Source organism: Rosa chinensis, chromosome 5, assembly GCF_002994745.2.
Source record: "Rosa chinensis cultivar Old Blush chromosome 5, RchiOBHm-V2, whole genome shotgun sequence".
Lineage (NCBI taxonomy): Eukaryota > Viridiplantae > Streptophyta > Magnoliopsida > Rosales > Rosaceae > Rosa > Rosa chinensis.
This window is the reverse complement of record NC_037092.1, coordinates 21,678,019-21,750,107: the sequence shown is the minus strand read 5'-3', so window position 1 is coordinate 21,750,107 and position 72,089 is coordinate 21,678,019. Positions and strand designations below refer to the sequence as shown.

Genomic DNA, 72,089 nt, shown 5'->3' with positions numbered 1-72,089 from the left:
CATAGTTGTACTCGTAAACAAGTCTCCAAGGAGAATAAGCTCTGGTCGATGAAAGAATATATGCAAAGGAAATCGACATAATTAGCTGGAATTTCGGGAGAAATTAAGATCGGCTGTTAGGGGTAAGGATATGATCATCCTAGTCTCGAACTCGTACATTGTTCACCGGCTGCTTGACTTATCTAAACATGTCGATTGCCAGACATAGTAGAAGTACTTACCACAAAAAAATTTCAGGCACATCAATAAACGATTGATAACTTGTATATATGGACAAAGAAACTCATGAGGCACAATACCATTAGATCTTTTACATGGTATATAGTTTTCTATAACGCAGAAAATACTTGTTATTCTTATCATGCATTTTTTAATGCTGATCCAAATGCACTTTTTAGCATCCTTATTAATTAAAAGCATTTCATTGTAAAATTATCACTTATTGTTTGGCCGTATGTCTAGTTGCAGAAGATCTTCTTCCTAGATTTTTCTCCTCGAGCTAATCTCAACGGGACCAATTATCACGTTGTTATGGCTAACTAATTATTATTAAATTTCTTGTTAATGTTGGTAGAGATTCCTTCTTCTACCATCTTCTAGTTGAAAAAGCCTGAACAAATACGTCTCTAGTATTAATCAACAGGCTCTCAACTTCCCAATCATGGGCTATAACCACCATATCCCTTCATTCGTGTTATTTTTACATATAAAACAACATTATATGTTTTGATGAGTGCGGATTAGTCTCCTTAATGTCATGGATGACTCTTACCTTAGAAAAAGGTTCAATATTATATACCTCTAAGTTCTCACCAAATTTAATATTGGTAGAGATGATATTTTTCGCTATTACCATCGATCTTGTTCTTCAACATTCTTAAGTTGGCTAACGTGTGCGGTTAACGATGCTACAAGAGCTGATTGGATCCTAATTCTATTAATTCCTTAAGGGATATGTTTAATTAGTTGCTTTCGTTTTTCTTTACTCATCATATGATTCACACACCCTGTTTCTTAAAAAGTTTCTTTAACTTGTTCAAACCAGAAGAAGTAGTTATTTAATTCCAAATAGGAAATGGAGACCAGACTTTGAGACATAGGGGAAGTAGAGTAAGAAATCAAAACCCATTTTTCTTGTTTGGATAACTAATAGATAACTAGGTAGAACTGTAGCAATCTATGGGAATAATGGGATAGGAAAAAAAAAGAAAAGAAAAAAAAGGGGAGGATGGAGATCTGAGTGATTTTTTTTAGGGTAACGGAACGAATCTATTGATAAAAATCATACGACCACACTCGGTCAAGCTTGAGGGATTCAGGATCCCCCATATTACACAATACCTGCGCACCTAACAGCACCTATACCCGAAGGCAACCAACACTAAACTGCATGGACATGCTTATTGCAACTAAACCGAAAGGAAACAAACAAAAGTTCAAAAACAAATAAAAACAACTTTTAACCTACAAACCCTAAGCTAAAGCCCTGCCATGCTCATTCATGTCGCCTAAGACCATTGTGGTGTACAACGTGAACAAGATAACAGTACCGCTCTCCCCCAAGGTTCATAGGCCTACTACTCCTAGCCAGAAAGGGAAGGAGACTCCACCAGCGAGGTCACGACCAACTGTTGACTGCTAGAACCACCCTCAGAGACAACAGACATGCCAGATTCAGAACCTGCATAGACATAAGCTGTCGGAGAAGGCTTAGTCGCATTTCTCTTCCCCCAGGGCCTGCCTCTTTTCTTGTGCACTTTAGGAGCCGAGGTAGTGGATACCTCATATAGCCCCTCAGTAGAGACATCAAATCCGAGATTTTCCGGCTGTAACTCGACCTAAACCAAAGCCAGACTATGCCTGGCTTTTTTGCCCTTAACTGGTAATTCTTCTTCCCTCTGGCGTCGCACACCAATAAGTTGGCCCTGAGCAGAGGTTCCTTCTTATGGGGACCCTTCCACATCCTCCAGTAAAGACCGGATCTGCACAGTCCTCCTCTTCAACAAGTTAGGCAGTTTGAAAGCCGAAAAAAGGGAAGGAGGACCCGTAGTCTGAGCATTGGCCCGAAAGACAAGGGTTGGGATAGAAGGCCCCACCTCCTGAGGTTGATCTGAGCCCTTAAGTGACGCCGCTTCATCCTCTGTCTCAAGGGGACATCTCTCTCCTCCATGAGTAAGCATTGCACATTGCCTGCAACGACTGAGCAGTCGTTCATACCGAAACTAGAGTGTTAGAATATTCACAAGGGAAACCCTAACCCTACGGTTCAAGCGAACCAGATCATGAAGGGGAAGAATAAGACGCACACGTGCAGATCCATGGTTTAAAGCAGTCCGATCAACCTGCAACACTTCACCAATAGTTTCACCAACCAACCGAACCGTTGGTTTAGTTAAGATTCCTGGAGGAAGACCCTGCATCTCCACCCAGATCCACACAAAATCTAGCTTGACGGTAGAGATATCAGAAAAGCCGTCGTAGTCATTGAGAAGCACCATAGCCCGCTGAAATCCCCATGGTCCTCCCTTCTTCACTCTGGCAATATCACGTTCATGAGTGAACGTAAACAAGAAACAATCAGCACAAGGTTGAACCTCAACAGTCCCCGTCAGTCGCCACATAGATCTGATAGTGCTACGGAAGGAATCCAGAACCACCGCTAAGCTACTATTCAGCCTCCCAACTAGGTAGAAGTTCCGAGCCATGAACTCTTTCCCTTGGCTCTATAGGTTACCTAAATCCACCGGCTCTTTGCCGTCCTTGAGCGACAGCCTAGTCGCAAGTCTAGCAGTCATGGAAGCAATAGCAGCGGCCATGAAATCAATGGGAGCGCTGCTAAATTCAATCACCAAACCCTAACCCTAGCAGAGCGCAAGGAGAAAGAGAGCGAGAGAGTGGAGATCTGAGTATTTGTTTTCAAGTGATGAGAAAATTAATAACCAAAATAGAGTTTGTATGACTAATTTATTTATAAAATTTTTCAAGCCTCCATTGTTCATCGAGCAGTGTACACATGCAGTGGTCAAAGATCACGAATTTGTAAATCACCAGCAGTATTTACTACCAACAACGTTTTGAATAATCAATTGTAAATAATGCACACAATCAAATAAATAGGGTGTTGCTATTCAAGCACCATTTTTTTCCTATTTACATGTCCCTTTATTTTTCTATTACTTTAATCAATTTTCTTTAAAAAAAATACCCTAACTACCCTTCCTTATAACTATGTTTCTTTTTCTTTTTTCTATTTGGCAAGTCAATCATCATTAAATCCTAAACTCTTATTTTCCTGCAAATATAGAGGACTTCAAAACTCTTTTTGATTCCCTCCTTTCTTTTTCATCAAAAACTTCTCTAGCATAGTCATTCTATCTCTCTAATATGATGCTTTAAAGTTTAATCATGGTAGAACAAGAAAGTTTAGACTTTTGGCCCATCTTTTGAGAAAGTTTTACATTTGATTTGCAATGGAGACATGGAAGAAGAAAAAAATATGAGTTCAGTGATTATTCGAGCCCCTTTGAATCCATTATTCCTGAAAAGATTCTAACTGAAATTATTTGGTGTATTTGAATCTATTGAGCAACTATAGAACTTTACAACAACCTAATAATGATGGCCTTATGATTATAAACATATTATGCTAGTAGAACATAATTTTGTCCCCACACGAAGATTGCAACTCATTGCATTCAATATTATGTAGAGCATCTCCAAATTTTGTGTACATAATTAGCTGCAGTGTGGAGGCTTGTGGCTGAAGTGGATAACACGTTAATTCCATATTTTTTTTATTTTTTTTTTATTTGAGGATGATGCACCTAGATTAAGAGTCATAAACAAACAAGCATTGAGTTTGGTACTCTGCAAAGTATGAGGACGAACTTTACAATTTCGATTCAGTTGGGTGATGAAGGTGATTACTTGGGAAGCATATTCTTTATCTAATAATACAGGCCATTCCACTTAATAAACGTATTATTTTTCCTTCATTTATAGGTAAAAAAAATTGATTTATTGTATAATGATGTTTGATTCATGATTGAATTGCCAAATTGAAAAAAGAACAAAGAAAAATAAACATATTTACAAAGGAGGGTAATTTAAAAAAAAAAAAAAATTGAATTAAAGTAATAGAAAATTAGAAGGGGTGAAAAAATGATGTTTGATTCATGATTGAATTGCCAAATAGAAAAAAGAACAAAGAAAAATAAACATATTTACAAAGGAGGGTAATTTATAAAAAAAAAAAATTGAATTAAAGTAATAGAAAATTAGAAGGGGTGAAAAGAAAAAAAGAGTGTGTAAATAGCACCACCCAATAAATAATACATATTCCACATTTCATAATTTAAACACACAAACACCAGCTCACACCGCCCACCCCACATCCAACCATTTTTTGTGAGGTTTTGATTGCTGAAGAGATAACTGCTACTAACTACTGAAACTATGTATAATATAGGAGGATTTGTTAACCGTATCTATACTATTATTAAGAGAAGAGGCTTTGATAACCAAAATCAAAATTTTTGACAAAAATGATCCTAAAACATTAAAATACTTTGAGAATTAATTCAATCACAAGGGCCATTATGACAATTGCAAATTATTTTTTTATTAAAAAAATATAAAAAATAAATCCCACAAATTCCACTTTTCTCCCCCACTAGCCTCTCTTTGCAATAACTGTTTTCATTCATTATTTTTTTTTTTCTAAAAGAAAAATACATACATACAGAGCATGTGTAGAGAAATGCTAGTATTAATATATAGTTATATTAAGGATTTTAGTTTGATCGTAAGTAGACTTGATTCTATACATTATTAGGTAAGCTTGACTTGCATGATCTCGATATTCTACAACCATAGTGAGATAAAATATTACCATTAAAACAATATATTTACTTTTGATATACTTATATGTTAATATAATATAAGTTTTTCTCATATACAAATATATAACTAGTTTGTGAAATATTTGCATCCAACAACATATGATATTATAACAGTCATAACGTCATAACGTCAATTTGGGGGAAGAGTTTGCGGAGAAAAAGGAGGGAGGGAGGGAGGGAGAGAGAGAGAGAGAGAGAGAGAGAGAGAGAGAGAGAGAGAGAGAGAGAGAGAGAGAGAGAGAGAGAGAGAGAGAGAGAGAGAGAGAGAGAGAGAGAGAGAGAGAGAGAGAGAGAGAGAGAGAGAGAGAGAGAGAGAGAGTCTTCGAGTGCGACCTCTCCCGGCTGAACGTCGCCGGCTTCCTGCCGCTGCGTTCTGGTTCGGGAGAGGAAGTTTTCCCTGGCTAGCGGCATGGATCTCTGGCAGAGGCTTGGTTCACGTATGGTGGAAGGTGGTTTGACGCCGAACGGGGCAGATTGGGTGAGATCTCCTCCTCTTGGGTCATGGGTGAGATCTGACAAGGAACAGTGAAAGGGTGCTTGCCGGCGGCCGTTCCTGGCGTCACGGATGGTTCAGGGTGTACGGCGATGGCTGGTTCTTCAATCCCAGGGCAGGGACGAGCTCGGAGATGGTTCGCCCCTTTCTGGGTTTCAATCTCGGACATTGACCAAGTTTGGGGGTGGCCGGCTTTGTGGTGCGGCGGTGCGGTGGCGTAGGAATGCGTTGCTGCAACGTGGCTGTGCAAGGCGGCGGTGTGGTGACGATGGAGAGCGCTGGCAGCAAGTTTGGAGGAGGGCGGCGCTGGTTCCTTGCGAGAAGTGGAGGTTGGGCCGGGCCGCTGTGTTTGATCAGTTTTTTATTAGGGTTTTAGTTTCTGGTTTTTGGTTAGGTCAAATAAAACGTCCCTACTCAATTGAGCTAGGGTTTGGAGGTTTTGGTCGTGTTGTGGAGCCATCTATATGGTGTTACTCTTGGGAACAATATGTTAGAATTTCGATGTTGTTTGGTTATCAACGGAAAGGTGGATTTCCCTTGCACGTGGTCTGGTAGTTTATGGACACGGTGTGGAAGAGGGTGGAGTGGTTCGTCTGGATGTTGGTGATGAGGTCGTATCGTGACACTCAGGATCGGTTATCTTTCTTTGTAGCCTGAGGTGATAGACGTAAAAATTGGTTAGGGGTTGGACCTTTTCGATTCATGGATGTTACTATTAGTGATGGACCCATAACTATGGATCTTGGTAGGAATATGTGTTGTGGTGTTGATACCACAACCGGTTATAATTCTATTTCTTCTCAAAAAAAAAAAAAAAAAAAAAAAACAACATATAATATTCGGAACATGTAAATATTATTACATAAAATAACTAGGTTGCAATACGATCGTTAACATATGAACATGACATAACCAGAGATAAACAACAGGAGCACATTATTATGAGCTCACTTACATATTAATGAACCCATAACATGATCGAGGCCACAAGTAGTTAGGGTTAATAATCGAGTTGCAGCAAATAACGTGGTTGATGGGTGTGACGAGGCAGGTCAGGGGAAAAATGTGATTTTATATATGTGGGATATATACATATATATAGATATATACACATTTTTTCTGGAAGCTCGTGACCCACGAGAAGTGGAAGATTCACATGAACATGATTTAATTAGTACACTAATTAATTAAGGTAGCTTGATTATTAATCAACTGATCATCATGCATGCGGCTATAACATGGAGTGAATCATGCATGATTGAAGCATATGATCGATATCTGTAATGAGCTCAATTATCAATTATAAATCCAATATTGTAAAGATCATGAGTTCGATTCTTAGTGGGTTGGGCTAAGGATTTTTTTTTTTTTAAAGCTCAATTATCATTACTAGCAGTTATATGAGCACATGATCATGCACAACTATTAAGAATATATATTACAAATCGAGTAATTAATTAAAAAAAAAAACATTAATGAAAACAAAAAGTCCCTGATTATACGAAACTTAAACTACCATCATCTCATGATTAAGTGGATTTAATTATCACTTCGAAGTTAATCATACTTATGCTTCAGATGAACCCACACATGTAGTCAACTAATGCGCACAAGTGTGTGTGTGTGTGTAAGCTTCTGTGATCGAGTTTCTTCTTCTTCAATAAGGTATGATCCTCCTACACCAGCAAATCGAAGACCATGCATGGTTGATCATTTGGGTCACTAACTGGATCATCTTCCACGTCTGCACATGGTGGCGCATGTTTCACTTGGATTATTTTGTTATCCAGATTTGATTTTCAATTATTTACGAATTAGGGTTTATGCGAACTGTTAGGTTTTAGGGTTCAGAGAGAAGCTATGTCTGAAAGAAAACTCAGAATTAATTTTTTTCCTGATTTTTTCTAACGTGCTTAATCAGTGGAGCTAGCAGAGCCTATAAGTACTCTAATTCAAAACGTTACTAACTCTATTAGCAAAAAAAAAAAAAAAAAAAAAAAAAAAAAACGTTACTAACTCTTAGTTGTTTAATGCTGCTGTAAACTAACACTCATTGAGCTGAATTTTTTAAATAACAAGCAACCGTAATCCTGTGCTAATTGGTTCGGCACAGTAATATTATCTACATAATTATCACCCTTTTAGGTATTGATTTATTTATCTAAAAACTTTGGTTTTGTTGGCCGTGAACCACTTATATTGAAATTTTATTCATTCTTTGATGTGTGATTCGTTATTCTTCAATAAAGTTTGAGTTACTGAATCTAACACAAATTAGGTTATTGATCAAATCACATGCAATAAGAATAAGACCGATAGTGACTTGCAATACCCTCTAAATTGTATATATCTAATAAGTTAATTATAATAATGTTATGACACATAAAATTTATTCTACAAGTACATGGCCACTTGATTAGTTCTTCATAAAAATTCAGCGTTATACAATATTCATGCCTCTATACGACTTGAATGTAAGGTTAGGCTAATCTAAACTTGTGTAACTGATAATGCCCCAAATCAATGAATGTTATATTCAGGATCTGGATCATAATATACAATTGCTAGCTATAAAATTTAGCCCTTCTTTGTTATAAACTATATATATATATATATATATATATATATATATATATATATATATATATAGTTGCAATCAAAATGAAGTGCCAACGGCAAAAGGATTAACCTTTATGTCTTGCAAGTTGGTCACTGTCTTTCTAGAGATAAATTAGTCAATTAGTTTTGTCATAGGAACACACACCAAAAATAATTGAAGGAGTCCTAACTCTAGCTAGGTCAAGTGACTTTACCAGAAAAAACTGCCCCAACTACCAATAATTTAACCAGAAACCAACGAACATTGTACCTGTAGTTATGAACCCGACTAACTTAGTGTTAATCTATGTTAGTTTTACAATTTTTTATGCCCCCACTTGTAATATGGGAGCCGACCCTTCTTGGATTGCTTTACTTAATTGGTATGGAAGGAAAAAGGGTTATGATTATGAATTTAAATTGTTGCTCGAACCCAATGTTGGACCATATATACTCAAAATGGCCGGTGAGCACGCATACATATAGCAGAAGGCACATGGAATTGCATATTCAGACATGGGGATGTTGCTTGCAGGGGAATAGGGTGGTCTCTCCTGTAGCTCTACCAGTCTACTAAAACAAACTAACCATGAAACATGGTCTCATATTCGATCATATATGACTGATCGAGTTTCCACTCCCAATTAAGCACAAAGCAGCAGTATCGTCTCAGAAGGGGGAAGAGCACTTATAGCTAGCTATTGGTTTTGGTGGAGGAGGGCCCTGCATGATTCATGCATTTCCTTAATTGAAGAAGATATTTTTGTATTTATGTAATTATATATATATAAACATGAATTAGCTATAAGATATTTCTGCAAAAGGTGAGAGTAGGCAAAAGAGCTGTAAGTTATCTACGCCTAGGTTCCACAAATATCTTGGGTGGGACCTAGACAGGTCTTAAAATTTCAGAGTCTCGATAATTGACCATAAAAATTTGTTTGTTGATCATCTATGTATGTGCATTTTTATGCTTTGAGTTGTAATGTTAGTTTAATACTAACTATTTGTGATTAACTATATATATATATATATATGGTCTTATCCGGAGCGAGGCCTCATTCTGAAATTAAAGTGATTTTTTTGAGTTTATGATCACTTTTCAGTCGTATATCCACATCTCGACTATTCAGTTTTTAGGTGCTAATGTATATATAGATAATCTCTGCAAAATTTTAGCCAAATTGATCGCCGTTAAGGCATTGATAACTGTCTTAAAGCTAGTACTGTTCAGATTGGACAGATTCAGTTCGTCTATTAGTTTAAGCGAGTTAGATATCCTAAAGATCATCGATTTAGGTGAAAATTTGCAGAGATGATCTATACATTAGTACCTAAAAACTGAACGGTCGAGATGTGGATACGAGACCGAAAAGTGAGTCTAAACTCTAACCTCACACTTTAATTTCAGAGCGAGGCCTCGGTCTGGATAAATATTGTGTATATGTATACACACACACACACACACACAATTGTCAATGAACACAATTTTTTTGCTTAATTTTAATTTGGATTAAATATTTGTTACTCCTCAAACTTTTCTCTGAAAAACAGTTTAGTCCCTCACCTTTTAAATTAAACTGGATAGTCCTTATTCTCTCTAATTCTCACACGATAAATCTAAAATATCTATTATACCCCTCACTTCATCTTTTTTTTCTATTTTTTTAAAATTATTTTATCTCTTTTTCTATTTTTCTCTCTCTTTTTATTTCTTATTTTTTCTACTTCTCTCTCTCAGCTTTCTCTCTCTCTGTACTCCAAGCAACAAGTCGATCAAAATCCTAGCCTTCTTTTAGTCAAATTCATCATCTGGGTATTCAACTTCGCCTTCTTTTCAGTCAAAATTGTCATTTGGGTATTCAATTTTCTTGATCAAGAATTGGGGTTCGAAAAGGGCTATAAATCCATCTACGGCTACCAATTTGTGTTCTCTCTTCCGGTTAGGTGAGATTGGCGACCAGCCCGCTGCCACCGTCTCAATCGACTCGCACATTCGACTGAGATAGATGATCGAAATTAGAACGGCGATGGGAGCTTCAATTTAGGAAGTACGAAGATCAAATCGAAGGGGCGGTGACGATGAAGAGAATGAGAAAAAATTGGATTTCAAATTCGAAAATTGACAAGGGAAGAAAGTCGATAATCTTGAAACACTTTGGTTCGGTGGTGGAAGAAAGTGAAATGATTTGAGTGGCAGCGGCGACCCTTCTGTGGCCAAGGACCTCGCCAACTGAGCAGTAGAGAGAGAGAGAGAGAGAGAGAGAGAGAGAGAGAGAGAGAGAGAGAGAGAGAGAGAGAGAGAGAGAGAGAGAGAGAATAAAAATAAAGAGAGAAAAATAAATAAAAAGGAGGAAGTGAGGGTATAATAATCATTTTAGACCTGTTGTGGACATTTTGTGTTAGAATTAGAGAAAATAAGGACTATCCAGTTTAATTTAAAAGGCGAGGGACTAAACTGTTTTTCAAGGAAAATTTTAAGGAGTAACAAGTATTTAATCATTTTAATTTCTATTTTTCATAAAATGATAACGTAGAAAGTAAGAATAAAAACAACTCTACAAACGGCATTTTTAAGTGGATAACTCAAATTTCCATTTTCATGGAGCGAAAAAAAATGGGGATAAACATTGACCAAAAACGTAGGGATAAACGCAACTTTCCGTTTTCTTTTTTTGGCCAATCCAGCTCTTTGAACAGCCAAGTTGCTATTTCGAACTTCCATTTTCTCGGAATGAAAAACTGACATATCATGAAACTAAACATGCATGATTGGTGCTTTAGCTTTGACAGGATGAGAACCAATGCATGGTAGTGATGCTACCAACTTGTGTTCGTTCAGGGTAGCTAGTTACAACATCAACTCCCTAGGGGTCAGCCTCTACTTAGGGGTCAGCCTCTACTTGTTTCATGTAAGTGTAGCTAGTTGTTGATGTGTCACAGCTTGCTTGATAGCTAGGTCAGTAAGTAGAGGCTGGCCCTTAGGGAGTGCGTACTTCAACTTATCTATGAGTGACAGCATCCCACCCACCCACCCACTCGATGAACCAGTACGTTGTCGATCGATAAGCTTTTTAACAGAAAATGACATCTTATTGTTTTAGATTACTTATATAAGTACGAATCTATGATGCACAGAAACGCCAAATTCCCTTCGTTTCCCGTATCAATCCGGGAAACGGGTACGAAACGCGTCGGAAATTCCTGAAAACACGTATCCGGATTTGGATACGGTTTGGAAACGCATATCCTGATTTGGATACGCAAATAAATAGAAAATATGGGGGTAATACTGACTTTTTACTCTGAACAAAAAAAAAAAACCAGATCGAAGAAAGAGAGAGAGAAGAAGGAAACGAAGCTGAGAAAGAGAGAGAGAGAGAGAGAGAGAGAGAGAGAGACGAGCTAACCCAGATCGAAGAAAGTGAGAGAGAAGGAAACAAAGCTCAGATCGAAGAAAGAGAGAGAGAGAGAAGGAAACAAAGCTGAGAACGAAAGAGACGAGCTGACCTAGATCGAAGAAAGAGGGAGAGACGAGGAGAAGCTGACCCAGATCGAGGAGGACCCAATCTATTCTGGATTTCTGGTCTTCTGCTCATTCTTTCCCACCTCCTCCTCAGATAAGAGAAAAGACTAGATCTTTGTCTCCCCAACAACATCAGAAACCTCTCCTCCCACTCTCCCATCTTTCTTTTGTTTATGTTTCATATTTTTTTTCTTCTAATTATATTTATATATATATATATATATATATATATATTTAATTGGCGTTTCCTTTACGTATCCGTATCCTATTATATTTAAGATTTGCCGTTTCCACGTATCCGATCGTATCGTATCCGGGTACTCATACCCGTATCGGTACTTCTTAGGTACGAATGCATAATTCTGGATAACTAACGGATGAAGAGATGAAGAATTAAAGTGTGCAACTTTATTTCAGATTGCTTAAAATTATGATTATGATTTCAACATTGTTAACTATGGAAAAAGAGCAATTTTCTTTAGTTCTTACAAAGTACAGTTGCAATCTTTTTTTTTTTTTTTTTGAAAATAGATAACTTTATTACTTATCCATGGCCATAAGACGCGTACATCATATGCTGTCTCATACCAAAAAAACTAAATGACACAAGTCACTAAGCAAAAGATAGGTGACCCTCACTGTTAACACAGACGCTCACTTATTGAGCCTAAACAACATGAAATCAATTCCTCACTACTAACCCCTCTTTGAAAAGTAAATCTAGTCGCCTAGAGACCTCAATTGGTATACAACTAAAGTAAACTAAGAAGAAAGTAATAGAAGACCCAATTTCAAGTGGTAGACAAGAGACTAGGAAAGCCTAAGGCTTTCCTTTGCCCTTATCTCTAGGGCTAGAAACCGAACCTCCAATTGTAGTTACTGGGCCGTTGGCTCTTGTTCTTACTTCCGGCAATCTACCCTTCTTCTTCTTCAGAGTGACAAGAGGCACATCATTGTCATCTTCGATCAAAGGTTTGCCAAGTAGAAAAGATTGGGAGGACCTGCACACAGGACCACCGCCAATCTTTTGCAATCTGATTAATTAAAAACCTAAGGATTTATATCTAAAAGGGCCTTATAACTAATAATTGATGCATAAGAGCAAGTTCACCCGTTGGGTCACCGGGTCAGTTACTAGTCACTGTTTTTTAGTGTTTATTTCCACTCTCTGTGTCACAGGCACGGTTTCCAAACTGACCTGGGTCACCAAGTCAGTTTGCAGGTCACGAAATTGACTCAAAAAGTGACCCAGAGTGACCAATGTCAGTTTGAAAACTATGCCCGTGATCCAGACAGTGAAAATAAATATTAAAAAAATAGTGAACAATAAGCGACCCGATGACCCATCGGGTAGACTTATTCTAACTAACATCTAAATTTAGAAACAATACCATGAATGCATTCTCAACACAGTTTATGGAAAAATATAGTTCGAACTCTTCAGAAGTTTGTTTCAATATTTCCACATAATTGGGGTAGAAAGACAAGACTTGACACTGAAGGAGGACAATAATGATAAAAGGTAATGAATAGCCTATGAATTCTGGGTCAGCTTTTACTCTCAGATTTTTGTCAAAGGTCCCGCACTTCTTTGACCCACGAGACCACAAGAGTTTGGGTTGGGGGGTGACCCTACACAGGGACACCCTGAGAGGATAAGTTTTTAAGTGTGGAATGGCAAATCGCAATCAAATCGCGAAAGAGTTTGTCCAACATCTGGGACATGTTTGGGAACAGTCAAATCACTTATCACTTCATCATGGTGTGCCCTAGCCAATGCATCATATAATTGCCCGTTACTGTGTTTAAAAGAAACCCAGCGGGCCCATGGTGCATTGCCAAATCATCTACTGCTTTTCTATAGCTAGGTAAACCACCGAACAAAACCTATTTGTATTTTTTCTGCCCTAGTAGTAATCCTACTTCTGTAACTTGGGCAATACACAAAGGACATTGCTACCATTTCAAAGGACCAAATGGACTGTCCGCATCAAATTAATTTTGAATTGAGATCAGCTGGTAATATCTCATGTAGTCTGTTCGCATGATGTAGTATATATGAGATCAAAACTGGTATATTTGATCGAGAAAATGAATTTTTTTTATAATAATAAACAAAATGAGAAATAATGAAAAATGTTATTAGCATTCCTCTGTAGTTTCGTATGTCGTCAACTCTATATAGTATATCACTCAAGTTATGATGCATCAGTTCTTTATTTATCAAAGAAAGCTGTGATGCATAGTTTCGGTGAGCAATTATTGGATTTTTAGACAGTTCGTCAAAGCAGGCCGGGATTCCGTCCTCAGTACAATCAATCAGAACGTACTACCAGTGAAAACGAAGTAGAAGGGATTAAAAGAATCACTGTCATAACTTTTTCTAAGCATTTTAACTGATGTTAGTGGCTTGGTGCTTCTGTGAGAATATCCCAGTGCTACGTTCATGATGCCATTCTAATCAAGTATCAACAGCTCAATACAGATTTCAGACGCGAAGCTGGTACATGCTTGATGACTTGTGCCATCAACAGCTTTAATCAAGAAAATAGCTGGGTACCAGCACACATGCATGTTTCAGCTTTTAATGTGGCAGTTCATCTTCAACTTTTACGTGGAGGGAAAAAAAAAAACTCATAACTTTTTGAACATGATATATTCATCAATGATGTTTTGGCTGAGTTCTTTCAAGTACGAAACAACAGTCTCGAGAACCTGAAAGATAAGCTAGGATGACAGGTAATATACCACCCAACTCAAGAGCTCATGATAATTTTAAAGTTTAAATCTCGGGGGGTGAATCTCATGATACCACTCTATTTATTTTTCACACTACATTTTTTTATTTAATTATAATAAATAATAGATAATTTGATAATATTAACTCCCAACATCCCTCTACTTATACTTCTCATTGAACAGAAAAAAAAAAAAAAAAAAAAAAAGGAAAAGGAAATTATAGAATAAGCAAGGGTACCACTGGCTATGCTTCCCTTTTATCCATTGATTAATTAGTTTACCTACATTGTTCTCCGATGCACTTTACCCCTCCAACACATTTGCTCGAAACGCACCATTACTAATTTTTAGTGTGAGTATATAGTACATAACTTGGTTAGGCAATTAAGCAAGTTTCATTGATATGTAATAAGAGGCTTGTAAACAACTCCATGCGACTAGGGCTATCAATTCTGACACGACACGAAACTCCGCACGATTAAAAAGTGGGTCGGCCGTGAGTCAACCCGCCATGACCCATTTAATAAATGGGTCAGCCATGGGTCAACTCGCCAACACGAAGTGAACCTTTATAACCCGATTATGCTATACTTCTTCTTGACATTTTGGGCGTTGGGAGTATTTGATCACAGGATTAGATTATTTGAAATATTTTGCTTTATAATTATTGGATTTAATTATTTATGAATATATATAATTATTTATATTCTTCGTATGGTAGAGTTTTTAGTGAATTTAATCAATTTATGCATTTTTTTAGTTAATGGGTCGCATTGTTAACCCTTAAATGAGTCATTTTGTCTAACATGACACAACATATTTGTTAAATAGGTTAAGCGGGTTGGAAACGGGTAACCCGTTTAATAAATAGGTTGGATTTGGGTTTGTATCTTGCGACACGACAAATACCTTGACCCGACATGAACCCAACCCGACACAACCCATTGACAGCCCTACATGCGACCATGCGAAATGTTAACTGTAAGCCCCTCGAAAGTTAAACTGAAAAATAGGGAGGCTTTGGAGTTGCTGCAAGAACATTAATTTTAATACGTTCTTCATCTTACATTCTTAGATATTTTAGAGAGAATATTGAGAAAAGAAAAAAAAAACAACCTCCAACATCCTCTCTCAATAGCTCTTCTATTTTCATTTCCTTTTTATTATCACGAATTAATGACTCTCTACGACTCTACTTCTGTTTCTTGTCAGAGCAGTTTCAATTATTCTGTTTGTCAATATATTTCAAGTACAATAAAATGTTTTTTCTATATGTGCGTGTGTATTAAATCTCAAGCTAGACTACGTACGGAGAAAGAATTGGAGATTTTGGGTATATTTATGCTTATTTTAAAAGCTTGAGAGGCTCATAATGATCCCCTATTAGGTCAAAACAACACCCCTTGATACTTTGAGCAAGAAAAACCTTTCATTTGATTCTATATATGACCCTGCTCGTAATGTATCTTGTTTTTCTTCATTTGACAGGACATATAGGACTTGCATATACCCCATGATAACTTCATATCTCTTAGGATTCCATAGAAATCTTTGTAAATACAAAAGTGAATAAAAATAATGAAAACATGCAAAATGTGTGCATGAATGTTGACAAAGTAGCAAACCATTCGACAAATTAATTAAGTTTTGCTTGAAAAGAAACTTGTAAAACCAGTTCTTGGTCCCGCATAAGATAATTATGTACCTTATTCTTTCTCCAAGATTACCAATCCGTTATAGATGCATGAATGACACTTCCATTATTCTATGCATGCATTTCGTGGATATGAGTCTCTTTCTTTTTGATAAATCAGTAATCAATCTAACTTGACCTAAATTGTCCTAAATGTTTCTAAAATAAAGCTTCTTACGTAATACCCGCTTCCTAGGCTTGAAGATTACTTAAAATAGTACAAAGCTTGTCCACATATGATTTTCTGAGGAGTGCACTTTCAATAAAAAAAAATAAAAGATAGTAGAGACTACCATGTCGGTGTGTTGAAAAGGAAGTTAGAAAAGGAAGACTGTAATGATTAAATTAACTGATAATTAATTTCTAAAAAGGGTTTCAAGCTAGACTCATTTTTATTAATATTTTGAGCAATTCGTGCGAAAGATGAGAAAATTCAATAATAATGACAAAGCAATATTATAAAAAAACAAGAATAAATAATTTGACCCATAAACTTATTGTTAAATTAGTTTTCATGCAAAATTTATTCTGTAAAATAGTAAAATAGATCATAAATAGTCTTAAAACAAAGAGTTAACAATAAAGAACGACAAGTTCAAGACACAATTATTGTCTTTCTACCTATCAAACCAAATAGCAAAAACGCTCCATGGACTAAAGACCTAATAGAAGTTTCGTATATATAAAAAAAAAAGACCTAATAGAGGTTGGCAATGAGATGAGTTAGTGACTTTAGTGTACATGAATCGTGAACGCAAGATCCAGACCTGAAATTGACCTAGGTACCAAGTTTGAATTTACATGAATAGTGAACGCAAGATCCAGACCTGAAATTGACCTAGGTACTAAGTTCGAATCTTTTATCCTCATCCAAAATGAAAGGAGCAGAACACCACTCGAAGCACCAGCAAAATCAATTGGAAGATAAACGCAAAAGAAAAAAAGTACATGACACCACAACTAAACCTCTATTAGAGTCTTTTCAAGTCTATCAAGTCGTGTTAGCTTAATAACAAATTAGTGAGATTACTTCAATGTAAATCTAAAACACATATCATATTATAATTATTTAAGGAGTCAATTGAAGCAAGGACCTAAGAAACTTCGAACCTAGACTCAAAAAGCGCCATGGGTTACTCATGTGTTTGATTATGATGGAGGAAATTGACATGAAAACATTAAAAAGGGGCACAATCACAAAACAAAGATCTTCCCCTCAAAACTGAACAGCCCAACGGCCTAGACCTGCCGCCAAATACTTAGCCGTTGATTGCTTGACACGTCGCCGTACGAATAAAACCTTTTACACTGTCCCCACTCACAGTCCGACGCGTGTAAGGCCGTGTAGAGACCATCTAACCGACTTTTTTTTTTTTTTTTTTTTTTATAAAAACAGAGTCGTCACTTTCGCTGGGTTTTCTTTCATGGAATGATTCTTGTTTAAGCTCTCTGGGTCCTTTTTGGATATTTTGTAGTGGGACTTTTTTTATGGAAATTTCTAAGAAGCATTTAAGAGGAAAAAGTCGGTGAAGCTCATTTTGATCGATCAATACGTGGAGGGGTTATACTAGGTTTGGGAGTCATTTTCTTTTGGGTCTATTTTCAGGGTCTTTTCCCAAACATAATCATAGGCCCAAAACTGGGATTGCTAGTGTAAAACTTAGTCTAGAAGTTCTCTGCGCTTTGGTTTTTTGTTTTGTTTTTATGGATATTGAAAACCCAAGAACCTAGTCGACCTAGCTACTACGTGTATAACTGGCCAGAAGTCCATGACACTAATGAGGAGTGAATTATTTTACAGAGAAGTATAAACTATTCCTTAATCAGTCATCAAAAAAAAAAAAAAAAAAAAAAAAAACCTATTCCTTAATCCTTATGGTGGAAGAAGAGAAGCATATGTGAGAATAATTCAATAGTAGCGGAGAAGGAGAGATTAGCTCTCCTCAGCGATCAAGTCCAAAGATGACAGCCGAGCGGACCTATATACTAGGAAGTCGCTCATCCGTCAATTTTATTAATAAAAAAAAATTACTACAACTTTAGAGAGGATAAAAAAAAATAACAAAAATAAACAAGTTATTATTTCTGTCACAATCTATCTCGAGAAATAAAAGATTCCAAGACTACTCAACAATGGTGTTACAGAGTATAAGACTATAAGACCATAACGTAAGCATTTTCAAGAGTATGTACTAGAACTTGAGCACTTTCTTGTGTACAAATCACTTGAATGAAGTTGTAACGCCTCTTCCTGTTGGTTACCTAAAGATAGATTTCATGAATCCCAAGAATTTTAAGTCCTACCCTACATGCACACACACGTGACATAACACAAGAACACATTATTAATTTTAAAAGGGTTCTTGACCCATAGCATCAAAATTGGCCAAATTTATCCCACTTACCCCAGCAACAAGTTTTTATTCACACTTACTCTGTTTAAAGGAAAATAACAATTTTGCCCTTGATTTAATTAATAAACTACATTTTATCCTCTCTCATCTCTATCTCTCCATACTCCAATTTTAGGCTTTTGTTTACTGACTTTCATATTAGGCTGTGGATTGTCATTTTTGACTCTCCCATACTTATATCATGTACTTGTATCTCAATTGTCTATAAATGCAATTCATTCTCTCTTCTCAAAAAAAAAATCTCTCTCTCTCTCTCTCTCTCTCTCTCTCTCTCTCTCTCTCTCTCTCTCTCTCTCTCTCTCTCTCTCTCTCTCTCTCTCTCTCTCTCTCTCTCTCTCTCTCTCTCTCTGATCTCCACCTCCGGTCACCATCATGATCTTGGACGACATGGCGGTGATAGTCCACACTTGAAGCTCCGGTCGGAGCTACCGGAGTCGAACTCCATCTCGATGCAAAGCATCGGAACAGAGCCTTGCGGTGGAGCTTGCCGGCGGCATGTCGGAGCTTCTTCAACTCTTCAACGACTTCATCGGCGCTGGAAAGTTCATCAACGACAGCTGAGCCTTCAGGATTGCGTTATTGACGCATTTGTTCGGGGAGATTAGGAACTTCAAAGGACTCGAATTTCCACCCTTGGATGCTTCCACTTCTTCTTCATGCTCCATAGAGCAGTGGATTTCCGATCTGGTCACCGCTCTTCAGGCCTCGAAGCGACTTGTATTGCTGGCCAGTAGTTTCAATTCCAATTGTGACGCTCCTAAGCTCGCTATTAGTTTACTGTTGCTATTTTCTTAGACTTAATATCGTGTCTTTTTGGGCACTAGAATGGGAATTAAGAAAAGTACATAGCTGAATTGATAGTTTTTGTTTTATGTTGAGTCGATTTTCGCAGTTTATTGAGTTTGAGGCGGAGGACGCGGTGCGGTGGATTCAAGCCTCGTCTTTTTTCTCTTTTCTTTTTTTTTGGTAAAATGGGGGGCAGAAGCTCAAAAAAAAAAAAAAAACAAATTATTGCCCCGGATAGACCTCTATTGGGGCTCAATAGACGGCTATTGGGGAGGCAACAAATGTTTTGAATTGATGTAATCTCCTTATTTTTTTCCTTGATTAAAGTTTTATTTGTCTAATTTTAGATAGATTAGTTTCCATTTCGGCAATCGAAACATCTATTGGGGGGCAATAGACCCAATAAACGTCTATTAGGGGGCAATAGGCATCTATTGGGGGCAATAAACCTTTACAGCAACCTATGATATCTCCGACAACCTCTTTGGTGACCTCCGGCGAGGTTTTCGAAAAGTCCGGTGGGTGGATGCTGATGACCCGAATCCGGCGAAAGTTGGCCGGAATCTGACGCCCGGTGACGGGCTTCGGCGAAGTCTCCTATGATTTCTGTCTCTTCCATTTTCTCTCTCTCTCTCTCTCTCTCTCTCTCTCTCTCTAAATAACAAAGGGGTGAGGTTAAAATGGTCTCAAAAATAAACAAAAAACTTTATGGGGTATTAGGGAAGACTTCCTTAGAGTGTTTTGGGTAAGGAGTAAGTGAGAAAAAAATCCCTAAAAATGGGGTAAATGGACAAAAACCCTTAATTAATTGTGCACCTCCAATTTTAGTGCACTGGCACGCCAATTAGTTATGTTCCTCATTGCAAAACTCTAACTGAAAGCTAAGCCCGTCTTCTGGCCGCTTAAATCATCTAGCAGCTGTTTCAGACTTAAAATTTAGGCATGCACACAAAGAGAAAGCTTAGGAACTTCAGTGATTTCTTGTACGTTCTCTAGCTAATTACAACACCATTACCAGAAAAGGATAGCTGATCCAGGATATTTTGAAATGCCTAGTCAGCAAAAGAACTCGCGTCATCAGTTAATCAATCTAGCAAGACCGTATCAGTACCTAGGTCCGATCACATATTCAACAATGCATACATGTTAACACAAAGATGTGATTCATGTTCCCACGATCGCTACCAGTACATGTACAAATTGTCACTTATTCTCAAGTGCTTTTGTTTTTTTGTTTTTGTTTTTACTGGTCATTGATATCAGCAGCCTCCCAGCAACTGTCAGTGTTGTTGTTACCAGAATGGTGGAGTGATTTGATCAGGTAAGGCTGAATTAGCTTTCTCAAATCTGATAACTTTGGTGGCTTCAAAAGAAACGCCTCAGCCCCTTCCTCCAAGCACCTACATACATGCATTAACATTCAATTTCAGTTTAATCAAGAGTAATTTGCGTGCAATAAGGAATTTGCAAAAATATAGAGGAAAACAATTTAAAGCTTCTTAATTACAGTGCACTGAAAAAGTAAAAACTCTAGATTACAACAATGGAGCTGCTACAAGGCTTTCTGATGAAGAGTGCGAATAGAGCATTGTTGACGGTTATAAGGATGAAATGGAGAAACTTACATGCTAAGGGAAATTTTAGAGTACCTGTATGTATGTGATACACTCATTTACAGAATTAACATAAATTTTGTTGTCATTGTGGTAAATAGAGTTATTTTTTTGGTAATTTTAGTTCTATTAGAGGTAATTACTCTACCTATCATATTTTTACAAGTTTATGAACAAATTGTTGTCGATGTGGTAACTTTATTCAATTATATCTAAATGTGTAAAACAAAGGGTAAATTCCTCCTATGGTACCTGAGGTATTGCTACTTGGACAGTTTGATACTCGATGTATTAAATGGGACAGTTTGGTACCTGAAGTTAGACTCTGTTTGACACTTTGGTACTTCTGTTAATTTTTCTGTTAAATGTAAGGATAAAATTGACATTCAGAATATATGTATAAAAACATAATAAAAAAAACATGAGTTTGTGGGTTGATTGCCGTTATTCATAATTTTATAGGTATAAATTAATATTTATGAGTGATGTTGAAGGTGAAATATTCGAATTTTATGTTAAAGAAATATAATAATAAGATATTTTTTTTGTACTATTCTCTATGAATCCATTGATTTTTCCTCCTCTTCATAAACACAATGCGATGATATTATTTGGTATTATTTTAGGTCTTCATCATTTTTCGGGTCATTTAGGAGAAAATGAAAATGAATTAATGCTTTTGAGTTATGTTAAAGTTGACATAATTGAATTTTATGTTTAAAAAAATTTAGTTGTATGAGACTAGTTTCAATAGAGTACTCTTATGGGTGTTCACTATATGATTACTATATTTCTTAAACATAAAATTTGAATATTTCACCTTCAACATAACCCATAAGCATTAATTCATACCTATAAAATTATGAAGAAAATCAACCCACAAACTCATGTTTTTTTATTATGTTTTTATACATATATTCTAAATGTCAATTTTATCCTTACATTTAACAGAAAAATTAACAGAAATACCAAAGTGTCAAACGGAGTCTAACTTCAAGTACCAAACTGTCCCCTTTAATACATCAGGTATCAAACTGTCCAAGTAGCAATACCTCAGGTACCATAGGAGGAATTTACCCTAAAGCAAATGTGATAACTTTGTTGTCAATGTTGTAAATTTGATTTAACTAAACTGTAATTTTAGTTCAATTAGATGTAAATGAGTGTATGGTAAACATCCAAATACTGTAAAAAACCCCACATGCTAATCCTTGAAGGTACATTATCTGCTGACATAAGCACGACTGGTACATCTTTCCAGTAAGATCCCAACATATAAAGATCAAAGGATGTTTACCCAAAAACACTACAGTGATACTCCTGGTAGTAAGGAGGTCACTGGTTCGATCATCCGCATGTGAAAAACACTCTATGGGGAGGGGTCTTACCCATGTTGCTCTCGGCCCCGGAGTGGTAGTCCCACCCGACCACCATTTTTGTAACCAAAAAAAAAAAAAAAAAGATCAAAGGATATTAAACAAGAAGATCGATCAATGTGCTTCAGAAAACACTAGTCATACCAGCTTTGTTTATTTTACTTTCTTATATATATAATTAACAGTCCATACTATTGTCAAAATTTTATTTTCACTAGAATTTCAGCAAAGTAGAAGAAAGTATGATAGTTATGTTGGTTGTGGTGATCGATTGACCTTGATCCGTTTCAGCAAATCATAACCTCTCATCCCTGGCATACAGTAAGCTGTGATGATAAAATTGATTGGTCCCTGCAGCATTTGAGGCAAAATTTGTCACACACAGTGTGTCCCAAATAATATGACAAAATACATGAACTAATTGTCATGCTTAATTAACTAACCCATCAGACTGATACTAGGATATATAATCAGCCACTTTAAAATATTTTCCATCACTTCGTCTAAAATGCCTAAGTTACGTATATTCAAGCTAGCTACTAGCTGTAAGCTGTGTTACTGACTTGCTGTGTAGCTCAACATTTTAAATATGATGATTGTCTCATTATTGTCAGACAACATTTCAATTTTTGGAGGGGAATGCATATATATTCAATGAATGTTCTAGACCATAGATTTGAAATTCGAGACAATGTAACTACTGCCCGAGCCACATTTGGTCTAATCAGGAGACAATCTCTGGCTAGAAAATGTTATATAGTGGGTTGCATCAAGCAACCAAGAAATGAAAAGATACTCAACCTATTTGGTGCTACATGACTCAAATCTCAAAACAATTACATTGGTGTAACTTGTAAGACAACTTTTTAAATAGTAAATAAAAATCCAATTACCAGTTGAAAAAAAAAAACTAAATTAAATTACTAGAATCTTTGGAGGAGTAGGCAGGATGGTTAAATATTAAGGAGCATATATCTCTCACCTCTTGATCTGATGATGACTTCGGCGAAATGGTTGGAGTAGAATCCGAATAACTTTGGTTTAAATCAATATCAAGCAAACCTAAAGAGCTTCATCCCCAGAATCCACACAGGTCACTGCTACCAAGAAAAAATAAAGATAATTAAATATCGGAATGGAGCATAACAGCATGCTTGCAAAATATTGTGATGCAAGTTTGGTCAACATGATTAATATCAATCAGTTAATATTTGGATAACATGAAAACAGGAAAAGATAAAAGGAGGCTTGAGAGGTAGGTCACTTTAGGTGATTGGCTTCGTGCATTACCACCTCGAAAGCAAATCAGGAATGAAAATCCACAGACCAAGACGGCAAGTGGTCGGAATAGAAGGAGGTTTCCCGGCCAAACTATCCAACCTATGGAAAGCAGTGACAACGGCCAAAATTCACAACCCCAACGAGCCTCCCCAAGTCACATCAATGAACTTCACATACAGCATTCAGCCCCCTCTGTCAGAATATAATTTCCTGACACAAGTGCCCATGCCGCTGTTGTCAACCAATGTGAAAGCAACTACACAAAGGCTCTGCCAAGGGAACTTTCAAGGTACCCCACTACCCCAATTGTATCAAACCTTAATAATATTTCCATGCCCTCCCCTCCACCTAGATTTGATCCCCTACCAAACAGTGTCTCAAGGACCATTTTCCTAGAACAAACTCAAAATGTGACAAATAGGAGCGGTTTTGGCTACCCATGGTTTTTTAATCAGGGTAACAACTCTGGTAATGATATTCCAGCTACACTTGACACTCTTTTGTCACGACCTTTTCCTCAAATACCCTCATGTTCCAATTACCCACATCCCATTTCATCACCCCCCAACTTCTCACCAATAATACTGCCACAAATCATGACCACAAATATCCAAGACTCTTCCCCCTCACCCACTCAAGGTCAAGCAAAGAGACCTTTTCAGCCGGACAAGGCCCAGGCTCCCTCTGGAAGGAAATTAAGAAAGTTCACCAAGCATTCCACCTCTACAACTGAGACGTTATTGTCGAAGTCTGAGGTTGTGAATAATGGATGTTCAACGAGTAAAAGCGTTGAAGGCGGTGGTGGCTCGCCAACAGCCACAAGGTCTCCATGATACAACTATGTTGGAATTGTCATGGGCTGGGGCAATCCATGACAAAGCAGGCTCTTAAGGAGCTGATAAGAAAGTATCGCCCATCCCTTATTTTTCTTTCGGAAACTCGAATGAAGGATAAGGACGTCAAATCTTTAAGGAAGGAATGTAAGTTTCCCTATGGCACTACTGTGAAACCCATCAAAACTGCTGGGGGTCTGGCAATGTGGTGGGATAACACTGTTTCAGTTCAAATTCTCTCTAAATCCAAATTTCTAATTGATACGGTGGTCAAGTTCAAGTGTGATGATTCTTTGGTTTGTTTCTCGTGGTTCTATGGACCACCGGACAAGAAAAGTAGACCTGGGTTTTGGAATAGCTGTGCTAACTTAGCTGGTTCTTTTGATCTCCCGTGGCTTTGTGCCGGGGATTTTAATGAATTCTTATGGCCTCATGAAAAGGAGGGTGGCAACCCTTGGAATCCAGGTAGGAGGCGGTTTCTTCGTGAGTTTATGGAAGCTAATGACCTTATTGAGCTTCAATCAAAGGGTCAGAAGCTTACATGGTGCAATAATTGGTATGATGGTGGGCTTATTAAGATAAAGTTGGACAGGGGAGTGGTAAACACAAGGTGGTTGGAGCGGTGGCCTGATTCGTATGTTTTTAACCAACCTCGTATGGGGTCTGATCATTGTCCTCTTATTTTTTAGTCTGATCCTACAACGGTTCGTGGGCCAAAACTTTTTAAGTTTGAACCAATGTGGGTTGATGATCTGGAGTGTAGAGATGTTGTGGAGGCTTCTTGGACCGATAACTCTCCAACTGTTGGTGCTGCGCAATGGGTTACAAGAAGTCAAAGATGTAGTCATGATTTATCTAAGTGGAGCAAGACCAAATTCGCTAATAATCGCAAGGCCATTAATAGCAGAACAGAGGAGCTCCAAGTCATACAGGAGTCTACATCTGCTGAAGCTCGTAACAGGGAGTCTTTTTTAATTGGAGAAATTCATTCTTTATGGAAAAAAGAGGAGAAATACTGGACTCAACGATCCAGAGTTAATTGGCTTAAAGCTGGGGACTCAAACACCAAATTCTTTCATTTGACAACCATCCAAAGAAGGCAGCGGAACAAAGTACTTAAGCTTAAATCGGCCAGTGATGTTTGGCTGGACCGTGAGGGCACCATTCGGTCTGAAGTGGAGAATTATTTCAAGGACATCTTCAAGAGCTCTGGTGAGAGAGATTGGGATGAGGCCTTACGGGCGGTGGCACCGGTTACTAGTCCTGAAATGAACTCTGCTCTCACCAAAGAATTCACTGCTGAAGAAGTTAAAGAGGCTGCTTTCCATATGGGGGCTGACAAGGCCCCGGGCCCGGATGGTTTTCATGGGATATTCTTTCAGAATTTTTGGAACATCATCAATGAGACTATGAGTGCTACTGCAACAGAATTTCATGAAACTGCTCATATTCTTTCGGATCTGAACAAGACAAACATTGTTCTCATTCCAAAAATCCCTTGTCCTGAGAAGGTCGATCAATTCCACCCTATTAGTCTTTGCAATTACTCATACAAGATTCTCTCTAAAATGCTAGCGAATCGATTGAAAGAGTTTCTGCCAAGTATCATATCTCCTCATCAGTGTGCTTTTGTTCCGGGTCGTCAAATTCAAGATAACATTTTGGTTGCGCATGAGGCCTTTCATTATTTGAAGTTGAGGAAATCTGGAGACATTCAAGAGCTTGCTCTCAAGTTGGATATGAGCAAGGCTTACGATAGAGTGGAATGGGATTGAGATGGTTCTTATTCGTATGGGCTTTGCCAATGGTTTTGTTATGTTAATCATGGCATGTGTTAAATCTGTGTCCTTTGCTGTCACCCTAAATGGTAAGGTTGGGGAGTATTTCAAACCGTCAAGAGGTTTGAGACAAGGTGATCCAATTTCCCCCTATTTGTTCTTGTTCGTATCGGATGTTCTCTCCTCACTTATCAGAAAAGCTTGTGAAGTCGGAACTCTACATGGTATCAAGCTCAGTCAGCAAGGTCCGATTTTGTCACACCTTTTCTTTGCCGATGACTCTCTATTCTTCTTGAAGGCCACAACTGCTAATTGTATTGAGATGATGCATATCATTGATGTGTATTGTGTTGCCTCGGGTCAGCTTGTGAATCATAATAAGTCTACTCTATACTATACACCTAACATGCCTGATGCAGATGTTCTTGATCTTTCCGAGATTCTTGGTGTCCCAGCAACTATCAATCCTGGGAGATATATTGGTCTCCCTATTATTTGGGGTAGATCGAAAATAGCTTCCCTCTCCTTTATCAAAGCTAAGTTGGCTGACAAGATCCAGAATTGGAAACTTTGCACTTTGTCATTTGCTGGGAGGGAAACTCTTATTAAATCAGTGGCCTAAGCTGTTCCCACCTTTCCCATGCATTGTTTTAAGTTTCCAGTCACTATTTGCAAGGAGCTTGATGCTATGTTGGCTAATTTTTGGTGGGGTCAGAAGAAGGATGAGAACAAAATCCATTGGAGGAGCTGGGATTTTCTTGCCCAGTCTAAAGAAAGGGGTGGCTTGGGCTTTAGAAATCTCAGTGAGTTCAATACCTCGCTCCTAGCTAAGCAAGTTTGGAGACTTCACTCCGATCCTACTTCTTTTTGTGCTCAGATTCTAAAAGGAATTTATTATCCACACTCCGATATCCTAAATGCTGGAAAGGGTTCCCGCGCATCATGGGCGTGGAGTAGCCTCTTAGATGGTAAAGGTTTAATTGTGGATGGGGCACGATGGCAGGTTGGGAATGGGGAGATGATTAATATATGGGCTGACAAGTGGATTTCTTCGTCCACCCATGGTTTCTTGCAGCCTCTACTTCCTGTGAATAGCTCTAGACCACATTTGGTGAAGGACCTAATTGATTGGGATAATAGATGTTGGAAGCTTGATATGATCAGTGACCTAATTTCTAAGGAAGAGCAGTTGGATATTGAGTGTATTGCCTTGGGTGACCAGTCCAGGATGGATAGAATTATTTGGCCGGAGACAAAGTGTGGCCAATACTCAGTCAAGTCAGGCTACCACTTCATACATGCGCAAACCTGCAAGCCTACCATACAACAGGTCCACTCATCCCACAGAATGAACCACATTGTCTGGAAGACGGTTTGGTCTACTCAATCTACTCCTAAGATTCGTAACTTTCTTTGGAGAATTTTGGCCAAGGCTCTTCCTTCTTACCTAAATCTTCACAGAAGGAAAATCATTTCTTCCCCTATGTGCCCTGTGTGTGATATGTTTCCTGAGTCTATTGAGCATATTTTTCTTCACTGTCCTGGTGCAGTGTGTGCTTGGTTTGCCTCAGAATTGCATTACAAGATCAATTTGCAAGCCATCAGTACTTTTGATATATGGTTTGAAAATATTATTCTCATGGTGAAGGGCAACAAAACAATTAAAGAGGATTTTCTCACCAAGGTTGCTTTCCTCCTCTGGGAAATTTGGAAAGCTAGGAATGCATTTGTCTATGAGGCTATCCCTATTGATCCGAGTTTGATTGCCAGAAGAGCTGGTATCGCTGCTGCTGAATTCATCACCTGCAATAATCACAATCCCATTTCAGGATCAAATCCTCATCCTCATGAGCACACGCGACACTCTCAGGTATGTAGTCCCCCTTCCCCCACTCATTCTTCTACTCTAATCCCCATCTCTGCTCACCTTTCTACTTCTACTTCTACTATCCCTTCTGGATACAACCCTGTTGTTTCTCTCGGAGCAAACCCAGCTCTGCCTCATATTTCTCCGCTCCCCTTACACCCCGATTTTCATTGCTCCGATTCCATCCCATCTGTTACGATTAACTATGCCTGCCCAAGTGATCAGCATTACATTGACCGCACTTCAGTTCCCCTCCACAATCATCCCGTACTTCATCAGTCTCATCCCCAATCTCTTCTCCAAACCTCAAATTCAAACCACCACCAGTTACAATCATCTCTATTCCCACAATATCATTCTCACTATCAGTGCCAGATTAAGCACCATAATTCTCCAGGTAGTAGTGCAATGTGCAATCAGGCCCAAAACTGGAGTCCACCTCCTCCTGGTCATATCAAAATCAACTGTGATGTAGCTTGGATTGAGAGTTCGAAGCTTACCGGTGTTTCTGCTCTTGCTCGTGATTCTCATGGCATCCTATTTGAGGGAGCTACTCTTTTGTGTCGATCGGGCTCTGCGTTGGAGGCGGAGGCGGCGGCAGCAGCGGTGGCTATCGATGTGGCCAAGCGTATCCCTTCCTCACCGATTATCCTTGAATCAGATTCAAAGTCTTTAGTGGACATTATCAACAGGTCAACAAGTGCATGTGATTGGAGAATTGCTCCGACAGTGTCTATGATCAGGAATTCTATTACCTCAAACCCGCGCTTCGCTTGGTTTTGGATTCCTCAGAAAGCGAACTCTGCAGCTGATTTGGTTGCCTCGCTAGTTGTGCGGAAGAAGTGCCCGGAGGTCTGGATTGACCGACCGCCTTCTTCCCTTGTGCATGTCCTATCTCGCGACGGCCTCCCTTGCCCACCTTTTCAGATTGATCACTTGAGACACCGCTGATTTATCCGAGGTTGGCGGGTGTGTTTTTTCATCGGAGCTGTGATGCTGCTGTCGGATTTTCTTTTTTCCAGTTTCTATGTTTTCTGCTCTCTTTGTTTTCCATGTTGTTTGGTGTCCTGGTCTTTTGCTTTAATTAGCTCTGACCGTGTGAGCCGTGTTGTTGGGGCCTGTCCTTTAGGCTGTGTTTTCTTAGGCCTTGGGCCTCTTAATCGATGTTTCATTTGACCAAAAAAAAAAAAAGAGGTAGGTCACTTAATTATCCATATATAGGGGTAGCATTATTATGCAGTATACCTTTGAAGGTTGAACGTTTAAGGACGTCTCTACGAGTTCCTGTCCAGCTCACTGTCATCCACAACCAACACATGGAACTGTTGCTGTTGTTTGGAGTCTGCTATAACTAATTCTGATGACTTCAGTCACTTCACAATTTTCAGATGTACATGACATACTGAGGTTCGAACCCTCCCAATTGAATTTATAAGAAAAGATAAGCAGAGGTTCGAACCCTCCCAATTGAATTTATACTGAAAACTTTTAGTAGTGGTCTTACAGTCTTACTAGCTTGTCAGCAGTTTTTTTTTTTCTCTGCGGATTGGGTATGTATCTATCTCCAGGGACACACCCCTCAGGGTCTTACTAGCTTGTCAGCAGTTCTTTCTTTCTTTCTTTCTTTCTTTTCTGTGCGGATTGGGTATGTATCTGTCCCCTGGGACACACCCCTCAGGATAGCAGGACGTACTGTACTAACTGTAGGATACGTGTTGAACTGAGGATCGGAAAAATCGAAAAATTGGCTATGGAAAAATGCAAAAGGCTTGTCAAAGTGTCAAACACACTTGGGCCGTGTACTTTTCCGGGACGTCAAATCAGCTCAGAAATTTCAGATACGTGGCGCGGCTGAGCTTAATATCTCAAATAATTGCCCGTTACTGCAGCATGCTAGCTTCTCTGTATATTTCACTTTCCCTGACAGAGAATATGATGCACCATTATTGATGCTGTGGCTGAGAGATCCAGAAAGCTAGTATGAAACTGCAGCCTCATTTACGCTGACAATGGAGTGGGAAGAATATTTGAGACATTTTCTCATCAGACAAATACAATGTAGATGGAGTAGAAATTTGGTAACATGATGAAATATTCAAGGGCAAAAGACATGCGAGTTGGAAATTAGTGGCTCCAATGAAGTCGATGATGTGAAAAAAAAATTCTCAGATTAAAATCTCAAATCATAAAGGTGTAACCGTGTAAGTATGACATACTTTTAACATACACTACAATTTTTCTAATAGTACTAAGTGGTTCACGACAAATAATATAGTAATCTATTTTGAGAATAAAACCTTCTATCTAAATATGTATACTTTGAGGTCACTCTAATAGTTTGATCTATGTGATCAAGGTTAGAGCAATATCGGTGGTACATGATACTACCAAGAATAAATTAACCATAACACGTATAGATCCGTCACATAATAGATAGACATGTAACAAATGAAGTGGATTATTGATCTGTTCAGGGATAAAAACATCATTATAATGAGATCATACCCTACTCTGTATCGTATAAGCAGTCAAGCATTGTTTCTTGCAATTGCAGATGTCAAATGAAGAATGAACTAATGAACTTAGATTTTTTTTTTTTTTTTTGGCTATAACTAATGAACTTAGATTTGTCTTTGATCTTGGTCGAGGTAATTAGCAAACAAAGTTAATTTGTCCTTTAAAACTTAACCGTCCAACGACCTGACCGCCCGCCCCCACACGCTTGGCCGGTGGTCGCACGACACGACGGTGTTCTAATCTCCTAACCCTATAAAAAGAACAAACGCATATCCATTCTAGTTCTGACGCGTGTGGGAAGCAGTCACTTATTCCCGTTATCACTTTCTTCGCTTGGTCTCCTGACGACAAGTCTTGAATTCTTATATTTGGTAGTCAAACATTCAGTTTTGTTCATCTCTTATTCTCTTTTATGCTTTGGATGCAAAAGTTATTGGCTTATTGCTTTCATGCGATATTTTGTGGTGGAGCCTTCATTATGGAAATTTCTTAGAAGCATTTCATTATGCGACACTTCATTCTTGATATAAAAGTCCATTTATTTGGGTCTAATACTTGCTTTTTTTTTTTTCTGAACCATATTACTTATTTCCCTAAATTATAATTAGAGGTTGCATCGATCCGATTATCAACAAAAAAAGAGTAAATAGGACCAACTAACGAGTTATGGTTTCTCATAAATTCAAACTGAAATAAAATTAAAAGGTAATATGTTGTTGATAAACTTTTATATTTAGACTGATTGAGGTAGGTTAAGGTTTGGAATTGATTTTCAACAGAAAAATCAGACCAATCAGTATAAATGGTTCGGTTTCTCGGTGTTGGTCTAGAATGACCCTTAATTTTGATCCAAGATTGCTGAAAAGGTATTCTAGTGGTAATTGACTTCCTCCGCAATGTCTATTATTTTTTATGAAAATATTAATGAAACTTGGTTGAGATATAAACAATTAAACACTTCAGAAATTAGAAGAATATATGAACGAGTGAATACGCCTGAAAAAGAGCAATACATGAGACACATTAATAGGTCTGATACTCGGTTACTTTTTTTTTTTTTTGAATCAATCTATCAATAATATTACTAAAAGCACAAGCCAGAATGACCATTACATACCCCTCCGCTACCATTCTAAGATATACAAGAGGTTATGGAGGTAACATATGGTACATAGTGCTAGACCATTTATTAGACATCCAGTGCTCACTTATTAAAGCAAGCCTATTAACTACGATAATCTAGGACATAGTAATAGGTCAAGTAAAACTATACTCGTTAGCACTCGTAAGAAAACTAACAAGCATAGTCCCTAGAAATATAGAGAATTATTTAGTAAAAACAAGCTAAAAGCTAAACTAGAGGCCCAAGCCCACAAGACAACCAAACCCTAGGCCCAATAAACGGCCTAAGTTAATTCCTAGCAACACAATGCTGCAACCCGTTGCTAGCTGTGCAACCATTGCAGCCCCGACCTGCAGCCTAGGCATGCAGCACAGCCTCTGCCTCCACGACCTGTCACCCAGACACGCCGTGCAGCCTCCGCCACCTAGAGGACAAAGAAAACAACCAGGAAAAGTAGCTAGACCCGAGTCCCTACATCAGCCTCGTTGCCGACCTCCTCAATGAAGCCTGTCACCGCCGCCTGGAAACCTAGCAATCCGGTCGATCCAGTTGGTGATCATGATCCTCCACAATAATAGGTTAACCAGAATAAAATGAGCGCATATTGATCAACCATTAAGCCAAGCCATCCTGAGAATGCCCACCTTAGAAAGCCACCTGTCTGGTAGCAGCACACACCAACAGCGCTACAAGGGCGGCACTGATGTCGGTCATAGTTGGACGCAGGGGCAGAACCAATTTTATGGTGGGGGCTCCGAATTAAAACTTTTGTTCAATAACAAATATTTTTTCTCTCAAGAGCAAACATAAATATATAGCATATGAAACTGGTCATAAAAAAAAGAGTAAATACTATGAAGCTCATTAAGGAATGCTAAATGGAGAAAGAGGAAAAAAAGACCATTTCAAATATGATTCATGATAAGTTAATGCAAAAGGAAACAATTAAAAACCCTAAAAATTATCAAAAAACAAAATTTGAACGAAATCATTGCTTACATTACAGAGAGGTGTGTGTGTGTGGGGGAGGGGGGGGGGGGGGTCCATTAATAAAATTGAAGATAAATAGGGTATAATTAAGGAAAATTATAAGCTAATTGCCTAATTGAGATTGTTTAGGAAATTTTTTTTTGGGGGGGGGTCCGGACCTAAACGTAATTCCGCCCCTGGTTGGACGAGCACTGTTTGGATGCCCCAACTTGGCTAGGGTTCCAAGGAAGAGGTAGGCGGCTTATTTAGTTAGTTAGAAACCATTTACGAAAACTATCTGATACTCTGTTACTTTTTTATTTTGTCAAGGGGAACCCAAAGGCTTCCTAGACCCAAGATAAACCCCTTCGGCGCATGTGAAATGCTCCAACTGTGCATTGCAACACAGTGCCTAACCACTTTGACAGCTTCAAAGAACCTAGGTTGGGGAGCACACCCAACTAGGGAAGAACCACTAGGCCACTTGCAGTGGTTTGATACTCTGTTACTTATGTATATGTGATAGTGTGATACACCGAGTTAGCCTTTATTAAATGTTGTCATGTGTTAAAAAAAAAGTGCAACATGCTTATAATCTCTTGGTTCAACAGACCAAAAGAAAGTCTGAAAAGGATAAAAATATATATATATATATATATTGTAAAAGTAAAATGAGAATTGAAATTGGTCTACTCATTTCATTTCATAGCCCCTTTATATAGGGATAAAATTACAATGGAAACATTGATTAATATCAATTACAATAATGATTGTAAATGCTGATTGTGATGTGATTGCAATTCCTTGATTCCCTCTTTCGTTAGTTTCTTTGATTAAGACAGATAATGTGTTTTTCCTTTAACACTCCCCCTTGTGCCAAGTCAAAGACGAAATGGTGCATGAGTTGTTGCCTCACTGAAAACCTTGCCAAGTAACAATAAAAACCCTGTGGGACAAAAAATACACCTTGGTCGAAGGAAAAGAGCACAACACACCTTCTACATTTGAGGATGACATGTGTGTGTGTTAGACTCCCCCTGATGTCTACACCTCCCCCTGATACTTACATTAATCAAAGGAGATTGGAAAGTCTTCGCATTCCTATGTTTTTCACATGTTTCTCAAATGTGGCATTGAGTAATGATTTGGTGAACAAATCTACCACATTCTCCTCAGACCTTATTTGATTCACTTGAATCTTGAGGAGACCCTGTTGTTGCTGATTGTAGAAAAACTTTGGCGATATGTGTTTTGTATTATCACCCTTGATATATCCTAGCTTCATCTGTTCGATGCAAGCTGCATTATCTTCATAAATGCAAGTAGGCTCTTCAGTGGTAGAACTCAAACCACTAGTCCCTTGAATATGTGTAATGATAGCTCTTAACCATACACACTCATGAACCACCTCATGTAGAGCAATGATCTCTGAGTGGTTCGAAAAGGTAGTCACAAGGGTTTGCTTGGTTGATCTCCAAGATATCGCCGTGTTCCTAATGGTAAATACATAACCAGTTTAGGAACGACTTTTATGTGGGTCAAAGAGGTACCCAGCATCATCAAAACCAACCAAAACATCATTTGGCGTTTCGGTGTAGTGGGTGGCGCTTTCGCCATCAACATTTCCTTTAGGAATTGCAGTTCCATCTGCAGTCCTTCTTGTCTCTCTCTAGGGAAAGAACAGTCCCAAGTCAATGGTTCCTTTTAGGTATCGGAAAATATTTTTGATACCATTCCAGTGACGCTGCGTTGTCACTGAGCTAAATCTAGCTAACAAGTTCACTGAGAATGCAATGTCTGGTCGAGTACGATGGGCTACGTACAATAATGCGCCTATTGCACTTAGATAGGGAATTTCAGCTCCCAACATGTTAGCATTAAAGCCACCCTCAAGTGCAAGAGGTACAAGTTATAGAATAGGGGATTAAGTACGGATGTCGAACCCACGAGGATTGGTAAATCCTTTCCTAGCTAGGGAAAACCTAAGGAAAAACTAGAAGAATATGCAAATATACAATCACAAACAAAGGCTCACAAGTGAACCAAAGTTCATGGTGAGTATGTGCAAGATGGTGTGTAGAGATTTGATTTTGATTTTGAGATTGGTTTCTATTTAAATTGAAACAATGAAAGCAAGTAATATAAACTAAGTTAAACAAAACAAGTTGTTATCAAATGGATGGGAGTTAGGGCATCGGGTTTCACCTTTTGCCTCCCTTGCAAGCATTAAAGTAATTGAATATGAATGATGCAAAGCTAATTGTCCAACTACCCTCTTAGCATCCGGATAGGACTATTAAGGCTTAAACCCCTTTCATTTTATTAATTCTAACCGGATAAGTCTAGAGCTAACTACCTAGAGACAAATTCAATTACCGGATAGGTCTCAATCATTTTCTCCTAAATGCATAAAGCTTAGAGTTTAGGTAACCAAGCAAGCAAAACAATCCTATCTCTAGGTGATTTTAGCTCACTACCCTCACATGCACACATGGTGTGCTTTCATGCTCCCTTTTTGCCTAGAGGTAATCAATCTCTAGGAAAAACTTCATGTCATGGCAAACACATAACTCAAATTGATTAGGTCTAAGTAATGCATTCAACTATTGACTTAGCATGTGAGAATGACAACATGAATTTGCATCAATTTATAAACAAAAGCATCAATCCAAGCAAGTTTGGCTAGGGCTTTCAACCCTAGCCCCAACTAGTTCTCTACTCACACATAGCTAGATACACAAGCTTCAACATTCTATTAAACATCAAATACATAAAGAGATAGAGAGTAACGGGTGACTATTGATGATGCCGGAAGAGGTGGTGGAGATGGGTCTCCAAGAACATGATGTGGTGGTAGTCACCTCCTTCTCCTTGCTCCAAGCTCTTGATATTGGTAAGAATAGTGAAATTTGGGATCTCTAAGATGAGTTGTGGTGTTGAATGGTGAAGGAAATGAAGGTTGTAGTGGTGGAAATGGAGGTTTTAGAGGTGGAGATGGTGGTTTTAGTGGTGGAAATGGTGGTGTCTTCTCTAGAGAGAAAAATGGATATTGGATAGGATGATGATGATTGAATGGAGTCAAGAATTCTGAATAATCCCCTTTGGCCTCTCCTTGATCAGCTATGTGTGTCCTCCTTGGTCCCAAAGTGTGCAAGAGATGCTCTTACACCTTGTCTCCCAAATGGTCCCAAATAGACAAGGTGACAAAAGGACAAGGTGTAGGGAGATATTTGAATTTCAAGTGATGGGATATTTTCACAACCATGGTCCTCCTTTGCTGGAGAAAAGACCCTCCATGAGTGGCGGCTTGCTGGAAAAGTTTGCCGGAAAAGTCGCCGGAAAAGTCGATTTGCAATTTTCTTCCAATCTCCGTGTCTTCTTCTCCTAACTTCAAATCTCCACATTTCAAGCCTCAAATGGTCATTTTATTCTCAATGCAAGGTTTCCTACAAATAAAAGGAAATGGATTAAAAAGGGTAAAATGGAGTGGAAGACAAATCAATTTTCATAATTATGGGGCACAATTGCATAAGTAATTTGTGACTCAACACAACACCTCTTGGTCAACTTCCTTTGGACGAAATGGATCTTTCTTTACATCCAAACTTCGACCGATCATGGGTGTGCTAGCAGGATGCGCTTTGTCCATGTTAAATCGCTTGAGCATCTTTTGGACGTACGCAGACTGGTGGATTAGTATTCCACAAACTCGGTGTTCTAGTTCAAGGCCTAAACAGAATCGAGTTTTCCCAAGATGCTTCATCTCAAATTCGGATTTCAAGTAGCTCGCGGTTTCTCTTATTTCATCAAGAGTACCTATTATGTTCATATCATTGACATATACAGCTACAATTGCAAATCCAGAACTTGTTTTCTTTATGAATTCACAGGGGCATAATTCATTGTTCTTATATCCCTTCCCAATCAAATAGTCACTTAAAACGGGTATACCACATCCGCCCGGATTGTTTCAAGCCGTAAAGTGAGCGTTTCAACCTAATTGCAAACGCACTCCGTGGTTTAGAGTCACTTGATTTGGGTAATGTAAGGCCATCAGGCAGTTTCATATATATCTCTGAATCAAGATCCTCATAGAGATCTGCGGTAACCACATCCATGAGTTGCATTTCCAGTCTTTCGGAAACTACCAAGCTAACTCAGTAGCGGAACGTTATAACGTCCATTACAGAAGAGTATGTCTCCACGTAGTCCATTCCAAGGCGTTGTGAGAAACCTTGCGCCACAAGGCAAGCCTTGTACAGTTGTACCTCAGGACTTCATTCTTCTCATTACGCTTTCTGATAAAGACCTATTTATGTCCTACAGGCTTTACATTTGGTGGGGTTAGCACTACCGGATGAAATACCCGTCTCTTTGCCAGAGAATCTAATTCTGCCCTGATTGCTTCTTTCCATTTAGGCCAATCTGCTCTTTGTTGACATTCTGCAACAGAGCGTGGTTCGATATCATTGTGCTCTATGATTTCTTAAGCAACAGTATATGCAAATATATCATCAATTTGTATGGAAGATCTTTCCATCAACTCATACGCACTCTCATAATCCATTGAGATTTCTTTGTTCTCTAGAGCAATTTCAAACATCGGAGCTTCCTCTAGTATTGATTCATGGACATAACTATAATCAGAGACAATCTCATGAAAGGGATTCTCTACATTGATGATTAATGGATCGGCCCTCTTCTTCCTTGGGTGAGTGTCAATCGTACCAAGTGGCCTCCCCCTCTTCCTTTGGGGAGCCACGGCCTCAACCATACCTCCACTATGTGTAGTTGCAGCGTCTCTATCTGCGGCGCCGTGCCCCTTGTTGGGGACTTCTAACCTTGCAGGCACATTTGCAGCTGGTATATGTGATCTCGTCACTTTTGCGATATCAGTAAACACATCAGGCATCGAATCTGCTACGTTCAGAAGATCGATTATTCTTTTCACTTCACTTTCACATTGTGAAGTACGATGATCAAAATGAGACAAAGTGGGGACAAACCACGACAATTCATGTCGTTCCCTTAGAAAATCATTTTTCCTATCTCCCCCTAACGACGGGAAAACTGTCTCATCAAAGTGACAATCTTCAAATCTAGCGGTAAAGAGATTGCTTGTCAAGGGTTCCAAGTAGCGGATAATTGTTGGGGATTCATATCCAACACAAGTACTTAATCGTCTCTGGGGACCCATTTTAGTGCGCTTTGGGGGCGTAATAGACACATATACTGTGCAACCAAATATGCGTAAGTGTGAAATATCAGGCTCATATCCAGTTACCAACTGGTACGCAGAAAATGGTTGGGTAGTTGTGAGTCTGAAATGAATAAGTAAAGTTGCGTGCAATATTGCATAACTCCATGTAGATATAGGCAGGTTGGTGCACATAACCAGTGCCTTAGCCACCATCTGTAGCCTTTTGATGGCGGCTTCTGCGAGACCATTTTGTGTATGCACATGGGGTACAGGATGCTCTACATGGATCCCAATAGACATGCAATAATCATCAAATGCTTTTGATGTAAACTCTCCAGTGTTATCAAGTCTTATAGACTTGATAGGATGATCAGGATGGTGAGCCCTTAAACGTATAATCTGTGCTAGGAGTTTTGCAAATGCAGCATTTCTTGTGGACAAAAAAGCGACATGTGATCAGCGTGTCGAAGCATCCATCAGAACCATAAAGTACTTGAATGGTCCGCATTCTGGATGGATAGGTCCACAGATATCTCCTTGTATCCTTTGTAAGAATGGAATGTTTTGTTTTGTGTCTTTAGCGTAGGAAGGTCTCGATCCTGTTTTTGCTAAAGAACAGGCTTTGCAAAATAAGTGATGTGCCTTTGAAATAGTCAATGAGGCATAATGGGAGGGAGGTAGTGCTTCTGGTACTTCAGAAGGCAATGGCTGCATTTGTGCAGTACTAGGACCGACACCTTGCAGTGTAGCGGATTTTTGTCCCATGTTATTTTTCACTCAAAAGAAGGGATGTCCGTGTGAGTTCTTGAAAATACAGATCATCATGTCACTACCGAAGTGTCCTAGGGGTTCATGCCAAAGCCTGTATGAGTCAGTGTCCTACATTTCATTGTTGGTGACAGCATAGGATTCAATGGTCCGAATCGTAGTGAGGTACATTCCACTAGATTGACTCATAAGTTTCTCTAAAATGCGTTTCCTTCCATATTCAGTTCCATTCTCACAATGTGTTTCTACAAGATAACCGTTGACACGAATATCTTTGAAGCTTAACAAGGTTCGATTAGCTCTTAGTACATACAGAGCGTCTCCTCGATTCATTTCTATAAAACAGGAGGTATTATTAATTAATTTGAAAAATATATCTCATTTTCTTTAGAGTATTTCTATTTTAGGTAGAGTGCTAATCTTTTCGTTCTAATAATTTTTTTCTGTAGACGTATTCCTTTACATCTTTATAGTGCTATTTCGAACCATGTAACTATGTGTAGCAAATAAATTTGAATAAATTCAATTGCTTCCGAATAAAATCCAAAATTTATTAATAAGCCAACGATAATAAAATCAAGGTCTTGTTCAGAAATCTAATTCATCAAACCATTATTGAAATAAACTTTAAGACCAAGTAATAGTCTAATTAAAGATGAGGCATTATGCCTTCACAACTGTTTTTGGAAAATAAAATAAATAAAGCAGATCAGTCAAAATCTGGGGCATCGATTGACTGAGCAAGTTCCTTGTTGCCATTAAAGTCTGCAATTGTGAGGTTGACGTTTGCGTCATGGCCTCCTTCTTCCATATAGTGAGTCTCTTGTTCTTTAGACTCCCTATATCTCTTGTAATTGGCTGCTACCCTGTTGTTTGCTTGGCAGTTCTTGTACCAATGCCCAATGACTCCACACCTATAGCATGGTTCATTGTCAACTCTATCCTATTTGACTGAAGGATTCTTAGGTGCCCTGTGCACCTTGTTTCCATGACCACTAGGGCCAGTACCACCATCTCTGCGCCATACATTGGGAGGGCCTCCACGGCCCATACCACAACCCCCATGTCCCTTGCCACGTGGGTAGGGATCAGCACGTCCAACCCCTTTTACATTGGGGTTCTTTCCACTTTTCACTTTGCCAAAATTAGCCTCGGGAATTTTATTTGTCCCAACAGGCCTGACTTTGTTGTTCAAAAGAACATCATTATGCCTCTCAGCCACTTGCAGTAGGTTGATCAGCTTATTGAATGTTGTGATTCTTTTGTTGTCATACTCCAGCCTATACTAGTTCGCTAGTATAAGTGCTGAAGTAGGAAAAGTGGAAAGAGTCTTCTGGATCATATCATCTTCTCTGAGTTCCTTTACACATAAATTTAGATGTGTCTTTAGGCGCAACATGTCCTTGTTGAAGTCATTGACCCTTTTGTAGTCAAGTAAGAGGATTTCATTCCACTGAATGGTCAGTTCTGGGAGCAAGGTGTCATTAATGTTCCCAAAACGTCCCTTAAGGGCATCCCACAATTCTTTGGGTGTCTTCAACTGAAGGTACTCCTAGCGTAGGCTAGGATCAATATGTCACCTCAAAAACATTAAGGCACTTGCTGTCACCTTATTAGACGGTACATGATTTTTGGCGTCCGTAATGGTGGCAATGCAGTCTTTTGCCACAAAGGCAGTTTCTACATCGAAAACCCGACGGTGGTATTCAAGTCCTTCTGAGTCCAAAATGTCAAATTCAGGTCGAGTTGGATCAGCCATCTACATAATCAAGAGAGAAGAAATAAATTACGCAGTCATAAAGACATCCACGTGAATTATTTTCCAAAGAACATGAATTAGATTTCAAGACCAAGATTCGTAATGGTCACACATTTTTTTCGATGCTATGTGAAAATGCTTTATCACTGTAAGTATATATGTATAATGCGCATAAATTTTCATTATCCTGGCAAAACAGGATTTATATGTTGCATTCTAGAAATAACCATAGCACATGTAATAATAAATAAGAGATAGTATGTATAAAAATAAAGTACATGACATTAAAAATAAATTACATGGCATGCTCAAAGTTCACAAATATACAACAAAATATATATTACACATAATAATAGCAATAATATATCATGCGTAAATAAATAAACGTAAATAAAATTCACAAAACATGCTTGAAATTTTACAAAAATATAAACAGTAAAATATATAATCATGCTTAAAGATAATTATATAAAACACAAATAACAAGACATGCTTAAAAGGATCAATATTGTCTAACTAAACATGCTCAAAAGTTCATGATAAAAACATAAACAATAAAATATAAAGCTTGCTAAGATAAATTCTAATTATAAATGATTAAATATACAATAGTATGAAATTAAATAAATAAAAGAGAACATACTTGGTTTCGAGAAAATAAAATAATCCTAGCGCACGCGCGTGTTGATGCAGACGTGCGTAGTGATGTTCTTGGGCTTGAGATAATCAAGGCCGCTTCCTCTTTCTTTTCAGCAGTGGGCTTTGTTTTGTTTCTTTTTCTTTTCCCTTTTTTTTTTTTTTTTTTTTTTTTTTTTTTTTTCTGGGTTGCAGGGCCTGTTTTTGTTTTTTTTCTTTTCTGGGCCGCAGGGCTTGTTTCTTTGTTTTTTATAAAAAAAAAATAAAAATTGGGCCAGTTCTTTTTTTTTTTTTTCCTACTATGTCGGGTCCCTTTTTTTCTTTTCTTTTCTCTTCTTCCTTCGTCTGGTTTGTAGGTGTTGGCTTCCTCCTTCTGGTTTGCAGGTGGTGGCTATGCGTCGGGGAGGCAGGGCTGGGCAGGACGCAAAGTGCTGCGCGCGGGGGTGGGGCTGCGCAGACGCGCTGGCTGGGCTGGATCGAAGGTGGTGGTGGTGCTGCTGGGCGTGTGCTGCTGTTTCTATGGCACTGCTGAGCGGGGCAACGGGCAGTAGGCTGGTAGGCAGCGCGGGGCAGTGGGCTGGTGCACGGCTACGCTAGGCTGGGCTGGAGGCCACGCGGTCAGATGGTCTGCCGGTGTTTGCTAGAGGAAGATGGGTGCGGAGAGCAAATTGCTTTGGACTGGGATTGAGACGGAGGCTGCGAGGCCAGATGAAGACGCGCGCTGGGGAGGGCAGAGGGTGGGGCTGCTGCACGGGGAATAATTTTGTTTTTTTTTTTGTTATGGTGGCGGCCGACAGAAGAAGAAAAAAAATTTCTGCTAGGGTTTGGATTTTTTTTCGAACCTAGAATTTTTTTCTTGGCTATTGGCTCTGAGCGTGCTGATAACGTGTAAAAGTAAAATGAGAATTGGAATTAGTCTACTCATTTCATTTCATAGCCCCTTTATATAGAGATAAAATTACAATGGAAACATCGATTAACATCAATTACAATAATGATAGTAAATGCTGATTGTAATTCCTTGATTTCTTCTTTCGTCAGTTTCTTTGACAAAGGCACATAATGTGTTTTTCCTTTAACATATATATATATATATTTATTTATTGAAAGAAACCCAATTCCTCTATGTTTTTTTTTTCTTTCCCTAGCCTTCTTTCTATTTCTGAAAAAAAGAGGGCTTTACAAAATAAAGGATTTTTTTTGTTCCCAATAGTTATGTATTTAATTGGTGGATAGAAGCATGGAATGAAGTCTTGCAAACTTTGTTTGATCCCTAAACTTTGTTGTACCAACATCCATGACAGAGCCGTGAATTCTAACCTTAATTCCGGAAATAGGTATCTTCTAAACTCTCTCGTCTTGCAGGTGATATTGGTTAAAGAGATCTTTCCCCTATTCCGTTCTCCACTTATAGCTACCAAGACTCCAGGATAAGAACCCAAAGAAAAAAAAAGAAAAAAAGAAAGAAACGAGGGTGCCAAAAACTTTGTCGATGACCTTTGCTTGGTTTACAAAGTAACAAACCCTTAGGTGGCCTGAGTTGGTAAATCAGGCCCATTATATAGCGCAACGCTAATGCACTGAGAGAGCCCAGACATGGATGGTCTCACAGGCCCATAGTAGGGATGGCCAGAAATTGCCTACCTGGCCTTTTATTTAATTATTTCCACTCAAAAAAAACAAAAGAAAAGAAGAGAAAAAGAACACGCTACCCTTTCTACTCCAAACCTGCAGCGTAACTGAAATACTTATGCCTTGACTCATTTCTGATGATACAAACGAGTATAAAAACAGTAAGGACTTATAAAAACAATTAGAACTCAGTTTTCCTGACTCTCCTCTATACATATCGTTTACTTTTCCTGAATAAAGCCTGAAAGAGTTCATTTTATTGATGAAGAAAGAATGGCTTCTGCTCAGAGGGAAGCAACCAGAAGCAATAACAACAACAGCGACAGCAACTAACAAAAGTAGCACCACACGAAAAGAAAACTAACAGACAAATTCAGCAATAGGGAATCTGATCCCAATAAAGCAAGAAATATGTAATAACCATTTCAGAGAGTACTAAGGATGGGATCCTGCTCAATTCTTTAACTTCATTGAAGTTATAAACCCTTCTTCACCTCAGTATACTCCCTCTGAAGTCCAAAGCTGCCAAGCTGCCTGGATAGAAAAAAAAGCTAGGGTCACAATTGGTACTGAAAATCATTGATCTGTATCGAGCAAAACTATTGCCATTCACAATAATATTCGTAAATTATAAAGAATTGAATCCTTACCTAGCTTGTGCTCCTTTCTAGAGTCCACAACAATTTAGTGTTCCACAAGCCACTGTGATGGAGAAAGATTCTTGAAATCAGTGAACGAATGATTGCTGCCGAGACTGAAAGAATGTATGACTCTAACATGCTGATGCCCCAGACGGTCTTTAGAATAATTCTGAAGCCTAGCAATGAATTCCTTGTGCATGTCATACAGAAGCAGTTCCTCCACTGATTTCAGATCATCAGGGCCAAATGCTGGAAGTGACTTCAAATTCCGACATTTACACATGGTTAGCTTCTCAAGTATAGGCATTGCTCCACTCTCGACTACCATCATATTTAGCCCTTCAAATTGTTCAATATGTAATATCTTTAGTTTCTTGAACGTATTGGTACTGAATTCTAGCACTTTCCCTCGGTCATAGTCAACCAACTCGAGCTGCATTAGATTAGGCAAACCTTGAAGGGCGTCAAGTGGGTTAGCATTCAGCTTTGACCACTTCAAACCAATCTTTGCTAGACTATTAAGCTTAGGAATCCACCGTGGTAACTTTTCTCTAGACGCCCTTTCAAATATAATCTCTCTAGATAGAGTGGTGGAGGGGATCCAGATTGCATATGATCCAACTCAAGATACTCGTCCACACTTGTTGATCTTACGTTGAAAGATGCTCCATCTTTTGAATGGCTAAACACAGATCTCTTCCGTCTGTCAGCCCCAGCTTTCTAAGATCAGTTAGCCTTCCCAAGGCTTTAATGAGTTTTTTGTTGTTTTTCACCTTCATAAGAGCAAGTGCACCCGTAGTCAAGAAAAGGCAAAGTCGAGAAGTCAAGTTACTATTCACTACCACTGGACATAGGTTTATACCAGCTGTTTTTCTTGCCGGTCAACACTGTTCACGCAAATCACTGTTCATATTACTGTTCACCATTGGATTTAGTTGTTTAAATCACTGTCCATATTTTACTGTTCACGGTTACTGTTTGTATTTACTGTCCACTGTTCACATTGGAATCAAAATCACTTAAGAAGCCAACCCAGCGCTGCCAAGTGTCCTGCCTCTTTGCTTTTCTTCCTGACATCACCCACGTTCCTCACAATATGGGGCTGGCAGCTCCATGACTTGGGGCAAGAAAAAAGTCATAGCCTTGCCCTTTTTTTTGACCCCAGTCATGCAAAGCCAAGCTTTGCCCAGTCAAGCAATCACCGGTGGAAGCTTCATTTTCATTATGCCTGGTCACCACATCATCATTCTCCCCTTTTGCCCGGGCAAAGCAAGATCGGTGCACTTGCTCTAAGTGACAAATTTTGTATAGATGATAAAGCTACAATATTCGCTGTAGAAAGCATGCTTTGAGAAACCTCCACTCCTTGGGCATCTCCAAACATCACATAATTCTTGACGTCATAGCGAATTAGCGATACATTAAAAGATGGCGCATACTGTGGAGCTCATAAATCTCTTTTGGTAAAGTGGTGACTTGAGTGTGCTTAAGATCCAAGGTTTCCAAGAGTGCTAGATTCTTTATGGACTTTGGAACTGTTTTAATGTTGGTTTCTCTGAGACTCAAGTATTTTAAGAGAGTGAGAGCAAGAACACTGTTGGGAAAGTCCTCCAAGGACACACCTTGCAAATCTAAAACCCTTAAACATCGAGATCTTTCAACTACCTTTTCAAGCACAGAATGAGAACTTTGTGAAAGTTTCAAGATAAGCTTGAGAGAAAAACCAGAAAATAGAAACTGATTTGATATATTGGACTTAATTGTTACAGAGGGATTTGGGTTACGTATTTATAGTAACAAGCCAATAGGCTTAATTAGCATGCTAACTAATCAACGTAACTAATCCAACGTAACTAATCTTCCATGAGACCAGCAGCAAGGTGACGCGTGTCACAATAACACACGAAGGCTACACAACACATGAGGCAAAGATAAAAGGTAAATGGTAAATGGTAAATGGTGCAACGCGTGTATATATGTATATATGTTATCACCCCTCCGCAGCTTGATGTGGGGGACCAAGCTTCAAGCTGGAGCACAAATAATTGTGTTGAGGAGAACAGAGACCCTTGGTAAAGAGATCAGCGAGCTGTTCCTGGGAGCAAACAAATTGGAGCCGAATGGAACCATCTCTTACTTTATCTCTTGTAAAATGGACATCAACTTCAATATGCTTCAACTTGGAATTAAGCACAGGGTTTGTAGCAAGGGCAAGTGCGGAGATGTTATCACAATGGAGTGTAGGTGTAGAGTCAAGAGAGAGATGCAAGTCAGCTAGGAGAAGCTGAAGCCATGTAGCTCAGAGGTTGTATCAGCCATACTACGATACTCGGCCTCAGTAGAGGACCTGGAAACAGCGGTTTGCTTCTTACTACACCACGAAACGGGAGTACCATTAAGTAAAATTACAAAGCCTGTGGTGGACTTTCGATCATTCGGGTCCCCAGTCCAATCGACATCACTATAGGCTTGAAGAGAGAGATTATGATCAGACTAGACTTGAAGCGATAGACTAGTATCCGAAGAAGAAGAGGACCCCCTCCTGAAGGTAATGCCATAATCAGATGTACCTTTGATGTACTTGAGTATGCGTTTAGCAGCATTGAAGTGTTGATCAGTGGGGCAATGTAAAAATTGACACACAGAGTTTACACTAAAGGCAATGTCACGCCTTGTGAAGGTAAGATACTGCAAGCACCCCACAAGACTTCTGAATTGAGCAGCATCGGTGGAAGAGAGAGGTGTGCCATGGTCTTTGAGAAGTTTGAGACCGGACTGACATGGAGTAATGTGAGAATGACAATCATCCAAACCTGCTTTGTGAACGAGATCCTTGGCATACTTTTGTTGGGACACAAATAGACCGTGAGAGACATATTTGATCTCGAGTCCCAGAAAATAATGGAGTGGACCTAAGTCCTTCATCTCGAATTCTTGTTGTAAGGAGGTTTTAATCTCAGTGAGAAGTGTGTCACAATTGCTAGTGAGTATAATGTCATCGACGTATAAGAGAAGATAAGCCTTGGAAGAACCAGACACAAGAGTAAAGAGTGATGGATCTGCATATGAGGGTTTAAAGCCAAGAGAAGGTAAAAAGGAGGTAAACCTTTCGTTCCAGGCTTGAGGTGCCTGCTTGAGGCCATAGAGAGATTTATGAAGCTTGCAAACATGAGTGGGATACAGTGAGTCCTCAAAGCCAGGAGGTTGTGCCATATACACTTCTTCATTAAGCACACCATGCAAAAAGGCATTCTTGCCATCAAGTTGATGTAATTTCCAACCATAAGAGGCTGCAATACTCAGAATCAAACGAACAGTTGTGTGTCGAACCACAGGGGAATATGTCTCGTCATAATCTATACCATATTCTTGGCTAAAGCCCCGAGCAACAAGTCGAGCTTTATGTCGAGCAATAGAGCCATCTGCATTCTTCTTCAGTTTATAAATCCACTTACAAGAGACTAGATTTTTATCAGGAGGAAGTGGAACCAAAGTCCAGGTATGTTGACTGATGAGAGCATCATATTCTTCTTGCATAGCTGACTTCTAGGCTAGAATTTTTATAGCTGTTTTATGAGAGTAAGGTTCTAAAGTTGTAGGAGCGGAGCAAGTAGAAGAAAGAACAGAGAGAAAGGCCTTTTTCTTAACAATTCCTCGTTTGCTTCTAGTCATCATGTGATGGTCATTTATTGTAGCATCAGTTAGACCCTCCACAGGATGTAGAACATTGGACTGAGATAGGTGACTAGTATGTCGAGAGGGTGAGCATTCCAATTCAATTGAGAGACCAAGTCCAAGTTGGGAGGTAATATCAATGGAACGTTCATTTTCATCAAAGTGGATAATAGTGTGTGTCTGTCAATTGCAGGAGTGGTAGCATGTGCTGGAATAATGCTCATTGTAGATGGTGATGTAAAATAAGAAGAGGAAGGAAGTGAAGGAATAGTGTGCATTGTGGACGGTAATGTAGAGCCAAAAGGAGCATGTGGAGGAATAGTGGCATTAGTACAAGTATTAGATGAGATAGTAGGCTGACCTGACAAGAGGATTGCAGTGGCATGTGTTGTTGAGTGCGGGACCGGTGCTGGGATAGTAGGCTGCGCATGGAACTGAGTAGCTAAAGAGCAAGGCCATACACAAGGCTGATGTTGCTTTGACCCAAAAGATAATTGAGAGCCAGCGAAAGGAAAAGATGTTTCATCGAAGAAGACATGCCTTGAAATAATATACTTTCTTGTGACCTAGTTGTAACAAATGTATCCTTTGTATCCAGCTGCAAAACCAATAAAGACACACTTTGTGGTTTTGGGTTGAAGCTTGTCAGTCCTATATGGTGTCATGAGAGGGTAGCATGCACATCCAAAAACCCTTAACACATCAACAGAGGGAACCGTATTGTACAACTTTTCAAATGGAGAGAGCATTTGTAGGATAGTAGTAGGCATCCTATTGATGAGATATGTGGCAAGAGCACATGCATGATACCAGAACAGTGAAGGAAGAGAAGCAGTTTGTAAAAGGGTTACAGCGGTTTCCCTTATATGTCTATTCTTTCTCTCTGAGATACCATTCTGCTCTGGCGTATAGGGATAGAAGACTTGATGAAGTATCCCATTAGCATTCATGAAAGCTTTGAACAGTGAGCTAGTGTATTCACCGCCCCCATCACTGCGCAAGGTTTTAACTCTCACGGAAAAATGGGTTTTGACAAAAGCACAAAGAGACTTAAAGTAAGAAAGTACTTCTGATTTGTTTTTCATTGGAAACATCCAAGTATATCTTGTACAATCATCTATGAAAATTACAAAGTACTTAAAACCATCTAAGGACAAATAAGGAGCAGGACCCCAAACATCAGAGTGAACTATATCAAATGGTGCGTCACTTCTGGTGTGAGAAATTGGAAAGGGAAGCTTGTGAAATTTACCAGGCAAACATGCTTCACAAAGTGTAGAATCAACAATAGTATCAGCCGAAAGTTTGCACTTATTTAACATACTTTTGGCAACTTTATTGGTAGGATGACCAAGTCTTTGATGCCAAAGCAAATTCTTGATAGACTTTCCAACGTATGCAGTCTTGGAAGAAGAGCTAGTAATAGGAGAAGAGGATGTTGAACCAATCTTGAGTGGCAGATCAAATGGTATGGGGTATAACCCTTGTCTACTCAGTCCCTGATAGAGGATTCTTCCCAGCACCTTGTCCTGTATCACACACATGAACTCATCAAACCAAACAGAACTCTGTTTGCACAATTGATAGATAGAGAGTAAATGAGCAGCTAATTCGGGTATGATGAGGACATTATCAAGCTTGAGTAAACCAAGAATTGTATTACCAATATGAGTGATATTGAGTTGTTTACCATTACCAACTTGAACAGTGTCAGAGGCAGTGTAAGGAGCAACGTTATTAAGCAATTGGACCTCACTAGTCATGTGGTTGGTGGCACCAGAGTCAGCAAGCCAATACTGAGGTGTGGAGGAAGAAGCGAACATGGCAGAGGGATGGATTGGAGGTGGTGATTGTTGTTGATGTGGAAAGCCAATAATATGATAACACCTATCAGCAGTATGGTTCTTTTTCTTGCAATACTGACACTCCACACCAGCAACAGAGTTGGTACCAGGGTAGGGCTGCACAAAGGGATGATATTGGGACAAAGTTCTACAAGTCTGAGCTCCATGACCAGGTTTGCCACAGAGTTGGCAAGAGAAGGTGTTCCCAGATTATGAAACACTGTTGGAGGTATCTGCCAAAATACCATTATTGTAGTAGCTACTGGCAAAGCCTCTACCAGCCATGTGAGGGCCTCGGCTAGGTCCACCAAATCTCTCGCGGCCTCTACCAGCATAAAAGCCGGCCATCCCAAGTGTAGGGTCAAGCATTGGGAAAGTATGGAATGGAGAATAACCATAAGACACAGGAGGAACGGGAACATAAGTTGGCTGGGTAAGGGGAGATGGAATCAGATTGGGAGCTGGTGCAACAAGGGGACTAAAGCCAGGAGGGACAGTGGAGACTGTAGGAGAAACAGATGAAGTGGAAATGGGATTGGTTGGCAATGAAGGAGTGGCAGAAGTGGAACTCTATGCAACCATAGCAGTAAGAGGAACAGGTTGTGACTCATTCTCAATGTCAACCTCAGCAGCTTTGAGCAGGGTTTTGAGCTCCCCCATAGAACAACTAACAAACTGAGCTCGGATTACCGTTTTAATGGCAGCAAATTCAGATGGTAAACCCCTCAAGACAGTAACCACAATATCTTCATCGTCAAGAAAAACACCAACAGTTTCAAGGGCATCTTGAGCAGCCTTGATCTTGTCCAAATAAGTCTCTATATTATCTGAACCTTTCTTGAGGCCTTGGAGAGTGGACTTAAGCTGCAAAATATTCTGCCTATTTGGAGCAGCAAATTTGAGACGAAGATTGGACCACATCTCATGAGCGGACCGACTTCCCACAGCACAAGACATAGCAATTGGACTCAAGGTCTGTCCTAGCATGTTAACGATGCTCTGATCCTGTGTTTTCCAAGCAACATACTCACTGGATACAGTCCGAGTGCCATCAGAGGCAGTGACATACTGTGGTGGACAAGGTGTGGATCCATCAACAAAACCAAAGAGGTTTTGGCCTCGTAAAAACGATTCGAGTCGAAAGAGCCAAGTAGGATAATTCGACTCATCTAACAGAATGTTAGGAAGGTACACAGTGGTTTGAGTAATAGCCATAAAGAAGCAATGGAATAGTTCAACAAGCAAATCACAGGAACGAAACGAAAGCGCAACCGCAAGTGTGAACAAGTAACCAGATCTGAAGAATTGTGGAAGAAACAACCGGAATTGCAACTACGATTATGAAGAACCTCTAAAATTAGGGTTTCGATCTTGAACAAGTAATCAAAAACACGATCTAAACAACAGTGATGATATAAACCAGAGATATAACCAAATCCAAAGCTTCAATGATGAAGAACTGCTAAATCAATAGTCGAAATCGGAGACTTGAAACAAAACAAGTAGAAAGAACAAACTTAGCTGAAATGAAGAACTGAGAGTTGAGAAACGAGCACCAGAGATTAGGATAACACCGGAACTATGATCGGAAAGACGACGGAGCTCCACAGTGACCGGCCATGGCTTTGATACCATGAAAGTTTCAAGATAAGCTTGAGAGAAAAACCAGAAAATAGAAACTGAGCTTTTGTATATATTGGACTTAATTGTTACAGAGGGATTTGGGTTACGTATTTATAGTAACAAGCCAACAGGCTTAATTAGCATGCTAACTAATCAACGTAACTAATCTTCCATGAGACCAGCAGCAAGGTGACGCGTGTCACAATAACACACGAAGGCTACACAACACATGAGGCAAAGATAAAAGGTAAATGGTAAATGGTAAATGGTGCAACGCTTGTATATATGTATATATGTTATCACTTTGCTGCTGGAATAGTAATAGGGTACGATTATGACTCAAGTCATATCCCGACTCTAGCAATTTGACATCGGCATTATGAATAGAAAGGCGGCGTATTTTCTCACCTGAAATACCACTAGTACCATAGTCTGTTTGATCTAAAACACTAATGAAACTCTCGGCTTTTGAAATGATGAAGTCACGAACAAGATTCAAAACACGACAACTCCTTACTCGTCCATCGATTTCCCTGGCGCTGGTATGCACCAAATTTCTTCCAACGAGCTCATTCAGATAACCTTCTGCCACCTTTTCCATTGTCGTTCCTCTTTTGGTCTTCACAAATCCTTCAGCTATCCACAAACGAATTAGCCTTTGACGCCCGATAGAGTAGTTTTCAGGAAAAATGCTGAAGTACAAGAAACAAGGTTTCAGATGGGTTGGAAGATCCTCGTAACTTGGCTGTAAAATATGGCTAATAACCGAAAGATTTGAGTCTGGTCTAATTTCTGATCCAAGGCTGTTATGGAAATTCTTCCACTCAACTGGAGTTGGAGCTTGGTTATGCAGAGCATCTAGTGCTGTAATCCAACCAAATTTTTTGTCGATAATACCATTAATCTCAGTCGACAACTCCTTGCCTGCGTTCCTAGTTGGGAAATAATGAACAATTTTGTGTTTCGTCTGAGAGGCTATATTGCGATGGATGTGATGAGGAACCTGAAGCATGAACTTGTCGAGAGCATCCTCAATTTCAAAAGCCAAATCTTGGATTTCTCTTACTCGAGTCTGAAACACTTGAGTACCCTCATCGATATGTTCTGAACTTCTGATAAGTCGGCTAGATACGCTTCCATCCTCCTCAAATAATTCTGGGCTTTTTCAACATCATCCTTGACTCTAGTTTGACGTTGAAAGTTTTGCTGGACGATGCTTATCACCTTGTCAATTAAGGCCAGTGCTACAGGAACGGCAACTTCAGCCATTCGAGGAGAATGACTACCTTCAAGTTCCAGAAACTTGCTCCTTCGTCAGTGCAAATTCCACAAGCAAAAGACACAACCGAAAATTTGAACAAATTAACAACTCAGAGAGATAACAAAAGGCTCATTTTAACAACTTTAATCAAACAATGATTGCGCTGGATTGAGGGTTTGGACAAGGAGCGAGGTTAATGGAAAACAGTCGATGGATGAAATTAATGTATTGCTAGGGATTTATGGAATTATTTCACTGGGATGATAAAGAGTGTTGGCCGGTGTGGTATAGGCACCAAGCTATACCGGTACGTATAGATTGAGAGATTGTAGTACTCTTGATAGAATGCGCCGGTATATACACGCGATCCACATCTCTACTCTTGAACTTGAAAGCTGAGCTATGAATCAAAGACAGAGGAAGAAGAAGATCAGAGAAAGGAAGAGGGAGAAAACGTGAGAAAATTGAGGACTACATTGTGACTGGAATATTTTGATTACAACCATCCAATCTCTTTATATACTAAAGCAGCCTATGTAAAAATAACAACCAACATAGTAAAAATAACCAACACTCCTATATTACCCTTAACATCCCATCCAATCTCATCCAAGCCTTGTGCTATTCCAACCAAGCCTTTGTAACTAGCAACTTTGGCATCAATATCAACAATCACTTCTGTTGGTTTAATAGTCAAATCACAAGCACTTTTGCGTCAATTCCCACTCATTGCAAACCAAATCATTGCAGCAATGGCCACTATCCAACGTATGAAAAGACACTTTCACCAAGCCATTCATGCCATTCATGTCAGCAACGCCAACACCAGGATCATAGTTGTTGCAATTACCACTGCATAAAATCGTGTCATCGATCTGCTCCACCTCCATAACTCCTCAAACCATAACCAATACCAAAATCATCTCCAGAACCATCCCATCCAAAAAAAAAAAAAATTTTGCAAATTGCAACAGTCAACTAAATCTTCTTCTTTAACAATCACATAATTCTTCTTCTTCAACTTCATTCACTTCTTCTTCTTCAAACTATATACAACTAATTCATCTACTTCTTCAAAACGCAATCCATTCTTCATCTTCAAATCATTCAATTCTTCCTGTTCAAACTATATACAACTAGTTCATCTACCTCTTCAAAATTCAATCCATTCATCTTCTTCAAAATTCACTTCTTCTTTCACAAATATTTACAACTAATTCATCTACTTCAAAAACCAATCAATTCTTCTTCCTTCTTCAAAATTGAATTCCTCTTCAAATATTCTATCTATATACTTCAACATAATAACATGCAAAGTAGATTGATGAAACAAAAACGACTAGGGAAGATCCCATAATAGACTAGCACATCAGCAATATAGTGAAGCAGAGCAACAAGAATTGCAGAGGAGCCGATGAACAACGAGTAGAGATGAGTGAATCGAAAAGAGATTACCAAACTATCTGTAATTGTATCAAACCATGGACGTGAATCGGCACTCCAATTCCGGTGGAGACTGACGGAGGGAATCGCTTGTCTGCACTCGAATCGGAAAACGACGTCGCACCGAACAAGGCCATGGAATCTTGATATCGATGAGTTTCGGATTCCGGAACAGAACAACGACGGTGAAAATCTCAAACTTCGAGCAAGGATCCATGGCAGAGGGAGAAACTGAATTTGGGGGTTAGGGTTTGGAATTGGGGAAAATCAAAATTGAATGAAACTGATAACGCAGAAGCAAAAAATAGAGGAAGCAAGAACATCTAGGTCACCGATCAACCTGAGCTCTTGATACCATGAAAGCTGAGCTATGAATCAAAGACAAAGGTAGAAGAAGATGAGAGAAAGGAAGAGGGAGAAAACGTGAGAAAATTGAGGACTACATTGTGACTGAAATATTTTGATTACAACCATCCAATCTCTTTATATACTAAAGCAACCTATGTAAAAATAACAACCAACACAGTAAAAATAACCAACAATCCTATATTACCCTTAACAGAACTTACAATGACCTACTAGATAGAAATGAAAAATCTAAGTCGTTCACAAGTGGACGAGCCCTCCAGTTTGATTGTTCAATTTGTTTGGTGTTTCTTTTTTCTTTTTAAAAGTTTATTTTTGTTTTTCTTTACGGCCACTGGTACGGAAGTAATAAAACTAGTTTACATTCTGTTTTTGTTTTATAAGGTGGAGTTTTTAACACCCCTAAACCGTAAAATCTTTAATCTAAATATTGCTGAATACTCATTTAGACTAATATATCTGCAAATTAAAAATTACGAGATAAAAGATACAACGAAGACAGTTTTAAAGACAATTGGCTTGCAGAATATGTAGGATTCATGATGTGACGAAATATTGGATATGCATGCATGTGATGTATCAAAAGAATCTTCTGCGCAAGTTGCATTAGTATTCAAATTAGCAACTCGCAAGGAAAAAACCAGATTACAAAGTCAGTCAATCGTCTCAATCCTAAGATCGAATATCCCGCAGGCCGTTGCATGACCATGAAGAGCGCTTCGATCCAAAACTATATGATTATGACTAATGACTATGCCATATTTTATGAAAGGAAAAGTCTCCTCTTGATAGAAAAGATGATGATCTGGGCGAGATGACTGAGTTCTTTCCATCTCTACATTACTACCTATAAGGAGGACCAGTTCGGAAACCGACCCGCCGACTGGCATGGGAAGAAGTCAGCTACTTATCAAACACGTACTCGATTTAAACAAGTCAAGCATATTTATGGTCGATCTGTACGTGGAGGACTGTGTTATGTAGATGGCAAGAGAGTTTTTGTTTGTTTAATTTCTAGAGCTAGCTTCAAACATAAGATTAAGACCGTATTACAAAGGATTAACACTTGTTGTTTAATTGTTTAATTGTTATAACGTGATAATTTCTAGAGCAAATTATCAATTAAGATCTCCTTAATATTACTACTTTACTCGTTTATAATTACTGAGTTGGGAAGGTTGTTGCATGTAACTTGGCCAAACCCTATAATTAATCTAATAAGTGATAATGAAAGAGCAAAACCGTCCCATAAAAAAATTAACCAGTGAATTAATCAATGATATACATACATACATAATTTTATATAGTCTGTTTATATACATGGGTGCCCTTATAATGTGGACCACTATAATGAGGAGTAGTTGATGACTTTTTTGTTAAACCTACTTTGCAACCACATTTTCACAAATCAACCGTTAGATGTTTAGATATTTATGTGTAGATCATTTATGCAATTTTTCAACCAAATTGAAAATCGTTAAGGTATTCATAATCGTGATATATCAGTTATGACCATGAACAATTCATGTTTGATAGATTTGGTTCGTTCATTGATTTGATCTAGTTCTGTACCATAACGATTAACAATTTGGAAGAAAATTTATATAAGTGATCTACTCATGCATACATAAACATCTAACGATTGATTTGCCGTAATGTAATCGAAAAGTGGGTCTCCCAAACCGTTGATTAGAAAATCCTCAACTAGTCCTCATTAGAAATGCTCCCTATATTATTCCTATCTTTCCTTAATATCCGAAATTAATCTTTTTACCCAAAAAAGAAGAAGAAGAAGAAAGTAAATAACCCCAGGCAAGGTGAGGGGATACTAGGGTTTCAGACTCAGAGCTTCAGTGACAGAAGGGAGCATATATAGATCCAAAACGGTCTTTGGTCTTGCCTTGCCTTACTATCGTCTTTGCTTCGACAGAGAAGCGTCATATTGACCCTTGACCTGAGTTCACTGCGATGTGGTGGTCAAGTAGTGTGATCAAAGATATGTGTTTTTTTCTTAGTGTTCATATACACGAACTGGGAACATACTAAATTTTCTATGCATAAATCAATCTAATAAGTTATTGTTGTTGGCATTAGTGATGCCATGTAATTAGGATCGTGAATATTGAGTATTATTAGGATTATTCTGTTGTAATTAGTTTCTTAATAGGTCTTGATGTATCTTGTATATATACTCCGTTTGGAGAAGGTAAATAACACATCTGAAAATTCCAATCTCTTTGTTCCTTTGTTCTATTTGACTTGGTATCAGAGCCGAGATCCATTCGGACTCGGTGTAGGTGTTATTTGGTTTCCGCTGCGAGAGAAAAAAAAAATCAATTTGCTCTTGTTCTTTTGTTTCTTTGGTCGTTGACCATTTCGTTTGATTACTGGTCCCTTTGCTTTATTCTTAGTTACTGGTTATGTTGTCATACCTTGGCTGTACGCTTGATATTTGGTATTTGGAACACTAATTGATATATATTAATCATCAGTATATCAATCATTCCTTTGGTCTACGTTCTATACTAAAGCATCCCTTTGGTCTACGTTCTTTTTATTACTGGTCTAAAGCATCCCTTAAGCTACGTTCTGCACATCAAGTCCATTCTACACATCTACTCTTAGGGACCGACCGCTTCCATCAACAATTGGTTTGTGGTTTCCTAATTTGGATATTTGAAGAAAATGGTGGATCTGACTATTACCGATGGGAATACTGGAGGATCTCAGAATGAAGGGGCTAACTCTGTGGCCCGTGAGGTTGTGATTATTCATAATGTAACAGATAATTTGAGTTTTGGTGTAAATCTCGACGGCACCAATTATCAGTTATGGCAGAGGCTTATGAAGATCCATATTCAGGGGATTGGAAAGTGGAGTTATGTTACCGGTAGTGCAGCAAGACCTGCTGCAAGACCAAAAGCCGATGAATGGGATATAACAAATACTAATGTGATGGGAATTCTTCTCAAGGCTATGACTCCAGAGGTAATGAGATTTTTTGCCAACTATGATTCTCCCAAAGCAATTTGGGATTCTGTTGCTGCTACATATTATGATGGGAGTGACTTTGGTCGTGTTCATGAATTGAATGTCAAAGCTTTCAAAATAACTCAGAGTGGATAGCCTGTTGCAACCTTTTATGCGAATTTGAAGACAATTTGGCAGGAGTTTGATCAGAGAAACCCTAATTATATGACTTGTGAAGCAGATATTAATTCCTATCGGACTGAGCAGGACAAGATGAGTGTCCATATTTTTCTTGTTGGCCTGGACCCTCACTTTGAAGGGGAAAAAAAATGAGTTATTGCGTCTTGCAACTCCACCTACATTGGAACAAGTTTTCACTACAAGAGAAAATGTCATTGGCGACAACCCAAAGTTGTCGTAAAAAGTCAAAATTTCTCGCTGAATTAAAAATGCGACGACTTTGGGTTGTCGTAACCAGTTGTCGCCTTATGTGTTTTACTGATTGTCAAAAGCGACAAAATTACACGGTTGTCGCTTTTCCAATATGCGACGCAATTGATTCCTCACAAATCACAAATTGTGACACTCACAAATGTGTTACAAAAAACTATTTGCGAGACTTTATATTTGTTACTATTTTAAATATACGACGCTTCATTTATGTCACATATTCCATATGTAGGGATTGGATGTTTGTTGCATTTTCAATAAGCGACGCAATTCATTCCACGCGTATGACATCTTGCGAGACAAGTGAGTGCGTTACATAATGCTATAAGCGAGACTTTATGTTTGTTACAATTTCTAATATACGAGACCTCGTTTACGTTGCATATTCTGTCTGCGAGATTTATATGTTCGATCAAAAATTTATATTTGAGACTTTTTTTTGTTGCAAAAAATAACTGCGAGTTTTCATTTTTGTTGCATCTATTAATATGTGACACATACGTATTTGTTGTAGAAAACTATATGCGAGGCTTCTTGTTTGTCTCCTATAATTTCGTCGAGGAACTAATTGCGTCGCATATTGAAAAAACAACAACCATGTAATTTTGTTGCTTTTGACAATCAGTAAAACACATAAGGTGACAACTGGTTGCGACAATCCAAAGTCATCGCATATTTAATTCAGCGAGAAATTTAACCTTTTTATGACAACTCTGGATTGTCGCCAATATCTTTATAAAGACATGTCAAATCAGCATAGTTGTCGAAAATACAAAATGCAAGATTAAATATTTGTTGAAAAAAATAATAGGCAAGGTCACATTTAATGATTTGCAACATTTGCAAAAGAATCATCTTTGTTGCAAATGACTTTAAATGAGGCTGGTTTGTCTAATTTAATAATTATTTATTTAAATATTCCAAAATGATTTGAATATCTAATAAAAATTAATTTTTTAACGATAATCAAACACTTATTAAATCATAAATCAAATAAAGTTTACAAAAATTCTACCCAAAAATAATAATAACTAATAAAAAGAAATTGTTTGCCAAGACTAGCTAAAACCTAAACAAAAAGTTACTGAAAATGACTCTATGAATCACAAATTTTTCTCCAAGAAGTTTGGCAGAACTCCTCCAAGGCATGTTAAATGAAAGGCACAGCTCCGCCACGATTCATACTTTGTTTCTTCGGCTAGCTGAATTCTCGTTGCATTTTTCCTTTATAAATAATGTGAAGTCAAATTTATATACTCTAAGATTTTTAATCCAAGCATAAAAATGGAAAAAAAAACATAACAAAAATATTTTGGAGAAAAAAAAAATATAGGTGTAGAGAATACATACAATATACTTTGGATTGGTGTAGAGTTTATCACATAGCCAATGCCACTCCTCTGTCGATCTCTCACGCCATAGATCCAGTGGAGGAAGCATAGCTCGTCCCTGAGCAGGTTTTCCACATTTTTGATAGTGATCATGCAACTTCCACTTGAATTGAGTATACGCCAAGCACATCTTGTTATTCACAAAATTCACAATTTTAGGATGTTCTATTTCCACATCAAAATGTACCGAATCAAAATTCAAATAATCCAAGTATGTTAGGAACACAATATATTAACTTTACATTAAACCAATTTGACTAAATAATTAACTTACTGTTAATCCCTCTCTTAATGTCTTCTTAATATGTGTTGGAATCTTATTCCACCCACAGTAACATACCGGAGCTTGACTTCAAACCTGAATTCCTATAGAGGTAGAGAACTCACAGTACATATATTCAGTAATAGGGACCCAATGTATCCAGTCAAATATTATCTCCATCTTCTCGTTTCCATTCCTGGCAATCATCTAAATTATACTCTTTCCAGTCGTTTTTCCACGCTTTCTTTTCAATTCAGCAGGAGTAGAGGAAGCCTTAACTTGTAGAGCTTGAAATGTCATCTGCATTACATAACAAGAAAGTCATTAAAGGGGAAGAACACTCATAAAAATGAAAATGGAACTTGGCAAAGAGGGATACTTATCTTGGTGGTACGCAACACTTTTCTAATATGTTGATTGATCTAAGAATAAGATTAGAAAGCAAAAAAAAAAAAAAAAACGAACTTATGGAGTATGCTGATAAGCTGATTGATGCAAGAATATGATCAGAAACAATGAGAACCACCAAAATTTGGAACTAAAAATTCATAACAGACAAAACCTTGAGCAATTGTATAATGGACTCAGAATTAAACCTATTCGGTTACTCACCTGCATAAAATCAAGGCTGAAAGCATACCTTAATTTTGAAAGTTTTGCTTAGACGAGATCAGAGAGAACAAAAAGAAAGAGAAATGAGATATTTTTCAATATTAGCAAAATAACAGAATCATTGAATTGCACCAAGAAAACCTAGAAAGCATTAGAACTAAAACTAAGACTACGGTACAACAGCAAGCAATAAAAAACATCACTACTACACAAAAGGCTTCACATGACGGTTTAAAACTGTCGTCTCACGTTTTGCATTTCCGTGGTCTATCGAGGCGTCGTCTGATGAAACGCTGTCAGACGACGGTTTTCAACCGTCGTATACCGATCATTGGGTCGACAGTTTGCAGCTGACTTCGTCGTCTGATGGACCGGCAGATCTGCCGACATGCTGTCGACAGAAATATGCCGTGGTGTGACTTCTACTCATACCACTGTTTTAGGATTCCAGCGTGGTGTGACTTCCACTCATACCACGGTTTTAGGATTCCAGCGTGGTGTGACTTCTACTCAGACCACGCTTTTTAGGAAAATGTGGTGTGATGACTTAAAAATTCAGTGCATGTGTGCTTTCACACGACACATATAACTCAAACTGTTGTACCATGACATTTGAGACCATGATATCAATACAAACCGTCGTCTGAATTGTAGAAATTTTGTTTGATTGTACCCTAAAAACCTCATCAGATGACATATTTTCCTACTATTGTTGTAATGGCAAAATTCAGATTCTGGAAGCAAAAATGACCAAAAGAATGGTAATTTAATCATAATAGAAAGCTGTTATAATCCCATAGCATTCTAAATGGATCCGATGTATCCACAAAATAAGGGATCACAAAATAAGGCCAACCCAAAAAAGACCAACTTCTAGCCTCAGTACAACTTCTACCTAAACAAATTTTTCTCTATCACTTCAAAAGCTTTCGTCACTGCTCCATCTTCCACATGATTGTCCAGTTTATAAGCAGCCTTCAAACCTGGATCATTGTTTTTAGAACAAAACCACCACGACAAACTTGGCCAGAAATGTGCTTTTTAAAGATAGGTTTCCACTTCTCCCTGCAGAACAAAGTACAATTTATACCAAATGAGAGAAAATAGTTTGTCAAATAACAAAGTACAATTTATACCAAACATAGATCAAAAGAGAAGGAAAGTAAACCTGGACAATATTCAAGTAGAAATAAAGTTAAATTAAATAAACTTAACAAGATGAAATAGATAAAAAAAATCCTGGACATATATGGTATTGCTAAGTAGTCCTCATCCAACTAAGTCTAAACTAGATTTTTAAGACCACATATTACTTGCATGAGAAGAAATTCGAGTTTTGTTTACCTCTAAACAAGATTTCACCATTGTACACAAGGTGTGAATTATAGCTCTTCCTGATGAGTAAGAAGAAAAACAGTGTTTATCAGACAAATGGTTGGTTTCATAAGAATGGTCAAATTAGAACATGTCAAGGGATGCTACGGAATAACGTAAATAGCTGAAACTAAAATAATTTAAGAGAGCAAATCTGCAAAAGCTCTACCAAAATTTAGGGATGAGATACCTGAAAGAAAAGTGCACCTCTTTCACATATCAGGTTACAATTGGCAGTGTTCCAATTGGAGTATTCATTGACATACTTGTAGTGTTCTTCACAAAAAGACTTCATACCAGCCAAAATAACAAAACAAAAGAAGGGCACAAATCAACATTGCACAGGAATTTATTCATAACAGTAAACTAATTTTCTTTATGCAATATCATGATTAGTAATACTAAGATTGAAAGGAGAACATCAGTGTATATACATTATAAAATTACACAAGTAACAACAATTCGTGAATACATGCAGTAGTGGACTCATAATCTCATCAAGAGAACAAGTATATACAACAAAATAAAATTACTAAAAGAGGAGGAAAGGAGGACATGCAAGAATGAAATGTACAATATAGATGGAGCCACAATGTATAAAGAATAAAAAGTCCAACTTTATGTCATTTGTAAATGTTAGTCCAGCTTCTAGACAACCAGGCTTGGTGCATCGTCCTCTATATAAAACGAAAATTTTCAGGAATAAACCAGGGCTACCAAATGGACAAACTAAATATGAATGATTCTGAATAATCAAACGAGCGTTGGACGTTTATTTCATGTGTGTGTGGGTTTTGTTAGTTTGTTGAATTTGTTACATAATCTTTCTACACAAAGGTTGTTGTAAAATCAATTCATTAGAAAATCTGGTGCAAAATTCATTCTAGCAGAAAACAAGACTTCTTATCGAGACATTCAATGCACATCTACTGCATCTATGTTATGTGATATATGCAACCAACTCAGCGAGCTTCATACCACAGAACAAAGAGTACCAACCAACTGGACAAGTCCTTCAGCTGAATCACAAACATATTTACCAAAGCTAATAACAGATATCAATCAAAGAATGCTTACCCATCTTGGCAGCAGAAATACAAAGCTCCTCCGATATACTGTCTGAAAATGATGATCCAATAGCTGGGAGTAACATAGGTTCATGACGTTTCTCTTCCCTCCACCACCTCTCGATCCTCAAACTGACACTTCTGAGAACAGCTAATGACTTATCTGGGAACTGGCCCATAGCTGACTCACCAAAAAGCATCAGCTCGCTGCCTCACGGCTTCAGAAACATCAGCCACTTCAGCTCTAGTGGGTGTAGGATACTCGATCATAGATTCGAGTAGTTGAGAAGCAACAATGACTGGCTTATTTAGCTACCGATATACTTGAACAATCTTTTGCTGGGCTGATGGGACCTGTTCCAATGGTATCTGAGCACCTAGGTCACCTCTTGCTTCCATTGCTCCATCTGATGCAAGGATGATCTCTTCCAAGTTCTTTAGAGAGTCCATACTCTCTATCTTTGCCACAACAGAAATATCGCTGCACCAACATGATGAAAGAAATCTCATGAGATACAAATTTACCATCTTGGACATAATGAAAACTGCCAAAATAAAAGGAACAGTGATGCTGTGTGCCAGTGTGGAATTTAAGAGTTAACTCTTTACCGAGACCGTGCTGCAATATAGCTTTTAAGGTGATTGATCACTTCAGCAGACTTGACAAAAGATACAGCAATGAAATCAACACCTTCAGCCCCATTTTCCTTTGAGTGGAAATCGTGCATTCGTGTAATAGTAAAAGGTAAAGTTAAAAAAGAAAAAGAAACCATGAGTCATCTGCTCTGACTGCTCATCAACAACACAGTCATCAGTTCATCACAGTTCAATACAATACCCAGCAACTAAACATTCACAGACTCACAGTTTGATAACATTCACAGTTTATAACATTCACAGAATCACAGTTTGATACTTTGAGAGTTGAGACAATGACTCACCACAAAACCCAGAAATCACCGAGCTTGCAGAATCCAAAACCCAGAAATCGAGCTTCAACAATCAGTCAATCACCGAGTTTGAATTTTGAACCCAGAAATCAAGCATGAAGAATCACCAAGTTTCGAGGTTGAACCGAGCTTCAAGCCTTGAACCCAGAAATCGAACCCAGAATTCCCAGAAATCGAGCTTGAAGAATCAGTGAATCACCAAGCTTCGTGGTTGAAGAATCACCGACCTTTAAGCCTTGAACCCAGAAATCGAACCTAAAATCGAACCCAGAAAGCCCTGAAAATCGAACCCAGAAAATCAAAAATTGTGAGATTGAAACCTAGAAATTCTATTGAAAGACAAAAACCCAGAGAAATTCGATTTACCGGCGAGCTAGAGAGCTAGAGAGCTGGCCGGAGACTCGGTGAGAGACTGAGAGTCTTAGAATCGACTGATCGAGGAGCGGCGTTCCTTCTTGATTTCGAACCCAGAAAGGGAGAAAGCGCCTAGGTTCCGACCGTCTAGAGCCGCCCAGCCCCGCCTAGGCCGCCTAGGCGGCCGACTTTATTCCCAGCGCCCAGCTCGCTCGACTAGGGGAGAATCGGAGGGGTACCAGAGAGATCTCGGAGGCGGTGGATTCGTGGTCAAGGGCTTTAGAGTCGGGGATTGGGAAAGAGATTGTCAGAGTAGCAGTGGAGTTTTGGAAAGAGAGTGAATGCTACCACGAGACTTGGGTACTAGAGAGTCGGGGTGGCTGTGGAGTGAGTCAGACAGCGAGAGAGTCGGAGTGAGTTGGAGAGAGAGTCGGGGTGAGTCGATTTGTGGGGTTTTGTGGAGTGAATGCCGTGTCGGGGTATAGGCGTGGGCTGGTCTAAGCTAAGGCATTAGTTTTGGTGAGACTTTTTCTCTAGTGTTCTAATAATTTGGTCTGAATGGATATATGCTAGTGTAGTTGTCTAGCTAGCTAGGACACGGCCATTAATGTTGATTCACATATATGTACAAGGCATCAGACCATGTTTTTCCACATATATGTTGTCTGAATGCCACTTTAAAATTTTCAGTTTTGCCGCCTCTTGTTGTCCGGTAAGAGGGAAATGGATTTGGAGGGGTGAATGGAGGGAATGTTGGTGGACATGTTTTGCACTTGCAAATCTATGAATTCATACCACGGTTTTAAACAAACCGTCGTATCACCACTACATGCTGAGGAATACCAAATTGTGAGAAACTTGCCGCCTCTATAATAATTTAACCTCACACCACGCTTCAATTTATAAACGTCTTCTGAAGCAATACATAATTCCAGCATGAAAAACACCCGTTGGTTGAATTCATATTAGAAGACGGAAATTTTACAACCGTCGTCTCAATAATGAGAAATTATTCACACCACGGAAAACAGTGTTACGTCGTCTGAGAGGTGTCGTGTGAAGCCTTTTGTGTAGTAGTGCATATTCTATTTAATGATCGAGAACTTGAGCTTTAGTAACATAAGTGAATTTCATAAAACAAAGGGTTTATCTGAAATTTGTTCTTGAAACCCAAGAGTTAAAATTTAGACATTATCAAACATATGTATTGGTGATTAAAATAATATTGCAGAGCGCAGCTGACAGTACATAACTATGGTTTGATGGTTGACATTTGACTCAAACCCTGGTAGCCCTTTTCTTTTACATGAGAAGAAGAAACCATCTGAGATACTAAAATGTTTTCGTACAGTAGGTATCAAATCGGAACAGAACATCAAAAGCTGCCAATAATAAGAGACTTGGGTAGATCCAAATCAGAAAATAAGATAGAAAATGTACCGTTTTGCTGGATGTGTTTGGTCCTAAACACCTTCAATATGCAATTCCACAAAACGGAAAGAATCAAAAACCAAAATCAAGAAACAAAAGAAATTCGAGATTAGGGTTTAGGGGAGAGAAAACTGCTACCAGCAACGTCAGTATAGGAGAAAGAACTGAAAACAAAGAAAGAGAAAGTAAGAACCAATACAAAACCAAAACCCAAAAAGAATAGAAAAAAATTTGAGCAATTCGCAACAGACCCTTCGAGATGAAGATTGAATAAAGAGTAGAAGTTGATGTTGTGATGATACGGCTCTGTTCCTTTTTATATTGTCGTCCATCTCTTTTGGGTTGAGAAGAGCGAGTCCTAATTAGGGCCCCTCTCTTTTCTCTCAAAATCCAGCCTAATTTTCCCGCTTCTTGTTTGAGTCTTAGAGAGAAGAACATGAAGGGTACGTAGCGTGATGAAGATTTCTATGAGCGGCGGCTGACGAGAGAAGAACAGGAAGAGTTTAGTTTCTTCCATATATGTTTAAGTTGTTTGGACGGATAAGAATCAAACATAATTAGTTTGAGAAAAAAATTAATACGTATAATCAAAACCATATATAGTTATCGATATCATAACAATAAGTAGATGAATGAGCTAGTCATCTATCCCAACAGGTTTTTGAGGATTTTATGTATTTGCAGTGGTGTGTTTGGAAGGAACGCAATAAGCGAGTGTGGGAACAGAAATTCTCTCAGGCTTCTGATGTAGCGTTAGGAGCTAGCACAAGGTTAGCCGAATTTCGTGTTCACAACGGTAAGGCGGGGAACATAAGTCGGAATGCCAGCGTGATACGGTGGCAACGCCCCTCTGATGGGATACTCAAGGTTAATATTGATGGGGCCTTCCTCTCCACTACAAGGCAGGGAGGCTTAGGTTTTGTTATCCGAGATTCTAACAGCTCCATGTTGGTGGGGGGAGCTATGCCTCTTCGAAATCTGCTGTCGGCTGAGCATGCAGAGATTTTAGCATGCCAAGCAGCTGTGAGGTTTGTTCTGGACCATAACATGATGCCGGCTGTGATTGAGACCGATTCGTTGTTAGTGAAACAACAAGCTGCTATTAATTCCAGTTCGAATACTTCACTACTGGGTAGGCTATACGATGATATTAGTGAGGTATTGAGGTCGATTCCAAATGTGCAAATTATCCATACAAGGAGGGAGGCAAACCAGGTGGCTCATCTTCTTGCAGATCATGCCAAATCTCTCTACAGGGAGGCGTTTTATGTTTCAGCACCTAGCTTTTTAGCAGCTGCTCTTGCAGCTGACGCTATTACTATGTAATCTTTCACCATTTCAATAAAGGGTTGACTCTTTTACTCAAAAAAAAAAAAAACAATAAGTAGATTGATATCTTCATAATTATGGAATAACAAGTATAATGAATATATATATATATATATATATATATATATATAAACTGGAGACGATTTACTTCTAAAAAAAGAAAGAAAGAAAAATAGACGATTTTATTTAAAGACAAAAAAACAAAATAATTAAGAAAATGGTTGTGACTTCGACTCACGAAAGACTAGTTGTAGTATTTGAGTTGTTTATCTGATAAAAAACTAATAATTAAGAAAATACCAAACAATATCTTTTTTCATCTCATCTACTAATATGGAAAGCCTCGAAAAAATTCAGTCACTATCACCCAGTAATTCTTCTTTATCAGGAGCTTCTTATGCTCTAACATAAGACCATCATCGATAAGTAGAATCATCGTCAATAAAATCACCATCATCTACTGCAGTTTTTTTTTTTTAATTTGTATTGTTATCGATGATAATTTCATGTTCCACATCATGTCTGCCCAAAGATGTACTAGTTTCATCATCTTCTACATGAACCTCCCATGCATTAGCGTCATCATCCTCGTCACCAAGGTCATTGTCATGGTCTACAAGATCTTCGTCTTCTTCTCTTTCTGGAACATCCCACAAATGTCTATATTGAATCTTTTGGATAATTTTCCAAGGATGTCCTAATTTCAGGTCACCAGATAAAACACCTTATGGGCTTGTTTTGCTAGGACCTAAGGATCATGTTGGTACCATTGGTTAATTTGATTTTTTACGTTCCATGACGTCAAATGGTAGTTAACTTCATCTTTTTGGGATCAAAATTATACCATTGACATTTAAAAAGAATTGTACTGTATTTTTTTTGAAAATGTAATTGAACCATACTAACTAGACTCCAACAAAAGGTGCAAGGTTCACCATTATGGGACCCAACCATCATAACACTCCACTATCTTGTGTGGTGTGGTGTTGCTCAATCCGTTTGACGGACCATCGAATATCATTTGCCATGCACCTGTATACTGAACACTGTGCGGGTTTGCACCATTTTCCATGCACCCTCACTCAGATTCGTCTTGAAGGGATTTCTCCTTATCAAGATTCCCCTCAAGAGGAATTCTCTTCACCCAGATTTCACTTGAGGTGATGAGTACCCCTCACCCATATTCGTCTTGAGAGGATCTCTCCTCACACAGGTTCACCTTGCAGGAATTTTGCCTTACCCAAATCTACCTTGAGAGGTTTCACCTCACCCAGATTCGCCTTGAGGAGATTTTGCCTCACCCAAATCCGCTTTGAGAGGTTTCATCTCATCCAGATTCTCCTTAAAGGGATTTCGCCTTACCCAAATCAGCCACATAATCATTAAGCAACATCTTATAGAAGTTGTCGCCTATTTGGGCTTTTGAGAGAAAATTATAGTTGTCACATAGACATTAACTGACAACTCGTACAAGTTATCATTTAATTAGTTATCAATGAGAGAGTTCAGGTTGTCACACAAACATTAAGCGACAACATGTACAAGTCGTCACTTAATTGGTCGTTTGCAAGAAAATTAAAGTTGTCATATAAACATTAATCGACCACTGATAGAAGTCGTCGCCTAATTGGTTTTTAGCGATGAATTTCAAGTTGTCACATAAATATTAAGCGACAACCCGTTGGGCTAGTCGCCTAATTGGCTTTTTGCCAGAAAATTAAAGTTGTCACATTAACATTAACCGACAACTCGAGTTGTCGCCTAATTGGTTTTCAGTGAGGAAGTTCAGGTTGTCACATGGTCATCAATCGACAACCTGTAAAAGTTGTCGCTTAATTGGTCTTTTACGAGAAAATTGAAGTTGTCACATAAACATTAACCGACAACTAGTAGAAGTTGCCTTACCCAAATTAGTTTTCAATGAGGAAATTGAAATTGTCACATAAACATTAAGCGACAACTTTATCGCCAAATTAATTTTCAATGAGGAAATTCAAATTGTCACATAAACATTAAGCGACATCTCGATAAAGTTGTCACGAAATTGATTTTCAGCGAGAAAATTCAAATTGTCACATAAACATTAAGCGACAACCCGATAAAGTTGTCGCCAGATTAATTTTCAGCGAGGAAATTCAAATTGTTACATAAATATTAAGCAACAACCCGATAAAGTTGTCGCCAAATTGATTTTCAGCAAGGAAGGTAAGGTTGTCACATAATTATTAACTGACAACTCACATAAGTGGTCACTAAATCAGTCTTCAGTGACAGAAATCTAGTTGTCACATAAACATTAAGCAACAATTCACAGAAATCGTCGCCTAATTAATATTTTGTGAGGAAGTTAAAGTTGTTACGGAAACATTAACTGACAATTGGTAGAAATTGTAGCCTAATTAACATTTTGCGAGGAATTGGGTGTCGCATAATGTCATATGGGCGACAACTGTCAATTTCTTGCAAATTCCTACTTTATGCGACAAATTGGTTGTCACCGATGGGATCATGTGCGACAACTGAAATTTCCTCGTATTTGCCAAGCTTTTGCGACTAATTTTGGGTTGTCACAATAAAATTCCTCGCTTTTGCTATTTTCTCTTGTAGTGTTTTGCCTATATCCGAAGAGATGAACGTAATAAGGTTGCCGCTCAGAACCTTCATACTGAAATTTCTGGTTTAGCAATCCATGCTACACCTCCACCTCAACCTCAATCAGATTGGGAATTCTACCCTAGTTCCATTTTAGAGTCAGTATCAACCACGAAATTAGGGATATCAGTAGAATGAGAATTATAACCAAATGGCGTGCAACTATTGCAAGGAAGTTGGCCATTTCAAGAATCAATGTCCTAAGCTGCGAAGGTTTAATTACAACAACTCTGGTTGGAGAGGAGGCAATAATACTAGAGGAAGTGGAGGACGTGGTGGTGGTCAAAGAGGCAAAGCGGCAGTCCAATTGGTGCCAGAACCTAACTTCTACGGCATTGCAGGGCAAGATCCTTCACAGGGTAATGTTTCCTTGACTAAGGAAACTCGAGGTAAAATTGGTGTTGCTTTACATGTTTCTGACTTTACTGGTAGTGATACATGGATAATTGATTCTGGTGCGTTTGACTATATGACCTATGATAAGTCATTCTTTATGTCTATGTCATCCCCTTCTATATCCCATGTTTCTAATGCGAATGGTGCGTCTTTTCCAGTCTTAGGTATTGGGTTTGTTCAGGCTACACCATCCATTGTATTGCATGCTGTGCTTTATGCACACTCATTGTCTCATCATCTTTTGTCTGTATCCCAGTTGGGGTCACAAAATAAATGATCTGTAACCTTTTATCCAATGTATGTTGTTTTTCAGAATCTGTGCACCAGGGTGATCATGGGCAAGGGAGACCTGAGGGGGAGACTGTTTCACTTGGATTGCATGTACGCAGAGCCAATACAAGCACCGGAACAGCCTTTGGCCGTGACATTGAATTCTGACAGATTGAGTGAGCTGCGGTTGTGGCATAGGCGTTTGGGTCATCCATCTTTTGGAGTTATGAAGAAGTCCATGCCTTCATTGTTTCTGGGAGTTAGTGAGTCTAGCCTGCATTGTGAAACTTGTGCTTTGGCTAAGAGTCATAGGTCTAGTTATCCTTCGAGTTTTCATTCTAGTACTATGCCTTTTGAGTTAATTCATGATGTATGGGGTCCTTCTAAATATTCTACCCTTTCTGGAATGCGATATTTTGTGTTATTCATTGATGACTTTACTCAGTTATCTTGGGTGGTTTTACTTAAGTCCAAACATTCTGTTTTCTCAGCTTTTACAGCATTCCATAAACTTGTTTGTACTCAATATGATGCTCATATTAAGGTCTTTCGTTTTGATAATGGGGGTGAGTTTGTCAATCATTCTTTTCATGAATATTTCCAACACCATGGCATAATACATCAAACTTCATGCCCACAGACACCTAAGCAAAATGGGGTGTCTGAACGGAAAAATCGTCATCTTCTGGACATGGCTCGGTCTCTTCTACTTAGTGCTAACATGACTAAGTATCTTTGGGGAGAGGCCGTATTGTGTGCTCTCATCCAATCAATCGACTTCCATCTGTCCCTCTTCAAGGTCGTGTCCCACTTGAGGTCCTGTCTAACTATGTTTCTATTCCATCTTCTAAAACTCTTCCTGCTCGTGTCTTTGGATGTATTGCTTATGTTCATCTATATAAGAATCAGATGTCAAAGTTGGATGCTAGAGCCCTTAAGTGTGTGTTTTTGGGGTATGGTTCTCATCAGAAAGGTTACAAATGTTATCATCCTCAATCCCAGAAGTTTTATGTCACCATGGATGTTACGTTCAGTGAAGATGCATGTTATTTTTTGCCTCCTGTGACTCCTCGTCAGGGGGAGAAGTCTTGTTATTATGAATATTTTTTTAGTGGGCAAGATGGGAGACTGGCATCGGAGTTCTCAAGGCTGGAGTGTTTGGGGACGGAACTTGGAAAAGAGGATAGCAGCCCACCAAATGGAGAAGAGAATTTGGGTAGTCAGCTACTGACCAGTCTACCGGATCAATCTGACCGGTCGGCTGGAAAGGAAGTTCCCGATTCTGTTTCTAATGAAATTCCTGATGTCGCCAATGCCGTTTTGAACAGTTCTTCTGTCTCTCCCTCTCCTTCAGTGGTCTCACCTACTCAATCATCACCCGAGGTATGTTGTAATCCTTCTTTATCTAATACTCCTTATGTGTTAGCTAGTGTTCCTTCTTCTGTGTCAAATATTGTTCCCACCAAAATTCTGCCTAGTCGTTCCACCCGTGGTCAACCCCCGAAGCACTATGCACCTACTCTAAGTGCAAAAGCTAAATACCTCGTAGCTAATTATGTGTCGATCCATAGGCTGTCTAAACCGTATGTAGCCTTTGTGAATCAATTATCTTCTGTGTCTCTCCCTAGTAAAGTGCAGGATGGAATGAGGGATGAGAAGTGGATGCAAGCAATGACAGTCGAAATGGATGCTCTTGAGAAGAATTGTACGTGGGAGCTAGTATCATTATCACCCAGGAAGAAGACAATTGGTTGTCGGTGGGTGTATACCGTGAAACACAATTTAAATGGCATGGATCGGTGGACAGGTACAAGGCAAGACTAGTGGCTAAAGGCTATACTCAGAAGTATGAAGTGGATTATGATGAGATATTTGCACCAGTGGCCAAAATTAACACAATTCGGGTACTTTTTTGTTAGCTGCTAATCTTGATTGGCCTTTACAACAGTTTGATGTTAAGAATGCATTCTTGCATGGTGATCTGCATGAAGAGGTTTATATGGATTTTCCTCCTGGATATGGTACTTCTACTGGAGAGCAGGTGGTGTGTAGATTGAAAAAATCTCTTTATGGTCTGAAGCAGTCTCCCAGAGCTTGGTTTGGCAGGTTCACCAAGTTCATGAAGAAAATTGGGTACCGACAAAGCAATTCAGATCACACCTTGTTCCTTAAACATTGGTGTGGTAAAGTGACTGCCTTGATTATTTATGTTGATGACATGGTTGTGACAGGTGATGACTTTAAGGAGATTCAAAGGTTACAAGGTCAGTTATCTTTAGAATTTGAGATGAAAGATTTGGGTAATTTGAAATATTTCTTAGGAATTGAAGTTGCTCGTGGGAAGGATTGTATTTTGTTGAGTCAGAGGAAGTATGTTCTCGACTTGCTAGCAGAAACAGGTATGCTTGACTGTTGATAGGAGAATAATTATGCGATAATAATGTTGTTAATTCCCATATTTACTTTGTTAGTTTATCTTATTTTCTGGTTAATTTAGTTGTTTTTATGTTTATTAGGTTTTCCGAAGTAAGGAAAGAAATAAGAGCAAAAGGAAGGAGATATGTGCAATTGATGGAGAATTGTGGACTCTTGATGAATCAAGCAAGCTTAAGGCAATATGAAGGAAAAGATATTCAACAATTAATTCTCTTGGCTACTCCTATTGGATAGAAGGATGTCAATGAATCCTAAATCAATTAGAACATAACTAAGGGGCTTACCGTTGAAGCCAAGGAGTTAGAGTCCCAAAAGGAAAGAAGGAAAGAGTTACAAACTGAATAAAATCTCTCCTTGGACGTTCAAGAAATGGACGATCACACATACGAAGAAGCATAGACGCACCAGAGCTGGAGGAAAAGCAAGACTGCAGAACCACACCATAAACGATCGATCGCTGATCCGTATTTTCCAATTTTCTGATTTTTGTTGTCTTCTTTCTCCACGAACTCCTTTGTGTTTTTTATTCCCATTATGTGTAACTAAATTTTCAGTAGTTAGGGGGCAGTTGAAGCCCCTAGACATGATCCATAACATGCTTTGACATTCAATTTGTTTTCCAATTAATAAAGTTGAGGTTTTGTTTACCGATTTCTCATTGATGAATTCTATGTTTGTGTGCTTTAGAGGCCTACTTAGTATGCAGGCTAGGGTTCTAATACTTTGAATGTTTGATGCCTAGATCAATAAGTGGATTCCTCAAATTGTCTAGAGAAGTAATTGATAGTTT

General features: G+C 38.6%; 1 protein-coding gene, 1 long non-coding RNA gene and 1 pseudogene across 4 annotated transcripts; 1 reads left to right on the top strand and 2 right to left on the bottom strand.

The window, feature by feature from the left end:
- Positions 1-20,113: 20,113 nt before the first annotated feature.
- Positions 20,114-29,033, bottom strand: LOC121049020. 3 transcript variants are annotated; one of them, XR_005799142.1, is made up of 5 exons: positions 28,654-29,033; positions 27,712-28,549; positions 23,122-23,236; positions 22,416-22,490; positions 20,114-20,550 (listed from the first exon to the last, which is right to left on the bottom strand). It is a non-coding gene; the product is annotated as an uncharacterized LOC121049020 (long non-coding RNA). The 3 variants fall into 3 exon arrangements; XR_005799143.1 differs by lacking the exon at positions 20,114-20,550 and having other exon boundaries at positions 22,233-22,490; positions 27,712-27,834; positions 28,399-28,549; positions 28,654-29,030; XR_005799141.1 differs by lacking the exon at positions 20,114-20,550 and having other exon boundaries at positions 22,233-22,490; positions 28,654-29,032.
- Positions 29,034-61,440: 32,407 nt separating this feature from the next.
- Positions 61,441-62,209, bottom strand: LOC112203424 (annotated as a pseudogene).
- A 2,679-nt stretch (positions 62,210-64,888) lies between these two features.
- Positions 64,889-65,542, top strand: LOC112203423. Its single transcript, XM_024344392.1, has one exon. It carries the CDS (start codon positions 64,889-64,891, stop codon positions 65,540-65,542), a length of 654 nt encoding a protein of 217 aa, XP_024200160.1.
- The last annotated feature ends 6,547 nt before the right edge of the window (positions 65,543-72,089 follow it).

Excerpts from the sequence above, each read along its gene's own strand:
- LOC112203423 (XM_024344392.1), top strand. The coding sequence starts at position 64,889 with ATGTATTTGCAGTGGTGTGTTTGGAAGGAACGCAATAAGCGAGTGTGG.